Raw genomic sequence first — 70579 nt, forward strand, 5'->3', positions numbered from 1 at the left:
TGGAATATTAGTATTTGTGAATTATGTTTGTAAATTTGATATTTAATCAGCAGAATTTACTAGCAAAGGAAAGATGAGCTTCTAGCTGTTATAGAGTACATAAAATGCATATGAGGCAGACTATCATACATGTTATTATTAGCTAATTTAACCAAAACTCCATAGTATACCCCTTTGTTTCTCACTTAAGAATAGCAATATTTCTTTTTATCAAGTAAACTCAGGCTCAATTCCAATCTTATTGGGATCAGCTATATGGATCTCTATCCTACATTTTGCTTGTTTTAGGGTTAGATTTCCACAAAGTTTTAGCTAGACTGTTTACAGGGTTCTGAAATCTTTCCAAATTCCTGTAGCTGAGATTTTCTTGGAAGTTTAAAGTAAAATATAAAAAATGACAACTCTGATGTTTTTGTTCATCCAAAAAGTAATGTTATGATATTGCAAACCAGGATGGACTTCATTTACAGTTTGTGGAAAGCTGCGTCGCCTGGTGAAAGTGAAAAAGGTCCCCTCCCCCTTCTGCACTACAGGTGCAATTGCTTCTGCACTACAGGTGTAGCTTTGTCTAACTCTTTTATTTTGGTTAAAGGTGGGGCATGCTGGAACACTTGATCCTATGGCAACTGGATTATTGATTGTATGTGTTGGTAAAGCCACTAAGTTGGTAGAAAGGTAATATTGAATTTAAACCAATTTTTTAGACTAGCTATTAATCTCAGTTTAGAGGCAGTGCGCCCCCCGATGGCCCCCTCCCCTTTTCTTTTTTTTTTTTTTTCATCCCTTTTGTTGTCTAAAGACTATAACTTTTTCTCTATTACATCTCTGAAGACCTTTTATATTATATGCAGATATCAAGGAATGATTAAGGGTTATAGTGGAGTTCTCCGTTTAGGGGAGGCAACTTCAACTTGGGATGCTGATTCACCGGTGTGTCTATATATATTTTGAATAAAAGCTGATGATTGTTATTTTCTGGTCAAATGCTGTATGATAATTCAATGTACTTGTTCTTACTTTGAAGCATTAGTAACCAAGACATTTGTGTATTATGCTGTCTTGTCCTGTATTAGGAAAAAGGCACATCCTTCATATTGAAACACCTAGTATAAATTCTAGGAGGGAGGGTCTAGTGTTTTGCTCATTGAGATTGAGTATAAGCTGACCAATAGCTACCAGCTTGAATGGAAGAGCATTGGAGAATTTAGTTCAGTGCGCCCCAAAAATCTAATTTGCGCTCTACTACTTTTTGTTTTTTGCATTGCCAATATTGCCCTTTTGTCAGTGAAATCAAGATTGTATAGTTTGCATTATTATCACTCAGGTCAGTTGGCTTTCCAGATTTAGATACCTCTTATCACAATGATTTGGGGAGTGGGGACCGTTCTTCACTCTTTTCTCTATGGCCGATATTTTATTAGAACTATGCTTTGCAATTCCTTCTAGTGATTCTCAGTGTTGACATGAAAATTTTCCCTATTCACAAAAAATTGGCTTCTCCTTCTAGTGATTCTCAGGCCTTGTGTTTTTTTTCCCTTGTGACCCAGAGTCCTGATCACCTGATCCTAGAGATAGCTAATATCAGAAAACACTGCCCCCAGTATCATAAGATATCATCATTTTCTTTAGAAAGCTAAATGTAATCAGTGATGGCAACAGGCTTCAAATTCCTTCCAAATCTGGAGTCCACATTTTCAATCTACATCCATACCCTCCACAATATGGCCAAAGTCATGCTTGGTTTTGGGGTTGCAATCGGAGAAATAGAATCCATTGCTTATTAGTCATGCATTAGTCTTGGATAGTGTGCAATTAAAACGGAAATTGAAGTAAAAATTTGGAGTATATTTAGAATAAATAGATAATTGCTATTTCACTAGAGTCTCTGCTGTTTTAAAATCTTTGATCCATTAATACAACGGCGATATAGTCACTGCATAAAATTGAAAGGTTTGTGGAATGTGAATAGCACTACATGTTAGTTCAAACTTTTTGCACTAGATCTTCATTAACATCATCTTGTTGCTTGTTGGACACCATAGAAATTTGAATTTGATGTTGTATCTTGAATCTACTTCTATGCATCATCCAAATCTTTATTTGTAAACTGCCCTTTTTAGGTTATCCAGCGTGAGCCTTGGGAGCACATCAAAGATGTGGACATAAGGAAAGCTGCTGCTTCTTTTTGTGGTGAAATATGGCAAGTTCCTCCAATGTTCTCTGCCATCAAAGTAAGAAATTTTGCTACATTAGCTGATGACCATGCTGGATAGGTAGCCAATGATGTATAGCTGTGTTCACAGATGCTTGCATGTGGTCCTCAAAATAAATAAGAATTCTACTAGGCATAGTGACTCACTACAGTTACAGTGTTGTAGTGAGTCACTTTTTCATTTTAGAATTTACATATCTTTTATTCACTTTCTGTGATTATGTTCTGTTTATTCACATTCTTAACAACTCATAATCACATATTCACCATAAAGCATGGCTAGCTTTCCTAGACAAATGGAATAAGTTGATGATATAGTCCACCTTTCTTCTATTCATCCACAACTATAAGTAGAAGAAAGAAGCACCCTGAAGTTTACATTCTAATTCTGCCAGGACTCGGTATCATGATGCTGTGGCTTTCTTCTATGTAGAATGCTCTATTGGAGTGCATCTCTAGCTAGACTAATGGAGATAAAAAGGTGGAGACCACAGCTTGATACGAGTACTAACTGAAATATACCACAAGCCTCAGAGCTCAGGTCAAGGATCTCTCTCAAATGGAGAAAGGGAATTCCACTACTATAAGACTGTCAACCTAATTCCTAATTCTTGTAGCAGAACCGACTACTTGAACGAGTACCAGCATGGGGAGAACCTGTACCTCAAATTAGTTCGTATTATCTGTGTCTACCCTAGTATCCCTGTTACTGTAAGGGAACAGAAGCAAGAAAAGCAGATTTTAGATACTAAGACGTCCGAGACTTGAAACTAGAACTCACTAACCAAATGATTTTCAAATACATAAATGCATACAATAACCATTCAACTCAACAATTATACATACAAGAGAAAGGAATCTTCTGAAATATTTTGCATGTAAATAGGGGAATAAATGGTGACGTTAAGCATTAAGATTATCTGTTACAGTTATACACACTATTATGGGTATGAACGTAATAGGCATATTATCTGTTCTTATTTAATAGTTACAAACTCGGGTGAAACTTTGGTGATCCACTTCTTTAATTATGCTTCTAGATTTTGTTGTTCACACCTAATATATCCCATATCAGTCAGTATTCACAGTAACTTACACCTAAGAGTAATGATAAATTGCCAATTAGGTTCTAAATTTTCAGTTTTATCTAATGTGGGCACCTGAGACTGGTATTCTTTGCAAATGTGACTATTTTCACCCTAAAGTTATGTTTAGGTACATTGTGGCTTGTCGGTCTAGTCTCTTAAACTTGGCTTTGGCTTCTGAATTCTGGGTTGACACATTGTTGTTAGAATTATAGTTGACATGTTCCTTTCAGAAACTCGGGAGTCTGGAGTAATGGGGAATTTTTTTTCAATGTATCAAAAAATTAAAAAAAAAATCTTTGTAAAGACAAATAATTTCTGCTTGGCATTGCTGATTTATTGAAACTGCATTTTGATTTTGTAATTTTTTTTTTGGATGGAGATAGCTGCTTTTCACCCATTTCTGGAAAATCAACGAGTTGATGCTTTTCTCTAAAGCAGTTCAACCTGTGTTTTAAGATCCAGATGTGGATCAATAAAGGAGGTTGTACTTTAAAATGCATGCATATTTGAATTCAAAAACACTGTTATGTGTTATTAGTTTGCTTGCTCAAACTTTCTCCACTTTGTGATAGATTGGAGGTGAAAAGATGTATGAGAAAGCTAGACGAGGAGAAAATATTGAGCTTTCACCCAGAAGAATTTCAATTTTTCAGTTCGAAATACAGCGAAGTTTAGAGGACAGGTTCTTTTGCTTTCTGTTCTATATATATCAGCACAAGTACACTCCTACGCACAAGCCACTAGCTACATCTTCAATTTTTTCCTCTTGTTAATTAAATGTGAAAACATGTTATATACACATATAATATGTAAATATATGGTATACTTAATGTGCACCTTTTTGTTCATCTGTGTGTGCCAATTGTTGGATGCAACTTTGATACTAGCTGGAAGCGTATTGGATTGATGCTACTTTGTACTACTTTGTTCGGAGAGGATTAACACATAAACAAGATAAACAGGATAAACAAAGGAATTACAGGGAGAGAGAATACTTGATATGTCTATTACTTTCTCTACACGTCTCTTTCTTATTCTTTTCTTCTCTCTACATGAACACATATACCATAGGGGTTTATATAGTAGACACTTCATACTAGATACATAGAACTTAATCTTCTAGTTATTAGCATCTATATTAATGTAACACAATTTACTAAACACTTCATACTTTCCTAAGCACACCACACACTTATCAACACATGCTTATTATTATTAATATTAAATTTATACTTCCAACATCCCCCCATAAATTTAAATCTCTCTTCATATTACTAAATGATGATTGCTCGAACTACAATGTAGGGGAAATTCACGAGCTACAGCAACTAATCTTTGAACCACACGATAGCTCGATTTTTCAGCTTCTCGATCCTCCAATCTTCTCTTTAGCTCATCACGCATTATTCTCAGTTTTTTTATGGCGTCATTCAAGTCATCAATAAAATTGTTTAATTCGTGCAACTCTCACTCATTCACGTCTTTGATAATGACATTATGAAACCATTTGAAATGCCTTATCATGCGTAGAGCAGCATCATTCTCAGCATCCTTCTTTGTATAGGCCTTATACCCATATTCCGTATGCCTTTCAAATTTGTCTTCAAAATCTATTCTCACTAGGAAACTAGTTTGATGATCTGTACAACCTTTTTCATACGAATAAATTGCTGGTGGCAATCTAAACTTTTCAAGTAATTCCTTAAGTATCATTTTGAATGGGATGGTCACAACAATTGGTACTTCAATCTCCATTATTCACTTGGTTGTTCCTTGACACTTTGGTGTTTTTCGGGGATTTCTTTACACCCTTACTAATTCTCGGAAGACCTTTTCGGCTTCCCTTCTCTCTTGGAAGACTCTTCTTGTCTTCTTCGCTTTCTCAATGGGTTATCTTCTTGATTTGAACTTGGAGATTCTAAATGCAAATGACCCTCTCAACAGATCTCTTTTCCCAACCTGGAGAAACACTTTCAATGGATATTCTCTTCAACAGACCAATCTCTTTAACAAGCTATCTTATACCACCCTTTTCACCTTGCTCTGATGCCACTTTGTTGGACGCATCTTTGATACAAGCTGGAAGCATATTAGATTGATACTATCTTTGATAAGTGTCATGAATTTCCCCCAAGCACTCTAACAAGCTTTCTTATACCACCTTTTCACCTTTTCAAAGCTGGTGTGCCAATGCCTGGTGGTTGATTTTCAACTTCCAGGATGTGGCTTTGCTTGGATATACTGTTCCACATGTATGCTGTTGATCATGTATGCTCTGTTGCTCATGTAATATGTATATTATGTTGAAGTTAAATATTCCTTTTATCAGAAAGGATAGGTTACTGTCAATATGACATCATTGATTATGCTCTTTCTCTTTGTGATTAACTTATAGCCATTCCTCTGTTCAAAATAGAAACCTTTGCTTGGTACTCTGACAATATACAAAATATAGCTCTTTCTAAGATTTCGACATTTTTGGTTGGTTACCGGTTTATCTGATAAAAACTAGAAGCCATGAAATGGCAATGCAAAATCTGATGTTACATGATAGTCACAAGACGCAATACATATCACCTGATCAATGATCAGTGGCATAACAATACCTGGGCTTAAAGGTGACGTGAGCTGGAGGTTAGAGTTCAAGCCACTGAGACTAAATGTGGTTGTACATACGATTGAACCAAATGATTGTCATGCTAACTTATTGTCCATTATGTCACCACTTTGGGAATTATTACATAATTAACTAAAATTTATTTCTTTGATCCTCTTAAACTCTTCTGCACTTTTATTCCATGTGCTTTGGGTGATGGAAATTGGAAAACTTATGCTTTCATAGACTCTGTTTTAGATATTAAAAATTCATGTTAGGAAGAGCTTTCTGGAAATTATAGGTTCACTGTTTAGGCAGCCATAATTGGACTTGAATTGAGTTTATGTGGTGGTTGCAGACAAAATTTGATTTTCCGAGTTGTCTGCTCTAAAGGAACATATATCCGATCACTATGTGCAGATTTTGGGAAGGCTCTTGGCAGGTATACATTTTTTCACCTTGATTCAGTGATAGCTTTTTATTAATTTATCCTGTGGCCAGTAAACATGACTTAGAAGCATTACACATTTCTGAGGATTTAACTCAAAATCGTTCAGAATGGAAAAAGCGAATCCATATAGCCGACCCCAAATTTTTGGGATAAAGGCTTAGTTGAGTTGAGTTGAGTTGTATCCTGTGGCCAGTAGTTTTGGGTTTCTGGAATTACTGACAATCTTTGGCTTCCCGCCTAATATTAATAGATTTATAACCAGATGGTTTCAAGTGCATGTTGTGAGTGAAATTGGATCATAGTGAGACCAGAAGTAAGAAGTGAATTTAGCTTGCCTTGTATTAAATGTTCAAAGATGTTAAACTATGACATCAAAATAAGAATTTGCAACCGTTTGAGAATTTTAAATGTTTGCCTATCCAAGATGCAACATAACTTCAAATTTTGTGCATAGTTGTCAAAATTTCTGATTCAGCAACACTTAGGAATAAGGAGACTGGACTTTACTCCTTAATTCTAAAATTTTGCTCACCATTGAAGAATGCAATTGAAGGCTGTGACAGTGTAGCATTAAAATATTCTGCTATTAAGTTGGTTTTCTCATTCTCTATTTGAGTTGATATTGTTTCTAATTTGACTTTTCAATTGCAGTTGTGCTCATTTAACTTCTCTTCGAAGAGATTCAATTGGTAAGGCCTTTTCCTCATTCTTGAAATTCTTAGTGAGGACTGAGAGGATCAAGTTTTTAGGCTCCGTAATATTTTTTGCATTTTATAGCGTTTGGGACGCTCAAAGGAAAATGGATATTTCTTAGTCAAAAGAAAAACTAATGATTCCTCTTTTTTAAAAGAGGAAGTCATTTTTCGTTTTCTAAATTTTGATAATATTATTAAAATGTGAAAACATTCGTACATACATGAAATAACACAAACCAACCATTAGTTTAACATTACAATCAAATAACATAAAATATTTTTATGGACAATATTTTTTATAAAACATTTTGCATGGAAATCATTTTCCATATATAAGATATATTATGCAAAACAAAAGGAGCCTTAATCTGAGTTATTTCATCATCATTTTGCAAGGAATCCCGGAGAGAGAGAGACCATGAGTAATTAAATAATTTATTGATACTTGTGCTGCATTCACAATTGGATAAAAATCAGTGGAAGTGTCTCTATTTTGCGCACTTAAATGACAAATTTTTGGGGAGCCACTTAAAATCTCAATTAGGTGTGTCATTCAGCAAGGAAATTGGGAAAAGATTACAATATTTGACAAAAATAATAATACACTGATGACATTTCTATTTGTTTACAGGAGAATACTTGGCAGATGACGCTTGGGACTTCAAAGATCTGGAAGAGGCAGTAACAAAAAATTATTTCTAACTGGTTGTGGCAATAAGTTGGCCCGAAAAATTTTGGGGCTCAGTACATTTTTGTTGGTGGTTACATCATTCCCTCATTTCATTCATTACAAACTATAAAAATTTGATACAGTGATAGGTAGCTAAAGGCTTTTGGTAAGCTAAAGGCTTTTGGTACTCTCTCTCTGCAGATTAGTTCTATGCAAATTTTTGATAGCCAATTCCCAGAATTTTCAAGGGCTGTACTTTGCTAAAGTGAAACCGTAGATTCTATTCTAGAAATGAAATGGCGCATAGAAATTCTAATGTGTACGTTCGAGTAGCTGACTTACGAGCCATCATGGGGAAATAACCCTTCTGTTCTTGCATTACCAAGATCATGATTTTAAACTTCTGAACCTTTCTTGCCCGAGTCATCAGAATACATAAATTTGTCTAGTTAATTTGCTCAAGGCTACAGGTCAGCTCTTCCATTACACCTAAATAGTAAATATAACTCCATAAGGTTGTTCACAATTACAGGTGATATGAACTATGGGGATTGATTCCCAGAACAAAGACACTTAGAAGGCCACAAAAAATTACGTTAATGAATACAGAAAATGAATGAAGCATTGCAATTTTCAGTGAAAGAACTGGTAAATATGAAACAGGGATATATGCTTACTAAACCAGCCACGACACATTATCATTGTGGAAACTGCATAAACATGGATGTGAGTTCTGCAAGTAGATTAGATGTGGTTATTTTATAAAATATTCTTGTAGCCATCACTGCCATCCCTCTAACGAGTTGTTGAATTGGCAGGATCAATTCCCATTGCCTGAAAGTAGGCTTTCTCTGCATTAGTCATTCGATTTTGAAACATATCCCATTCTTTTCGACATCTCTCCCTCACCTGAGAAAGAAAATCAGACCTTCAAAGCTCTTCGCATTGACGGTGACTATGCAAATTCATCATCAATGCTAACTAGTCTTACTATGAGAGAGAGAGAGAGAGAGAGAGAGAGAGAGAGAGAGAGAGAGATTTAGCACGCAATGAAAGTAAAGAACTTATTGCATACCCCTTCCCATGGTGCCCTACCACTCTCTGCTTTCCCCTGTCAAAAAAAAAGAAAGGATGACTAAAGTATATTCCACATCAAACAAAACTATTTGTATTAGATAATGACTTGGGTTTACCTGGTTCCCAAGTGAAGGAACACCTTGATGAACAATCCATTGAGCATCTACGACCCCTATTTTCTCATGAGCAGGCTGTTTCCAAGCAACATAACAAAATTAATAAGTGATTGAGGTGGACAGCGAAAGTTGTTAATGTGGAAGAAGAAGGTGGTTACTGACCTCAACACATTTCCTCAGAGCAAAATCTAAACCCCATCCATGAATCAAGTCATTCTGAAATAGGAAAAATTTTAGACTAGCTAGTTAGAGAAGTTGGAGTGGCAATCACAAGAATGCATAATTCCAATACTCCATACCTGAATCATATGCCAAACACAACGCCATGCATCCCGAGAAAACACAGTCGCCATAATCTCAACAAATCTGATCATTAAGTATTTAGATTAAGATGTACTGAAAATCAATCCTAACTACTAAATACATTTACAGAAGTGATAAGGAAAATGAAATTTGAATAATCTTGGTAATCACATAACATTGACTTTATTATTGTTACATACGCTGCACAAGGTGGCAAGTGCGGGTCAGTACACCAACCAGGCTTCTCTTCAGTATCCCTGCAGGATGTGAGGAAAACGAAAGGGAGCAGTCAAGCCACAAGTGACAAGATAATTTAACAAGTGAAGAAGATTAAGGAGTTGAGTTGAGTTGAGTTGAGTTGAGAAGAAGATTAAGGAGTTCATACTTGTGAACTTCAGAGTCATCTCTCTTCTTTGTCATTGCCCATGTTGTCCCTCTATCAGGATCTAAACCAGGCTGTGAAATCTCCAGACCATGTTTCCTTACCAGTTTAATGTATCTGAAACAGTGAAGAAATGAACCTCAACATATATTTTTTTTTATTTAAACAATATTTTTCAATTAAGCATGAAGGTGAATTGCACTTACTCCTCTGCATCAAAATGCTCTACCCCAAGATCCTCATCCCACATAAAAATATAGTCATAGGGTGCAACAATGTCAGGATGTAGAAAACGTTTGGCATACCACCTTGAGCAAATTTCAGAGAGCATATGAGAAAATATAAGTTGCAATACATTCAGGTTTCTGAAATTTATAATAGGCTAGGCTAGAGTCTAACCACTTTGTTTGCTTCGAAGCACTCACGTGGATGGCTCGCTTTGACCACTCAAACTCATCCCATTCTGTTGTCCGACCATCATAATGAAATAACAGAATGGTGAAGTTATCTGAGAACTGTGAAAATATATTTTAATTGAGAAAATGAGAAAGCAAGAATAGAGAGAGAGAGAGAGGAGAGGAAGGGAGGGGAAAGAAACCTTTCTAATTGCTGCATCAATATTATTTTTCTGATCATAACCAACCGTAAAAGTAACCAGATACTTTGGTTTGGTGGCCAAGTCCTGCAAACACCACCTCCATTAACCAAATATCCAGATTAGGCAAGAACATACCACCATGATGTCAAATTGGAAAAATTTTTAATATTTTGAAGGTTAACTAAAAGCATGTGGAAATCCTATAAATGAATAGCAGCTGAAAGGAAGAGATGTGATGCTTCAAATAAGATAGCTTGATGCACATATTTTTGCTTATAAAAAATTAAAAGAAGAAAAAGAAAGGATAGCTTGATGCAACAGTGATTAATTTGCTGCAAACTTCTTTAAAATGCCTTTTGTATACAATACATTTTTGGTATCCATTTCTGGTACTTTACAGAATATTTCAAACTTTCTTCTCTTTCTTCATTTCAAGTCCATAACCCGTTCTCCCTCCTACCCCCAATCCCCACTTTACTCCCAACCCAACCAAAAAGGAAAATTATGATGCCATAAGAATTGGGTGATGGCGTCCCAAACTATCAACAGTGCCTGAAATGACAACCAAATGGTTAAAATCTGGATCCCAACTTAAGAGGACTTAAGTTTGAACCGCTAAGCTGGTGGTGGGAATTTATGGGGCAGGAAAGGTGGTTGAGGTCTTCATTAGGGGTCTAAAAGAACCAAGTTGTTCGCGAGCTACTCGAGGCTCGACTCTATAAAAGGTCAGCTTGGTTTGGTTCGTTTTTTAAACGAGCCGAGCTCGAGCTCGAATTTTAGGCTCGTTTAATAAACGAGCCGAGTTCAAGCTTAGCAGTATTTGGTTCGAGCTCGGCTCGTTTAAAAAATCACAAGTCAGCTCATTGAATAGGCTCATGAACAGGCTCGTTGAATAGGCTTGTAGATAAGCTCATGAGCTAGCTCGTTTACAAAAATATTTATATTAATAATTATATTTCATAATGTTATAAATATATTTATTTTATTTATAATTATTCTAAAAATAATATATTATTTAAAATTATAATATAATCAACATATAAAATTTAGTTATTTGTATTTTTTTTTTGTATTTTTTTTTTAATAAAGATTAAGTTAATTTATATATAAAAATAGAATTAAAATGTTAAATATGTGCTCTCAATATAAAAAAATATATTATTAAATATTATATTATTAAATAAAATTATAATATAATCAAAATAAAAAGTGTATTTATAAAATAATTTTTTAATATAAATTTAATTTTTTATAAAAAATAAAGTTAATTTTTATATGATAAATAAATTTAGAAAATCAGGCTATATAGCTTGGTGGTAGTTATATGATTTAAAAATATGAACCCATTTATCTCTCACTCTTTTCTTTTTTCTCTCTAAATTTTAAAATTTTAAAAGATTAAACTTCAAGTTTGACACTAATTATCTAACTATTATTATTACTCGCTCTCTCTTTCTCTACAATCTCCCCTTAATTCTTTCTATTAATACTAACTAATCTATTCATCTATTATAATTATTTATACTGTCCCTCACCTAGTCTCTGTCTTTATACGTACTTTCTCTCAGTTTCATCTAACCAATTTAGTGCGGAAACATTAACCAATACTCTCTCTTTATATATATATATATATATATATATATATATATATATATCTATTATAATTATTTTATATTATCCCTCACCTAGTCTCTGTCTTTATACATACTTTCTCTCAGTTTCATCCAACCAATTTAGCGCGAAAACATTAATCAATACTCTCTCTTTATATATATATAGGATGAAACTGAGAGAAAGTATGTATAAAGACAGAGACTAGGTGAGGGATAGTATAAAATAATTATAATAGATGAATAGATTATACATATATATATATATATATATATATATATATATATATTTAAGTGTATTAGCGTATTATATAATATACATTCTAATTTTCAATTATATAGTCCTTAAAAACTAATTAAACTATACTGGAATAAATTATAAAAGGTGTTAAGTGTGTATTAACCATAAATACTACAAGTGATATTTAAAAATTAAATATGTAGCATGTACACACATGCACATACATACACACATATGCTTCTTTTATATTATTGTAATATAATAATAAAGTTTAAATCAAATAAAAGGATTTAATCATAGAGTAATATATTATTAGTATTTGGCGTGTTATACATATAATTAAAGGTTTTAATTAGCATTTGAGTCAATAAGAGTTAATATTTAAAGTTATAATAATAATAATAATAATAATAATAATAATAATAATAATAATAATAATGAAACCTTAAAAGTGTTTTAAATAATTTACATATTTATATTATATAGTAAATTTTTAAATTAAATTTTATTAAAAAAGAATAAGAATAGAACTCAGGAATTTGTTGACATGTACTTCAACAAATAAACTAAAAGAATATAAAAAGGAAAGAAACTAAGAAAATATAAAAGAGATAAAGAACAATAAATAAAAATGATGGAAATGAAAAAAAAATGCAAAATAAAAAAAAGCGAAAAAAACAAATCAACAAAGATGGGATTCGATCCCTAGGAAGTAAACAGGTTACTTCATCTTCTGTTACTGGACAACAGCTAATTTTCAATAGAAACTAATTATGCTTAAATGATATATAATCATTTCAAATGCTGAAGTGCACATCTCTTATCCCACATCAGAAGTTTTGGTGAAGCAGAAGGGATTTGCTTCATTATAAAAGGAGAACCCCTCTTTGAGTCTTAATGTGATTTAAAACTTGAAATTAGTCTTAATGAGACTTTAATTAAATTAAAATTTTATTGAAGTCCTTATAATGACTTTTTTAATATTTACGATTTTTTATTTAAAATTGGGTTTGTTTATAATTATAAACGAGCTGAACTCGAGCTCGACCTCGAGCTCGAACTTAGCTTGTTTATTATTTAAACGAGTCGAGCTCGAGCTTAGCTTGTTTATTATTTAAACAAGCCGAGCTCGAGCTAGAGTGAGCTGAGATTGAATCGACCTTGATTTTAATAAAATTTAAACGAGCTGAGCTCGAACCTTAATATTAAAGCTCGAATCGAGCTCGAGCTCGAGCCTGAACAAGCCAAAGCTCAGTTCGGCTCGGTTCGATTACACCCCTAGTCTTCATTCTTATGCAAATATTGCTCATGTTTCAACAAATAATCTAATCTGAATTCAAAATCAAGCATTATTTCTTTATATTTGTGCTCCCTATAAAAACCTTAGCAACTTTTTCACCGACTCTAGAACAAGCAGTCATGTATCACTTACTCAAATGTGTCTATTACGATCCCACATTGCTAAGGGACAACCTTGGTGAGAGGTTAATACGTCCCTAGGCACTCTCCCCTTGCAAGTCGGTTTCAAGGGTGAGTTCTATCTAGGCGACCTATTCCTCACGTCGTTCAACCTTAGCTACTCATGGTGCTTAACAGTTCATATCAATTGATATCAGAACCAACCTCATCTTGTGAGACTTGACACTCAGAGTGGAGGCTCACAGAGTAGTGGCCTGGGCCCATTGTATAAGGATAGTTAATCCGACATGTAAAGTGTCAGCTATGACCAACGTGACCATGACTAACATGGCTGTGACCAATAAGGACACTAATTCTCCAAGCGTGGCGTATCTCACATTGCTAAGAAACAACCTTGGTAGAAGGTTAATAAGTTCCTAGGTACCCTCCCCTTGCAAGTCAATTTTCAATGGTAAGTTCTACCTAGGTGACTTATTCCTCACGTGGTCAAACTTTAGTGACTCATGACACTCAAAAGTTCATATTTGTGTCTTTCCTTGCAGTTTTAAATCAAGCCACTAGAAGATTTAAATGAATCAAAAAAACTGATTGTCAAATATTTAATATGATGTTACAACTAAAATATGCCTTCCGTATCAAGTCAAGTTGTGAGTTGCACCTCTTCAGGCAGACCCCACAATCGACGGAGGTAGAAATCTGATTCAGACTCTATTATACCAGGAGGTAATCTCTCAGCTCCTCGAGGATTTGTTGGAACCCATATCTGAATCAGAATCAGAGGAATAATAATTAGTACTAACAGATAAAATCTGTGGATAAAGCTGCCAATGTATTTGGTAATCAGATAAGATGACAATGACACTAGCATAACATCAAAGTTTGGTACGGATAAAGGCAACTGCAACAGGTATTGGGACTGGAAACTCATTCTCAATTTGATGCCACTAAAGGTTCAAAAAAGCATGAGTTCCATATTTCTAGAGGATGATCAAATTTTTATTTTATTTTATTCTTTTTACTTTGACAATATCTGCTTGCTTGATAACCCATTTTAACAATAAAAAAATGAGGGCAATCTTAGATGCAATTGAATTTAGAAGAGGACTAGCAAGATCATCAAATTCTAAAAATGTTTAGTGAATGAAAGTAATTAAACAAAGGTATCTCAGGTGAAAACAACAGACTCAAAGATGACTTAATTTGCAGTTGTTCAGCTACTCGACTACTCGTACCAAACTCTGGGTCTGTTAACAAATAGAGTCATGGTTTAGGTTTTTTCTTGCATAAAACTAGTTAAGATTGATAATTAAGAAAAGAATAGCTGCAATTGGTATGCAATACTATAATGGATTTTAAGATAAGGATGCAACTGAGGCAAACTGAATGAGTATAATTAAATAAAGATTACATACCTTTGTATCATTATATATGTGAAGTGGAGAGTTGGCTTTGTTGCCCTTTAGAGACGACCAAGCATTGAACAGTGCTTGGGTTGAAAGACCAGAGTACTTGTCCTCAATATACGTGAGATCAATGGAAGGAAATAGGCTGGATGGAAGATTGATCTACCAAATTTTTAAACATCATAAAATAACATTACTGTGTTAGGTGACATTGAAAGCAAATTGAGAGAAACAAACTCATATAGATTTTCAAAGGATTAAAATATATCTACCTTAGATAGTGAGAGTGTTGGAAATGATATTCCTAAAAAGAAGCCAAAAATAATTCCAACAAAAGTTGTCATGAAAAGCCTCATCATCTCGTTAGGTTTTCTTGTATATCCACTGCTGCTCAAAAAAGATCAAATTCACTCATATTGATAACACTTCATTGTTATCAAAATTCTAAACTTCTAACTTGATCTTAATTTGAAGAAGGGAAATAGACTCAACCATTTCTCCTAAACCTTTTGAGGAATGAACCATACCTACGGATGGGAAGACGCATTATAGTCCAAATCTTCTGAGTCTACAACCAAAAATATACAAGATGAAACCCAGCAAGAAATAGCTGTTCCACTCACTCATCAAGTCTGCATTTTTCAGTAGCCTCCATATGAAATGAACTCCTTCATGGGAATATGACCAACTCTGAAATGCTTTTAGATAACAGTCCAGAGAACTGAGGCAATCTCCTGCATTAATTGAAATTAGTGCTCCCTTGGTTCTACTACAACGATTAAAACATTATATGCTAAAACTTCACTGATGTATTGTCACAAAGGCAGTTCTATTCTCTACTAAATGCAAGATAACAGAGTATATCAACTTCATTTCTCCTGATTATTCCTAGCATGAACTTGACTTCCTTTTCTTTTCTCAATTATAAGGTATAGACAAATGAATTGATGGGCTTTGCATTTCTACACACAAAAGTCGTTTACACGGAAATGGATATAACTTGCCCAGGGCTTATCATTCATGGTACAAATCAGCCTAAAACAAAACATTGCATCTAGCACATATGCAAGCCTTGCAAACTGCTAAATGAGTATGAATATGCTTTTTAGGCTATTAAACATACATAAACAAGTTCAAATGCTTCATCTTTCCAACCAAAGATCAGCACTCACATACATTCTTGAGGTTACAGATTTTTTTTTTTTTAAATGCCACGAACTAATATAGAAAAAGAATTTCTAAAACTCAAAAATATACAAAAGAATCAAATTACCAAAAATAAAAGATTTGAACGAATCCCATTAACCGATAATCCGCGTGCACCACATACAACCAACAAACACAATATGTGCACTTAAATACCAAAAAATTTCAACCGTTTCCAAACATGAAACCGAATTCAAATTTACCCAGTTGATAGAAACAACTATTCTTCCATGTATAACGAACAAAATGTTCTTATCTAAATATCAGGTACAAACATACGAAACCATAAGTATCAAATTACAAGCAATCATCTTGGCTTCAACTCAGAGCATATTATAAAAACCATGCAAGAAAAAAAAGCACTAAATTTTGAGGGGAAAAAAAAAAAGCGTAACTATCAGCTTATAACAATAATACCATAAAGAGATATTCCTGAAAACAAAAGAAACCACAAATGACCTAATTTCAGATTAGATATTCAAATTCTACATGGGAAAACAGAAAGAAAGGCGAACCCAAGAAAATGAAAGAAATTTCCAAGATGGGAAAATCAACATACGTGAAATCTAAATGAGAATTCTGTATCTGGGAATTCCTCTGCTTGAAGAGAAAGAAAATGAGAGATCAGAGGCGAGGATTTTGAATCTGGGAAATGCTTAAAATAATAACAGAAACAGGGAGAACGTAGCTGGGGACCAAAGATTGTGTTTGCCAAATGGCAGCTTCGTTTTTGACAAAAAAAAAATTGGCAGCTTCTTTGTAACTGAAACGAGAGAATTGGAAGGAAGAAAACAGAAACACAGGCAGAAGCAGAGGGAAAATTAATGTTGGATTTTCGAAGAAAACTCCATTATTGCCTTTCTTTTTTTTTTATGTCCTTGAAATTCTCTCTGAGTCTCAGGTGGGTTTTTTTTTTTTTATTGAGATTGAAATCTTGAATGCAATAATTTCTAGTTCCCATTTTTGTTACTATTATTTTTCATTTTGGATTTGTTTCCCTATAACGCTAACACGTTAATGTCTGAAACTGAGTTTTGACATTTTTCATCTGCTTTGTGGGACCTCTGGAGAAGGACACGTGTGAAATGTGGAGGAGAGATTCATATGTAAGTTAGTGGACTGGAATATGGTTTCTCTTGGTTTTGGTTTAGATTTTGAACTTTTGAAAATGATGATAAGGATGGCTTTGTGATTGAGATTTGGAAGATAGTGTTTGGAATCCGTCTCTTTTTAGGTTTTCTCTTCTTTTTATCTTTTATTTTTAATAATTTGAATTGTGACTTTTGGTCGGTCAATCTTGCCCACTTGCTTGCTTGATTGATTCAAAATGATAATTATCATTAGAATTTCTCTACAAAGCATAGATTATTATAATAATATTTAAAGAATAATTTATAAAATATTATCTTTCTTAAAAATTGAGTGAACGTTTTAATATTAATATTTTTATATTTAATAATTATTTTTATTACTTTAAATTATTATATAAATTAATAGCTGAAAGTTATAGCTAACATATAATATTGCTAAATAAAGTTTTAATATTTAAGTCATATTTTATTTTATAAAAAATAATTTATAAAAAAATAATTTTTATATTTTCATTATTTAATTATAATATTAAATTAATTATATATATTTATATTATAAACATATAAATATTCTCATTTTATTAAAATTATCAAAATTCAAAAAAAAAACTTCTTAAAGTGACTTTCTCTTCAATAAAAAAATATTTTTTATTAATTTATTTTCCTTGAATGCTTTAAATACTACAAAATATAAAAAAAAAATTACTAAAAAAAAATTTCACAAAATAAATAGAGCTTTAAAAAATATATATTTTTAATAATAATTTCATTCATATTAAAAGATATTTTATGATTATGAAATGACTCTAATATAATTAGATTAAAGATCATTAATAAATATTTAAAAAATGTATTGATGATAACTATAATTTCCACAAACTTAAAAAATTAACCACAAACTTAAAAAATTAAATATAAATGCACTTACTTTCCAAAGCTAAAACTTAGTTAAGGGACCAAAGTAATTAGGAATAATGGGATTAAAGGCTATGACATAATAACAAAATAGGGAGTTAGACTTTTTTTTTTTCCTACCATGAATTTTGCATTTCATTAGTGATAGTGGTGTGCAAACGGTCGGTTCGGTTTTCGAACCGAACTGAACCGATAAAACTGAAAATTAAAAATAAAAAATTTTAAAAATCGAACCAAACCGATTAATAAGAGAAAATCAAATCGAATCGAATCGACAAATATCAATTTAGTTCAGTTTTAAACCGATCAAATCGAAATTTATAAAATTTCATATTTTTAACATTAAATCTAAATAATAAAACATAAAAACAAAAAAAAAAAGAAATCAAAACTCAAAAATCTTAAGTTTCAGTTCGGTTTTCTTTGATTTTGGTTCGGTTCGATTCAATTTAGTTCGATTTTCTTTGATTTTCTATATATATTAATAATTTCGATTCGGTTTGATTTTTTTTATTTTTTATAAAAACAATCGAATCGAACCAATTAATCAAAATTATCAAAATTATAAACCAAATCGAACCGATTAAATTTTAAAATCGAATCGATTGAACTGAATTGAATAGATTCAATTCGATTTTTCAGTTTAAACTGAAAACTGCTCTCCCCTAATTAATGATGACATTTGATACAAATATAAATGCACTTACTTTCCAAAGCTAAAACTTAGTTAAGGGACCAAAGTAATTAGGAATAATGGGATTAAAGGCTATGACATAATAACAAAATAGGGAGTTAGACTTTTTTTTTTTCCTACCATGAATTTTGCATTTCATTAGTGATAGTGGTGTGCAAATGGTCGGTTCGGTTTTCGAACCGAACTGAACCGATAAAACTGAAAATTAAAAATAAAAAATTTTAAAAATCGAACCAAACCGATTAATAAGAGAAAATCAAATCGAATCGAATCGATAAATATCAATTTAGTTTAGTTTTAAACCGATCAAATCGAAATTTATAAAATTTCATATTTTTAACATTAAATCTAAATAATAAAACATAAAAATAAAAAAAAAAAGAAATCAAAACTCAAAAATCTTAAGTTTCAGTTCGGTTTTCTTTGATTTTGGTTCGGTTCGATTCAATTTAGTTCGATTTTCTTTGATTTTCTATATATATTAATAATTTCGATTCGGTTTGATTTTTTTTATTTTTTATAAAAACAATCGAATCGAACCAATTAATCAAAATTATCAAAATTATAAACCAAATCGAACCGATTAAATTTTAAAATCGAATCGATTGAACTGAATTGAATAGATTCAATTCGATTTTTCAGTTTAAACTGAAAACTGCTCTCCCCTAATTAATGATGACATTTGATACAAATATAAATGCACTTACTTTCCAAAGCTAAAACTTAGTTAAGGGACCAAAGTAATTAGGAATAATGGGATTAAAGGCTATGACATAATAACAAAATAGGGAGTTAGACCTTTTTTTTTCCTACCATGAATTTTGCATTTCATTAATGATGACATTTGATACAAATATATTGCTGAGAGCAACTCCATGACCATAATATAAAATAACTCTCATAATAATTTTACAATAAAAATAAGTGAAATACTACTATTTTGAAAAAAAAAATCACTGGAATTCATTTCTTTTAATTCAATATATATTCTCTATTTTATTATTGTGTAGAATTTACAAAATTTAAAATATTTAAAATTTTATTTGCGATAGAATTTACAAAATTTCATTTCGCCGTGGCAGGATGGTTCAGGTTTTGAAGCCGACATGATGTCTAACCAGGTTCTCGGCTGTTTCTTTTATTCCTGCTGGCAATAATGGGTTCTTGTGTCATGGGGGGACTTACCGGAGGTGGGGGAACAATTTGGTGATTTACTGGGGCCGTGGACAGAGATAGGAGAGGGGAAAGCGAGGAAAGCCGAATGGAGAGAGAGCTTGAGGGAGAATAGGGCCTACGTGAGGGGAAAAGAAAAGGAAGGAGATGTTTTATAATTTCGCCTTTATTAAATATAAAATTATCATTCAATCCATTTGTCCAAAAGTTTTAATCAAGGAGATCTAAAATTCAATTTCATTGAAGTCCCTCAATTTATTTTCTCTCATTTCTTTTTTATTTTCTTCCTTAAATACTCGTAAATCTCTTATAATTATTCGCATAAATTTTCTAAAATACAAAAATAATAAATATGGTACCGATTGGATTTAAATAATTTTTTTAAGGAAATAGAAGATTTAAAATTAAAATTAAACTTTATATGCTCTGCTTGACTGTGGCTTTGGTAAGGTTGAGCATACATCAATTTTAATTGAAAAATTAAATTAAATTAAATTAATTTAATTTAAAATTTTTAATTTACCAGTTTCATTTCAGTTATATTTAAAATATATATATATAATTTTACGATTCAATTCAATTAGTTTAACAAAAAAAATAACTAATTAAACTGATTTGCAACCATTTTGGGCTTCCTTATATAAAACCCCAATCCCAACTGCAGACCCATCTCATTCTTTCAACATCTCTAGCCCTAAATCCCTCACGATGATCAAAATACTCATCTCCCTTCCAACGATGCTAGTTTTCATCAACTCCATAGCTGTGTCTCGCGTGCTCAGCGTTACCCTCATTCATCTCACCTTGTCCATTATAGTGCCTAAACCAGAGTCTTTCTCCCGCTACACCAGAGCCTTTCTCGACCATAACAGAATATCACCTGAGATACCCTTCTCCTTCTCATGCCATGCCTTCAGACTTCAACCTCTACTTCTTCGTTTCATGCCTTTTGATAAAATCTGTTCTTCTTTTTCGCTTGCCTCTCTTTGATATTTAGCTCATTCTTCTAGCCATTCATCATGTCGCCAGTTGTCTCTCGCCTTTAGTTCTCATACCCTCACCCCTTGCAGTCGCAACCTTCATCCCATAGAACCGATGAACCGAAATAGGGTTGTTGATGTTACTAAATGAATCTGGTTGCTTTTTTATTGATGCTTCATCTCGCCTTACACTGCGATCTGAGGCGACCTCCCACACTACATGCTCATAGCATTCATCTCACATCCTCTGTGACGTGGGTATACAGTTTGGGTTTGAATGTGAGTTTGTTGGGTTTGCGATATGGGTCTACTCGTTTCTCCCAGTAGATGTAGCCAAATGGATCACATGTAGAGATATGTAAAACTCAACAACAAGAAAAGGCCAAAGTAGCTGTGGATCAACATTAGGAGAAGAAAATTCGCGACAACTAATGCAATGCAGAGTGTTAGAATTATACTTCTGTAGCTGCAACACCTGCTAATGTGGATGATAATGGCTGTTAAGATTTTAAATTGTTAACATTCTGATTTATTTACATTCAATTTTAATGTTCTTTATTACAAATTTTACTTATAAGCAAGCTTTGGAAATAGAAGACTATTTAATCTCAATAAAACTTGTTTTACACCGCAAATCCTTTGCCTCTATATCTTTTCTTTTAAAATCCATATTTACATTTGGATTAATTCAGTTTAAAATTATACTTACCGATTGTAGACCTATTTTTTGGCTGCTATTGTTTGAAGTAACCGGCTTAAGGCTTGGACTGCAAAAGAATAATTATGTTAGCTCGTTAATTATTTTTTAGGCTTATGATTAATTAAGTTAATTTTTTATAGAATTAATTTAATTTATTTTATTTTATTAATTTAATTATGAGATTTAAATAAATATTTATTTTTTTGTGATTAATATATAATTAGTACTAGAAGTTAGTAATTATGAAGTTACAAAGAGTTATATGCTAAAGTGGCAGACTGAGAAGCAAATGTAGGCAATGGCAGTAACTTCCGAGTAGCGTGAAAAGCGTAGGTTTCAAAGTCTTTCGAGGTCCATCATGTGAAGCTATATAAGGATAGTGATGCGCTACGAGAAAGGCCCGACCAACCAACCATCCAACAATTCAATCAATCATCTCAACCAAATTACAGTAATCTTTTATCATTTATTTTACTGTGAATTACAATTTTCAAGTCTTATTATTTAATTTCCTTCAATTTTGTAATAACTTTCCAGCAATCAATACAAGTCTTCATTCGAGAGTGTTAATAAATTATATTTTATAAGCCTTTGAGAGAAACTCTCTCTCTCGGGCGTGCTTTTCTTCTGAGACTCAAAGGTCTCATTTCTACTAAATTCTTGTCGGCTGTCCCCTACCCTTACGGGAAGGGGACGGCTTTGCTTCTCCCTGCCCGAACGTGGATCTCCCTCCCCTCCTTTGGGTGGGGTTGTTTATATTTCTTTTGGTCTTGCTTTTGTTGTGTGTAGGTGTGGTTTGATTTGGAGAGGGTCTTGGAGAAACCTGCGATGGCAATGGACCTTATATGCAGCGATGGTGATGGATCTTATGTGCAGTGGTGTCGATGCTGTCCTCCTTGCTGGTTATAGGTTCTATTTTAGAGGCCTGTTTTAGTGGGTATGGCATCTTTGGGGACTCTCTTCTGCTACTTATTAGCCTCCTGTCCCTTGATGATTGGTGCTGAAGAGCTCTACCATACCGCCCCTAATTTGGTTGAGTTAGGTCCCTCCTGGAGCAAAGGAGGAACTCTAGGACGTCGTCTTTGTTTTGGGGATTAGCTTTTGTGTCCACACTTGAATGTCGGTTGGTACATTATCTGTTGGTGTGAGGTATCCTTAGCGTGGTTGTGATGGACCTCAACATTGGGTTGTTTGTTACATTAGTGTGGCTAGGCTCCAAGCTCGTGTAAGGAAGATGAGATTTGGATATAGATCATCTAGGTTAGGTTATTGGATGTGAGTCTTTTATAAGTTGTAACAGGTTATGGGTCAAGTTAGTAGAGTTAGGGTTCTTCTGCTTGTAAGGACTTACTCTGGGATGGGCTTAAACTTGGACTTTTAGTTTGGTGCTATTTTTAGGCCAATTATGTAACATGATGCTTTAATGAAATATATACTATTTTTTTTATTAAAAAAAAATCAATACAAGCCTTAATTTAATTTTTTGTCCAATTTTATTGTGAGATGTGAGAAGTTGTGCTGAGTATAATAAATTGTCACAATTATCTATTCTAAAAATGATCGCGCACACAGATAGCAATTTTAAACTGTTAGCCCACTAAGATTATATAGACATAGAAGATTATAGAAATACCCAAGTTCTAGCACAAGTGAAAGCTCCTCACTTAGGAATGAGCATGATTTAGATCAAGGATCAATTACTGGTTATCTCATGATTTAGCTTGGTTTAGTTTTTGTTTGACCTGTTAATCACCCTTTCTACCAAAAAGAAGAGCAGAACGTGGCATTTCAGATAAACCTGGTCGACTGCAATAATAATAATAATAATAATAATTAGAAAATAAAATTAAAAAGAAGAAATTTATAATCATTGACCAAACCTTATTTATCCACTAATTTCCTTTTCAATCCTAAATTAACAATAAATAAATCTTAGATGTTTACGCACTGCTCCAATCTGAAAAAAAAAAAAAAAAACCCCTTCCTTTTCGATTTTACTCTGAGAAAACTTTCCAGCAACGTAAGATATGATTGAAATGGAACTGTAGCTACCAAGAGTCGATCTTTCTGTTAGAAGAAGCACAAACATTGCTTATTCTGATTCTGATTCTCCGACAAGGAGAAAAATTAAACCAAAAAAAAAAAAGGAAGATGTCGTCGTCGGAAATTCCTGGGATTTTGGAGAGCTCGAGGGAGCTTGATCGGTTGAGGAAAGAGCAAGAGGAAGTGCTTTTAGAGATCAACAAGATGCACAAGAAGCTTCAAGCTAGTAAGCCTTTGATTTCAACTGTATTTTACCAATGTTTATGATCTAATGTGCTGTGTATTTTGATGTTTGGCTAGTCTGATGTTAATGGGTTTCTGTTAGATTAATGACTATTGGTGTTTTTTTTTGTTTTGTGGTATATTGATGGGATTTTTGTTTTGGATTGGCTTAAATTTCAGGTTATGCTTGTTGTGTTCTTTTTTTCAGGCTTGCTGGTGTTCATATTTTAGCAGTGATCCATTTATGATTTTTCTAGTTGGTCAAATTCATGAAAGTTTAGAGTAATTTGTCAAGAACAAAAAAGGTTGTGAATTGTGGGCCCAAAATGTCAACGATACCTGATCACCCGACTCTACAAATTTTAGCTACATTTATGATTAGGAAGAAGAATCATGGTATCTTTCCCCTAGAAGTTTAATACAGCTAAAATGAGTTAATAAATGTTTTTAATTGGGTGACTCTGAAGAGTTGGTTCTTTAAGCTGCAATTTTCTTTGCCCAGTGGATGCTTGTATTTAATATGAATTTGGTTTATTATTCAACAAGGGAGAGATGAACGGGGTTTATATGATACGAGGATTCTCTCATGTTGCAATTTGGGGCTATTTTCGTTTGATTGGGAAACTAACCGTGATGAATAAGGTCAAAGATTGTGTGGTAGGAAACTACTTCAAATGAAATTCGTATGTTACACTTCTGTGTATGAAGAGGATGACATCTTTCCCAATTAAGTTCTTTAATGACCATATTTGCATATATGCTTGTAATTACATATCTATGCTGATTAATATAGCTTTGGCTGGTGTATCTCATGTTATCAGGCAAGATCAAGCATTTCTCATGTTAGTTTACTGTTCTTTCCATATCCTGTATCATGAAGATCAAGCGTTTCTCATGTTAGTTCACTGTTCTTTCCATATCCTGTATCATGAATTTAAAATTAATATACTTATAAAAAGATTCTAGGCATAATTGTGTATATCATATTCCAGTTTAATCTCTCCGCCCATCCCACTGCTGTTGCTAACAGATTTGAGGCTGACAGAAAATTGTGCATAGCAAAAAGGAAGCCTTTTGGGTTTAAAGCGTCCTTTATGTGAAGCAAAAGCTGCAACTTTTTGTTGATTAAAATAATTGGAAACTAATATTTTAACCATTCAGTGCAACAACAAATATTATTCTCTTATTCTGAGTTGTCATATAATCTGTGACTTGATGAAACGATCATTTGCCTCCAGGTGTATAGGCTTATCTAAGTCATCACCTTCATGATCTTCAATGAGTGTGGCGCATTAAACAGTCTAAGAATCCTCTTTTTTGGGTTTTTTATGCTGAAGCTAATATTTAATCGTTCATTAAGATAACGGGAATGTGTTTTTACTCTATTTCATTCTACTTATAGTCAGTCTTAAAGCACTGCAGTGCCAATTATGAAATTTTCTTTTGCTTTCTCATCCATTTGTCTCCAATATATTACTGTTTATTTATATTGAATCCTGACTTTTCTCATGTAAATGCAGCTCCGGAAGTAGTTGAGAAGCCTGGTGATAGTTCTTTGTCAAGGCTTAAAAGTTTATATACTCAGGCCAAGGATCTTTCAGAGCATGAAGTAAAGTATGCCTATTAAAATCTGTAGCAAAGTTGATAGCTTATATATATATATATATAGGCCTATTTCGTAAATTTCTGTCAATATATGTGTAGTATTTGAATGATATGCTGTTCTGGTTGAATTCTAAGGACCTTTTGTAGTTCTAAATGTGATTTAATAGTTTTCATCAGTCCACTGCTTTTATGGGAATGCAGTATTTCCAGTACCCTGTTGAGTCAACTGAATGCTCTGCTTCCATCTGGGACTCCAGGGCAACAACGAAGGAGGATAGGTGTGGGCTACAAACTCTGACCTTCACATTCATATGTACATGTGAATATATTACATTAATGTTTGCTTTTTGTCATCTGTTATTTTTGTATGATGCGGTCCATCTTTTCTTTTCAACCCGTCTTTTTTATGTTGAAGTAAAAATAATCTTTCTGATGATACATGTGTAAATAATTAACAAAAACACATGTATACATTCACAAATACATAGATGCTACCATCGTTAATTATGAATCTCTGGACTTATTATTGATGGGATGATGTTAAATAAATTGCAGAAGGTAGTGATCAGAAAAGGAAAAAAATGAAGAATGAGTCAGATATCTCAAGGCTGTCTCCTTCAATGAGAAATCAACTTGAAATTTATGCTAATCTAAAGGGTGAACAGGTTAGCATGTAGCTCTTTGGTAACTTGTCTTTGATGTTTTTCCTTCCATGAAAATTTCAAGTACTGTTCCATTCCATTCTTTTCCACTGAAAGGATTGACTTGTTCTTCAGGTAGCAGCTAGGGTCACAGGTAATAATGCTGAAAAGGATGAGTGGTTCATTGTAAAAGTGATGCATTTTGATAGGGAAACAAAAGAGTAAGTTTAATTCCTGTACATTAGATGCTTCAGTTCTATAGCTGGTGCAGTGGTTATATGGGAGATGTGTTTGTTGACAGTAATGTGATTTCTATTTATTGTTACATACTCTTAGAGTGTAAGTTTAATTCCTGTACGTTAGATGCTTCAGTACTATAGCTGGTGCAGTGGTTATGGGAGATGTGTTTGTTGACTGTAATGTGATTTCTATTTATTGTTATATACTATCAGAGTGTAAGTGCCTCAATGGGTGAGCTGACATGGCATTGTCATCTGTGCATCAGCAAAGCAGATGATAATGTATTGCATAATGAAATCACTCCACCTATCCTAATACATCCCATGATGTGATAGTTTCTCTGGCTGTAATTGTTAATCATGCATTGTTGATGCTAGGCTACCAATGATCTTGTTCAGCTTTAGTTTTCAAGTACTAATATATATATAATGTATTGCATAATGAAATCACTCCACCTATCCTAATACATCCCATGATGTGATAGTTTCTCTGGCTGTAATTGTTAATCATGCATTGTTGATGCTAGGCTACCAATGATCTTGTTCAGCTTTAGTTTTCAAGTATTACTTATATATATATAATGTATTGCATAATGAAATCACTCCACCTATCCTAATACATCCCATGATGTGATAGTTTCTCTGGCTGTAATTGTTAATCATGCATTGTTGATGCTAGGCTACCAATGATCTTGTTCAGCTTTAGTTTTCAAGTATTACTTATATATATATATATATATATATATATATTGTCAACAATTTTGCATCATAATATGCCATTATGCCTAAGCAATCACTGTATAGAGGACTAGACACTTACCCACGTTGCGCGGTTATATTTTACTTTTTAAAATTATTAATAGAATAAATAATAAAAATATAGTATTTAAATTAGAAAAAATGTAGAAATATAAAAAAAAAACTTAAATTTTAAGAACATATCTTGTAAATATTTGTAGGAACTTTGTTTATCATCTCCACATACTTTTTTTATTATAACTTTCAAAATGATGATGGAGATTTATAATTATTTTAAATTTATATTGCCTTTTACTATTAAAATTTAGTAGAATTATTTTTAAATAGTAATTTTACATGTGGTATTCATTTATGAATATATACTTGTGACTGTAGCTTTTTATATCCCATTATGCTCTCTAATTATTTTTCATTTTACTTGCTATTAGCCTTTTTATCTTCATATTATAAGTCATTTTTATATTGTAGCCTTATTTTATAACTTAGTTGTATAATATTTATATATGTTGTATTAAAAATTAGAAAATCGGAAAGTCACATTAATAAATGATTAGTTATAATAATAATACGACCATAAATTTAGTAAGACCAATAAATTTTATTTAATATATATAGATTACTAATTAACAATTAACAAAAAATATAGCTAAAACAGATAGAAATAAGATATACTAAAATTATATATATATATATATATATATATATATATATATATATTAATTTTATTTAAATTTTATACTAAGTATTAAGAAACTAAAAAATACATATTAATTAGTGATATTGATAAGATTAATGAATATTATTTAATATACATATATTAATTATTATTAATGATAAAAATTTATGTTTTTTAATTTAGAATAAGACTACTAAATTTTATTTAAAAAATTTATTCTCCTAAAAGTCGCATATTAATTAATAGTAATAATAAGACTAATAAATTTTATTTAATATATACATATTAATGTTAATAATAATAAAAATGTTATTATATTAATTATTATTAATGATAAAAATGTACTTTTTTCCAATTATAATTTATAAATATAAATATATATTAATTCCATTTAAATTTTTATGTTAAGCATTAAGAAATAAAAAGTTGCATATTAATTAGTAGCAATAAATACAACAAATAAATTTTATTTAATATGTACATATTAATTATAATTAATATAAAAATATGCATATTTATTATTATTATGAATTTTATTTATTTTAATATGTACATATTGGAAATGATAAAAACATATTTTTTCCCAATTATAATTCATAAATATAGATATATTAATTTATTTAAATTTTTTTTGGTTAAGTATTAAGAAACTAAAAAGTCACATATTAATTAGTAATACTAAGACTAATAAATTTCATTTAATATATAAATATTAATTCTTATTAATAATAACAATGAACAAAAATATTAAGCATTAAGAAATTAAAAAGTCATATTAAATAGTTGTAATAATAAAATAGGGGTAAATTTGGCAAATGAAAAAATGTTAATAAAGTGCCACTTGTCATCTTTTGATTAACTTATTTTGGAGACCAGTTTTACTATATGTGTATATATATATAAGCTAAAGAATGTAGCAAGTGTTAGCATTCTTGTAATGTTTGTCCATGGAAGGCTTTGTTAGGCTACCTTTCACCAAACATGGACTAGCTTCATTACAATGAAAGAAATAATAATGTACGAGTTCCGAAAATTCTCAAGTGGAAATAAATTATAGATGCCAAAAACAAAAATATTTTGTATTAGCTTGTCATTAAAGAAACCTAACCTTTTGAAGAGGGAAAATTTTGAGAAAAATGAAAAACACTACTCAACTCAAATCAACTCAACTAAGCCTTTATCCTAAAGATTTGGGGTCGGCTATATGAATTCGCTTTCTCCACTCTAAACGATTTTGGGTTAAATCCTCAGAAATGTGTAATGCTTCTAGGTCATGTTGTACTGCTCTCCTCCAAGTCAATTTAGGTCTATCCCTTTTTTTCTTTCTATCCTCTAACCTAATGTGCTCTACTTGTCTAACTGGAACCTCTGTATGTCTACGCTTCACATGACAAACCATCTCAATTTCCCTTCTCTCAACTTATCTTCAATTGACATCACTCCTACCTTTTCTCTAATACTCTCATTACGGACTTTATCTAGTCTAGTATGACCACTCATCCACCTTAACATTCTCATCTCTGCAACTCTTATCTTAGACGCATACGACTCTTTCAATGCCCAACACTCACTACCATATAGCATAGCCGGTCGTATGACTGTACGGTAAAATTTTCCTTTCAACTTATTGGGAATTTTACGATTACATAAAACTCCCGTGGCACGTCTCCATTTTAACCATCTGGCTTTAATCCTATGACTAATATCCTCCTCACATCCTCCATCTACTTGAAGGACTGAGCCTAGATATTTAAAGTGATTACTTTGGGACAATACCACTCCATTCAAACTAACTCATTCCCTATCACCAGTTTGGCCTTCACTGAACTTGCAATGCATGTATTCTGTCTTCGTTCTACTTAACTTAAAACCCTTTGACTCTAGAGTACTTCTCCAAAGCTCTAGCTTTCTATTGACTCCTTCTCGTGTCTCATCTATCAGAACAATATCATCCGCAAACAACATGTACCAAGGAATACTCTCTTGTATATGTTTCGTCAATTCATCTAAAACTAATGTAAAAAGGTAAGGGCTCATGGCTGATCCTTGGTGTAATCCAATTGAGATTGGAAAATCTCTTGTGTCCCCTCCCACTGTGTGCACAATAGTAGTTACTCCTTCATACATATCTTTCAATACTTATATGTACCTAATAGATATCCTCTTTTGTTCTAACACATTCCATAAGACATCTCTTGGAATACTATCTTAAGCCTTCTCCAAATTAATAAAAACCATGTGTAGATCTTTCTTCACATCTCTATATTTCTCCATCAAGCTTCTAATAAGAAAGATCGCTTCCACAGTTGAACGACCGGGCATGAAACCAAATTGATTGAGAGAGATAGAAGTATCATGATGTAGTCGATGCTCCACAACTCTCTCCCACAACATCATAGTATGGCTCATGAGTTTAATTCCCCTATAGTTTGAGTAACTCTGTATGTATTCCTTATTTTTAAAAATAGGTACTAAAATACTCCTCCTCCATTCATCAGGCATTTTCTTTGAGTTTAGAATCTTATTAAATAATTTAATTAACCATGCCACTCTTATATCTTCCAAACACTTCCACACTTCAATTGGTATTTCATCAGGTCCACAGGTTTTACCCACTTTCATTCTCTTAAGTGCTTCCTTTACTTCTAAAGATCTAATCCTTCTAGTATAATTCACATTCTTTTCTATTGTTCTATAATCTATATTCACGCTATTACCATTTTAACTATTATTAAAGAGATCATTAAAATAATCTTTCTTTAATGTCCTCATCTTTCACCAACATTTTTCCTTCTTTATCCTTAATGCACCTAACTTGATTCAGATCTTGATATTTTCTTTCTCTCCTCCTTGCTAATCTATAAATATCTTTCTCCCCTTTTTTAGTTTCAAGTTTCTCATATAACTTTTCAAAGGCCTGTGCTCTTGCTTGACTAATTGCCTTTTTTGCCTCTTTCTTTGCTATCTTGTACTGTTCATATGCCTCATTATTATCACATTTAGGTAATTTCTTATACCATTCTCTTTTTCTCTTCACTGCCTTTTATACTTCCTCATTCCACCACCATCTCTCTTTTGAGGGTGGTCTATGTCCTTTAGACTCTCCAAATACTTTTCTAGTTATTTCTCTAATCTTTGATGCTACTTGTATCCACATATCATTGGCCTCCATATCCAGCTTCCATACTTCGGGCTCGAGAAGCTCATTTTTGAACTTCACTTGCTTTACTCCTTTGAACTCCCACCACTTTGTTCGAGCTACACTATTTCTTTTGACCTTACTTGAATTGTTCCTAAACTTAATATCCAAGACCACCAACCGATGTTGACTTGTTAAAGCCTCTCCTGGAATGACCTTGCAATCCTTGTATAGAGCTCTATTTGCCTTCCTGGTTAAGAGGAAGTCGATTTGGCTTCTATGTTGCCCACTTTTGAAAATCACTAAATGTGACTCTCTTTTTATAAAGTAGGTATTTGCTAGTATTAGGTCGTATGCCATAGCAAAATCCAGGATGCTTTTTCCCTCCTCATTTCGATTGCCAAAACCAAAACCTCCATGAACATTCTCATAACCTTGTCTATCACTTCCTACATGTCCATTCAAATCTCCGCTAATGAAAACATTCTCTTCATTTGGTATGCTTTGCATTAAATCATCCATATCTTCCCAAAACCTTTGTTTACTCTCACTGTCTAGTCCTATTTGGGAGGCATAAGCACTAACTATATTTATTGTTTCTCCTTCTAGTACTAGCTTTACCAATATAATTCTATTTCCTACTCTTTTCACAGTTATTACTGTGTCTTTCAATGTCCTGTCTATTATTATACCCACTCCGTTCTTGTTTCTCTCATTTCCGGTAAACCACAGTTTGTACCCTGAATTATCCACTTCCTTACTTTTCTCTCCTACCCATTTAGTCTCCTGAATGCAAGCAATAATCACCCTTCTCCTTTCCAAGGTATCCACAAGCTCCATTAATTTTCCTGTAAGTGATCCAACATTCCAAGTACCAATCCTGATCCTCCTCCTATCCTATTCCTTCCTAATTGGTCTCCTTTTATGATATCTTCTATTGTTTTCTATGTCTATCTTGTGTTCTGTTCCACTATCTGTTCTACTATTTGTCCTATGGACTAACTTCTTTACCCACACCCGTCCATAATGTGGGAACCCTTGCTCACTTAACACCACACTCGGGCGCCGGCATGGCACGTCGCTTTCGGTGAACGCCCTACACTCTTGCATATTTCTCACTACACCTTGGCTCTGATGTAGCGCGTCGTGAGTAAAAGACGCCCCAACGTTTATATCATTTGAATCCATATCATAAGGTGTGATAAAATTTTTACGCGGGTTGTCACCTACCGCAATCCTCTTCCTTTATCAGGGCTTGGGATCGGCTAAGCGCAAACTACTTAGGCGGAGTTAAAAATGAAAAACATTACAACTCAACTTAACTCAACTAAGCCTTTATCCCAAAGATTTGGTGTCAGCTATATGGATTCGCTTTCTCCACTCTAAACGATTTTGGGTTAAATCTTCAGAAATGTGTAATGCTTTTAGGCATGTTGTACTACTCTCCTCGAAGTCAATTTAGATCTACCCCTTTTTTTCTTTCTATCCTCTAACCTAATGTGCTCTACTTGTCTAACTGGAGCCTCCGTATGTCTACGCTTCACATGACCAAACCATCTCAATCTCCTTTCTCTCAACTTATCTTCAATTGACACCACTCCTACCTTTTCTCTAATACTCTTATTACGGATTTTATCTAGTCTAGTATGGTCACTCATCCACCTTAACATTCTCATCTCTGCAACTCTTATCTTAGACGCATACGACTTTTTCAATGCCCAACACTCACTACCATATAACATAGTCGGTCGTATGGCTGTACAATAAAATTTTCCTTTCAACTTATTGGAAATTTTACGATCACATAAAACTTCCGTGGCACGTCTCCACTTCAACCATCCGGCTTTAATCTTATGACTAATATACTTCTCACATATCCCATCTACTTGAAGGACTGAGCCTAGATATTTAAAGTGATTACTTTGGGACAGTACCACTCCATTCAAACTAACTCCTTCCCTATCACCAGTTTGGCCTTCACTGAACTTGCAATGCATGTATTCTGTCTTTGTTCTACTTAACTTAAAACCCTTTGACTCTAGAGTACTTCTCCAAAGCTCTAGTTTTCTATTGACTTCTTCTCGTGTCTCATCTATCAGAACAATGTCATCCGCAAACAATATGCACCAAGGAATACTCTCTTGTATATGTTTCGTCAATTTATCTAAAACTAATGTAAAAAAGGTAAGGAAAAACACTAAGAAATGAAAAATCTTGAGTCAGAGCAAATACAAACATTGAAGATGTGACAAATATATTTTAAACCTTGTTTCTCTGAGATATTTTGGTTACTGGTTCTCAGGGCTTCTTATATCTCTTTTTTTTGCAAACTTAAGTCAAGGTTGAGTTTTTCCTAGGCAGTTCACTAGCCACAGCTCAAAGCTTTGGCTCATCAAATGAAGGAATAGTGTTGGTGAATGCATGATGGATTTTACCCTGAGTTGCTTGTAGGCAGTTTTTCCCCTCTATCTGTGGATTAAATTACCCATTCTTCACTTTAACAGGTCCTTTAAAACCTTCTGTTTCTCTGTCTTTAAGTTTTCTAACTGGATATGCAGATTTGAAGTGCTTGATGAGGAGCCAGGCGACGATGAAGAGGGTGGTGGCCAAAGGTATGTTTGTGCAAGGATGCCCACTAAACTGCATTCATTTCTTGATTATTCTTTTGTCTTCTTTTTTTTGGTATTGAATATTAGCAGTGTACTTGTTTCAAAACTTACCTTAAGCATGCTGGTACCTAGCTGACAGGAATTTATTTTTGTCATTATTACTATCAGAAAGTACAAGCTGCCCATGTCATGTATTATACCTTTCCCCAAGAAAAATGATCCATCTTGTGCACATGATTTTCCTCCTGGAAGACATGTTTTGGCTGTTTATCCAGGAACGACAGCACTCTATAAGGCAACTGTTGTCAGTCCGCCACGGAAGGTGACTGCTCTATCCTCCTGTTTTGATAGATTATAGCAAAATATAATGCTTGTGCTTTGCTAATTGATTTTTTTTCTGCAGTGTTTTGTTATCCAATTTTGAACATGTTTGGTTTTGGTGACTCTGACTTGGTACTGACTATGAGTTTTTTTATGCATATTATGGGATGCGCTCAATCGACCAATTCTATATATTTCCAGAGAAAGACAGAAGAGTAAGTAACATGCTCTTTAAGTTTCATCCTTGGTTGGCTGTTTGTGGAAATGATTGCAGTACCGGCGTTATTTATTCTCCCTCTCCCTCTTTCATTCTGTGTGTTGGTGGTACTCAATAAAGAGGTTCTCTTGCTAATCAGTCTATCCTTAATAAAAAAGGTTCTCTTGCTAATCAGTCTATCCTATGTTCTCCAAAATGGGAAGTGAATGATAAATTTGGCTGGGAGCATACTCTATATTGAATCTGCAAGCAAGGGAAATAAACATTGAAATTGATTTATGCTTTTGGTGTAGTCCAAAACAAAATTATGTAATGCTATGTGATATCCAAATGCTACACCTTCAGCAGAATAAATTTGGGGGACTGACCCCCAGTTCTTGTTGCTGTTATATTTATCACCAGTGTTATATCATGTTCTTGTTTCTGTTGGACAGGTATTTACTAGAATTTGATGATGACGAGGAAGATGGAGCCTTGCCACAGAGGGCAGTACCCTTTCACAATGTGGTTCCCTTGCCAGAGGGACACCGTCAGTGAATCCTTGTTTATAGCTGTGGATAATTAAAGTTGTTGTGTAGTGTTATACCCTACCCCAGACAATATTGTTTCCCCCTTTCTCCCCTTCCTTTCAACTAAAAGGGACACAGTGATGTACCAAACTCCTTCCTTATTTGAGCCATAAAAGTAGTGTAGTTGAACTTTTGCTTGAAAATTAGGGAGTCGGGCTAGATTTTCTTTTTCTCAAGTGCAAATGCAGGATTGCCACAGAAAATGGATGGTAGCATCAAGGCTGCCAGGGTGAAAAATATTGCATATTTACTCTGTAAATAATTGGCATGGTCAGTATATCTTTGGCAATCTAAGTATGATGAACCAGCAAAAAATCTCTGAAGTTAAATTGTTACACACTGATGACCTGTTGGTATGGTAGAGCTTGAACATGGCGCCATTAAACATGGGGAAAAACCTTTTGTTTCTGTAGCCGAGGTGGCTGAGGAGATCGGTACGATCAATTCCTATTTCCTATTTTATCTTCAGCAGGTGTAGAATTTACTATTTATGTGCTATGCTATTGCATCTCAAATGTCAATAGTATATAAAAAAAAAAGGTGAAAAAAGGATGATCTGATGATCAACATGCCTTGTGAAGTCCTTTTCCAATGTTTTACTTCTCATTTTGGCCTCTGGGGAGCTTTTGTGCCTCGGTGGTGCTCTTCACTGAACATCAAGAAAAAAAGAATAAATGCAACAACTTACTACATATATATAAAAAAAAATTTGCAGTTCTGGTTAATAGCCAGTAAAGATTAGAACCTTCATAGTGGAGATTTCCAGTCCTTGACTTAAATTGGTTAAATTGGACAATCTGCGTATCAAGAGAAAAAAAAAAACACTAATCCCAAACTCAAATATATTATAGTTCTATCTCCTAATGGTTGATCCGCCTGTAGCAAAATTGGCTCCATGCCTATAATTTGTCCCAATCGAGTTCATGTAGGCACTCAAGTATAGCAATTTCAACCTCTCAGCTACAAACCATGCCAACCCAATTAGAATTCACACAGAAACAAAGAAAGAAAGAGAAGAAATTTTTGTGTTGCTTATGAAGTCTACAATGAGGCAGCCATCAGAATCTCTACCAGCTGGTTTGTGAAAGAAAGCCTCACCATATGGTCCTCGAATTGATTCAAATGCAGCAGATATGACATCAGTGTCCGAATTTGAGTCCCCAAAGTTATAAATTGCTGGGAACTCACATGGAGGCAAAGTATCACCCTCTACACTCAAAACCCATGAAGCAATCAAGCCAGTGACCAGCATCCATTGTCACTTTTGCAGAAATGTAGCTCATTCTGGCAAGGCTATGAAATACCCAGAAAGGAAAAGGCTTGGTTAAGGACAAACGGTGTCTATCTCCCCTAATGATGTTGATGATAAGTCGTCTGCAAGCAACCTTAAACCTACTGCTAGCAAGCAAGAAAAATCCACCTGTTCTTGTTTTGTTTGATTTGATTTGGCTTTCTTTCCTGTTTGCCGGTACTCAAGATTGTTGCATCATATTTTTGTTTGTCTTAATCATGGTTTCGCACTTTTTTTTTTTGGCTGTAATCCATCACCACTGCCTGCGAATGGCAGAATCAACAGTGATACTGTACTAAATAAATTTATATATCTATATCTATATAAATGTGTTTCTAGCTTGCCCCCGTGTAGCTGAAATCTGGATCAATTCCACCCTACGTTTGCAATCGACTATGATCCATAGTACAACCATGCAAGATTGTTGGACGGAAATTACTAATCGTTTGAAAACACAAAGGGAGTACTTTGTGGTGCAATTTGTATTTCTTCTTTGGCAGGTGTGGAAAAGCAGAAATGCTTTGATTTTCCAAAAACAGAGTATCGCCTGCAGTCAAGGTTATTACAGTGGCTCTCACTCATTACTAGGATTTTCAGCTGGCGCAGGATTACGATTCCACCACTCATCATACAGCTAATCAGCCTCTGCAAACATGGTCTCCATCTCCCCCGCAAGCCGTAAACAGAAAAACATGGGCACAATCGCAACTTTGGCTAGAGATCATGAAGGGAAACATTTGGGTTGGTCTTGTACTAGGATTAAACCACATACTTAATTCTTTATAATTTTTTATAATAAAAAAATTATGATAATAATTACAATTTAATTAATATTAAGAAAATTAAAAATCATAATTATAAACTAAATAAATCAATATCACATGTCAAAATTATGCTAGCCACTTTCAATGTCTAATCAAAATTTTCTTTCAAATCTAGTAAATAATATTTTATTAATTACAAAATTAAAATAAGATGAACAACAATTTACACAAATATCACTAAAGTAACCTTCTTTTTATAAAAATTTATTTATATATTTTATTAACATCTTATTCTTTATTTTTTATATTTATTTTCTTTATATTTTTATAATTTTTTATAAATATTTTTTAAAATATTTTAAATAAATTAAATACAACTCAACTCAACTAAGCCTTTATTCCAAAAATTTAGGGTCGACTCCCAAAAATTTGGGATGAGCATTTTAAATAAATTAAATATATAAGAAAAATACAATATAACTATATTTTTATTTAATTAAATAATATATTGATAATAATTATATTCGTGTAACGTTCAAGCAAAAGTATAGTTATTATATATTTGTTGTAAATCAGAAGAACGAGATGCTATATGCTTTCCTAGCCTTCCATGATAATGAGAGAACCTCCATAGTACAATAACCAGTAATAGAAAGCCTGGTGGCTGGACGCCTCGTCCAATCAGAATGACAATAGCCCTTCAAACCAAAGGTAATTGATGAAGAAAACATAATTCCCTGGCCAGGAGAATTCTTTAGATAGCAGCTTTCATATAAAAATTAGTTGGAGAATGCGTGAATTGGCTTGGATTTTGAGCTGCAAAACTAATGTTTGGATGAGTTGTTGAAAGATAAACAACACTCTGCAGTTTATCATTCAGCTCAATTGGCGTTTGAATAAGTTTTCCAGCAATGACACATGTATCTGATAAAAATTTCAACGCATATTTTCTTTGAGAAATGTAAATCCCTTCTTGTGATCTTGCAACTTCCAGCCTCAAGAAATATTTCAGTATTCCTAAGTCTTTGATCAAGAAGTGTAAATTTTAATACATATTACATGGATCTCATTTTGAAAAATCTCTGAATCAGCCAGTGCGGATAACAAGCATGAGTAATTGGAAGTGGAGGGTCGGCCAACGAACCATTCTGTGTATGATCAGCAACCCATTGATTTGCAAACTGGGTGTAGTGCACACTATCCCAGCTGATAAAGATTGAAGGGTCTTCGCAGGAGACACCATAGACTTCAGTATTGTTAACGATTCCCTTAAACCCACACCAAATATGGTCAAATTTCACATGATAACCACAGCAGGTCTTCAGTGGATCAGCCAATCCTGCAAATTGTGACATATGCAAGATCATTAGAAATAAAAGGGTAGTTTTTGAAAACAGGTTTCAATCTCAATTCAAAAAGGGGTGTTTTAATTGATTTACCAAGATTCTTTGCATTGCTGATAAGTCCATACTTCGCAGAATACACATCCACATATGTAATTGAAGATTCAGGAAGCTCTGCCCTTAGCTTAAGAATTCTATCCTTAAGCTTGCTGTTAAACTCTCCAGCCATGTCATTTTGTGCCTTGACACACCCATTTTCATCAAGATAACCAGGAGGTGGATTCGAGACATAGAAAAAATTCATTGGCAAGCAACCAATGGGGCCTGTGTTGTGTATCCAAAAGACCCTCCCTCCTTGTTGATATATATTCTGAAACAAATACATTCATAAATATTGCTTTATGTGTAAGAACTAAAAAAACATGTTAAGCAAAACTAATAAGCTTCAGCATAGTACTTGGACTGCTGAAGCCAACTGGTTAATGATGTCTGGCAACGATGCTCCAAGCTGATCAAAGCTCATCTTTCTAAACCCAACGGAAAGATCATTTTGGCCAATATCAAAAGTGTAAATAGCCTTAGTAAATTCCTCAGGTTTGGGAAGTTTATCAGCCTCTGGGGTATTCTTCACTGAACATCAAAGAAAAATCAAGGAAAAAAAGTAGACAAGTTACTGTATATATCAAAATTTAGATTTATGGTTAATAGCTCGTAAAGGTTCAAACCCTCATTGTAGAGATTTTCAGTCTTTGACTTGAATTGGATAAATTGTGCAATCTGCATATCAAGAGAGAAAGGACTAATCCCATAATCAAATATAGTCTCATTCTGCCTCCTAATGGTTGATCCTCCTACAGCAAAATTGGCTCCATGCCTATAATTTGCCCCAATCGAGTTCAAGTAGGCACTCAAATATGGCAATTTCAACCTCTCAGCTGAAAAACACATCAACCCAATTAGGACTCACACAGAAAGAAAGAAGGAAACAGAAGGAATTTTTACGTTACCTATGAAGTCTATGATGAGGCGGCCATCAGACTGTCTACCAGAACCGGATGTTTTGTGAAAGAAGGCTTCACCATACGGTGGCGGAAGAGGCTCAAATGCAGCAGATAAGCCACCAGTGTCCGAATTTGAGTCCCCAAAATTATAAATTGCTGGGAACTCACATGGTGGTAAAGTGTTACCTACAATTTTTCTATCAAAAAAAAAGTTTTCATTGAGAACCCTTGAAGCCATCATCAAGCCAGTCATGACCCTTAGTTCAAAAAGGAAATAGACAAAACCAGTGACCAACAATGTCCAATACCCTATTCTCAGTGTTCCAGATATGTAGCTCATTCTGGTAAGTCTACAAAATACCCAGAAAGGAAAAGAGCTTGGTTGAGGACAAAGCTTGCATCACTTTATATGTGTATATATGCACTGAAAATAACACAAAATAATTTTCAAAAGAAATAATTCTGAGAATGAGTTTAACGACTATTAAATTAAATATATGATCTAAATTTATGTATTTATTATATACACTCAATGCATAAACCTTAATATAAATATTTAATATAAAAATTTTCAATCACATTGCCATATAAGATGTTTCATCCCATAATCTAAAACCTATAAATGCCTTGAAAATTAGATAATAAATGCCAGATTCTTTTGAAGAAAATAATAAATATTAGATTTTGAATGGACTAATAATAACATTGTTAAGGCTACTATTCTAAATAGCTTCATTATGCTCTATAGGTTGTGTTTATCTCTATTTTTAACTTATTTTGCTGTGTTAATATCCTATAAATTGTGTTTATCTCTTCACATATCAACTCTATATATACAAGCTATTGAATTTTATATTCAATCAATCAATATATAAAATATATTTTTTATTTATCAAAAATTATTATAAAAGTAAATAATATTAAAATAATTAAATGGAAAATTTTAAATTTAAAATATTTTATTTTTTATTTAAAAAAAAATTAATCAGATTACTCCTAATTTGCAATATATAGAAAATATTTCAATTTATAATCCTAACAAGCATGGCATAATAAAGTTCTATAGAGCTATTAACTACGGTAAGGAAATTATGATATTGGGTGCCAGCTTACACCTTCTGAAATAGAACCATTTATGGTAGGATATGAAAATAAGATATTAATTGCCTTATTTAATACTAGGTAAATTTGTAATCATCTGAATTAAATCCTTTCATATCTCCCTTCTCTAAAAAGGGGAAAAAAATTATTTATTTAATTTATTATTTTATTTAATATGCTTCTAATTATTGTTTTGAAAATTGGATTGGCGGAAACTGAAGTTTGATTCAATCTGATTTAATTACTAAATCTTGATTTCTGAGAACCGAAGAAAATTGGTTTGAATCTACTGGGTAATCAGTGAACCGAAAATCCAATTGGATTTAAACTGATTTTTCATTCAATCTACTCACCAGATCCTCAATTAAAAAAAAAAAAAATTTACAATAAGGCAGCAGGTGGTGAGCACAGGACCAGGACCACCATAAATTAAATTGTAGTTTATCCATTAAATTATGTTATTATTATTATATAATAAAAATATATAATGTCTGAATAATATATTAACGTTTATATTTCATTAGTGTGAATAAATTTATTATAAAAATTTTCAATTTTAAATAATTTATCGTTATTATTTAAAATTTTAACTAAATATCAAAATTTTTTAAAAAAAATTTAATATTAAAATTAACTAAATTTATTTTAATAATTATTTATAAAATATTTAAAATATTAATTATAATAAATTATAATTAAAATAATTTTATTGTATTTAAAATTCCGTAACCTTTTGCTTTCACCAATTGAATGGGCAGTCATCGGTCTGAGGACGTTGCTTCTAATATTGAAACTTTTTGAGCATAGAAAATTAATTTTACCGAACACAAAGCTGGGGCATGAAACAACGTCGTTTCATTGTCTGGTAGAACAAACGTACAAATGCAAAACCTATGCTTCTCTTCTCCCAGCTGTAACAATGGCGATGATGGGTGAAGAAGGGAAGAAGGGAGGAAAGGAAGGGAATAATTTGCTGGGCTCACCAACCTTCATGGAGCTTGAAAATGGAAGGTTCAAGTGCGTAGAGACGGGCCACGAGATGCTAGCCAAAGACAAAGAATCGTATTCTCAGAGCAAACGGTGTCGTTTGGGTCTCATCGACTTTGCTTTGGCTCACAATAAGCCCCCTCTCAATATGTTCAAGCAAGATCCTCTGTCCCGGTAATTCTGCACCAACCCATCATTCCTTTTATTTCCCTTCCATACAGTTCTTGTTTTCTAGTGTTTTTCCCCTTTTTCCATGTAAGTTAATAACACTTGTTCTTGATGAATACACTTTCTTTTAGATGTTTCCGTTTCATACCTGATAATTTTGTAATAGATTGCATTAGTTTTGAAGTTTTTGAGACCCCAGAAAGTGGGAAAAAAAATCTTTCTTTTTGCCATGTTATATTGTCTCAGTTATCAATTTGGTCTCAGTGAATGATCAATGGTGATTGGGTTCCAATTTTGTGTTGTTTCCAGTTCAAAATTGATATGTAAGCTCACAGGGGATAATGTGAATAAGTCTGAGGAACATATCTGGAAGCACATCAATGGCAAACAGTTCCTTAATAAATTAGGTTCGTGTCCGTCTTATCAATCATGTATGGTTGGTATTTATGAATATGTTTGTCTTGGGGAAGTGACTGAAATGTTTATAATCAATGATCTTGATATTAAAACGTTAATTACTGTGAATAGAGCAAAAGGAAATGGGGAAAGTTGAGGAAAAGCAACAGGAAGAATCAAAGTCTAGCATGGATGGTCAGAAGAAAAAGAAGAAGAAAAAGAAGGAAAACGAGAGAAAGCAGGTTGAGGAAATCATTTCTGAAGTAAGGAATTCTTCTGATAAGGACAGTGATTCTGAAGAAGACGACTTCTGGATGCCACCTGTGGGAGATCGTTGGGACTTTGATAATGGAGGAGATCGATGGGGTTCTGGTGGGGAGTCAGGGCAGGAAAGTGAGGAAGAAAATCAAGCAGGTGTGCTTACTTTCTATGTTTATCTGCACTATGAACTAGGCATCAATGTCTTATGTTGCATATTCTAATTCTTATGTAACTAATTAGCAGGATTATGGACAGTGGCAGATCTAGAAATTTTTTTTTCCTGGGGTCAATATATAGAATCTAAATAATAAAATATTATTGAAAAATTCAATTAAAAGTCATTCATCAACTAATCACACACATAATCATATTATTTTGTCTTGATAAAATTCATCATTGAAAATGTTACAATAGAATTTTAAAAGAAAATATATTTTTGAATGCATATCATGCTTATTTGTCTCAAGTAATTTTAAATTTCATCAAAATGAGGGTACAATTATTAAATTTATGAGGGATCAAAGTATACATATATATATAAATACAAAGAGCATTAAACAAAAAAGAGGGGTCAATTGACCCATCTTTTTATGTATTATATCCGGCACTGATTATGGAGAAAATATAATATCCAAATGATGGTGAAAATATCTCCTTTTGGTAATAAATATGACCTGGAAATTATAAGTGATTCTATGTTCTAATAATATGCAAGCAAATTCCAAATATGAACTCTGATTTGTCTTCATTGATATTTGGACCTATCTTTGAATATTTTGACGCAAGGTTGTGAATGATAAAATCTGTTAAGTGTATGCCATCCAACAAATTTTGTGAGCAGGATTTTTATGGGATAAAAATCACTTTTACCAACTTGTTGGTCACTAGACCGGCTCATCCTAGTTTACCTGTTGAAATCTTGCATATAATGTTGTTCATTTGACCTTCTTTTCCTTCAAGCATGCTCTTTTTTTATAAAGGTTATATTTTTTGTGAATTTTAAATGAACACAGAACAAATAGAGATTATATTTGTTGATCAAGCTCTTTATCATAGAGCACATATATCTAGATTAAGTAAACTCTTAAAGAGAGAGGGCCTACCTTAAGGTTGTTGCATTTTTATCAACTCTTCTCCTTCTTTTTTAAGTGTCCTACTCCCTATTAATTGTGAAGCTTGGTCTACTTTAAAATATTAGTTTTTCTATGCCTGTGTTAGAAATTAGAATTAACAAATGTAACAGATATACTTCGCACCTGATCTTTGTAATTGACAATATTTTTCTCATCAGATGGTAAAGTTGAAGAAAATGGCAGGGAGTCAGAAGAGCTTTCTAGGCGGTATGTTGCTATATTATTTGATTCTCTGTTTTCGTTGGGACTCAATCTTCCTCTTGATCTCTCCTCGAGTTACAAGCAACTTTTTACTTTTCTACTTTACAGGACAAAAAGAATGTCAATTGAAATTGGACCTGGCTGCTTTGCCTCTACGAAGAAGAAGAGTAAGAAGTGAAGAACATCAAAACCTCCTTAAAAATTCATTTCATTTTTGTTTTATTTTTTTTTCCCATGGACTTTTGCAACAATGAGCATTTGTAGTATCTTTTTTGTGTTCTTAAAAGTATATTTCATCTCCTTCATCAAGAGAGATGGTTTTGTTTTTACGATTTCAAATTGTGATAACATTGTTTTATCAATAACTTAATTTCTCTTTATCTTGACCTGCTCGAGTGCTTCATTTGATCTTTACCTGGTACACAACCTATGTTGCATCTCCATACCAATATTGTTTTGTAGGGCAACATATTGAAACCCATTTTGTCAAAAAAAAAAAAAAAAAAAAAGAGTTAAAACTTCTATTCAATTCCAATGATTTTATATTGGAATTTGTCAAAAAAAAAAAGAGTTAAAAAATGACTCCCAGTGCTATGAGGTTAAGGAAGATGATGCTAGATTATGTAACACCCTTGCTAAGAAGTAAGTGATATTGCTTTTACTGCACAGTTTCCTATTCGAGCATAGATGTGAGCTGTGATTATATACTAAGGAGAAATGCAGGTTTGTGCTTCGAACCTGAAGCCAGAACTGGATCAAGCAATAAAACATGGCGGCTTGGGATAGACAAATGAACTGCAGCAACATTACAGGTATGTATAAAGATTGTGTTTGAGAGTGCAAAAGGTTGAGGCATGGGATAGACAAATGCTCCCCACGAACCTGTCATCTGTTTTTGCCCTGTGTGGAAGAGGATTTTACAGATTTTGATTCCTTGCTACATGCTCTGAATGCAGTCTCCATGCTCTCCCCGCTTGTATTAGGAATTGTGTAATTATTAAGGATTCTCATAAATTTTATGTACTATTTGTCATATCGTTGAATTTGTTCTGATGACTTTGGATGACTGGAAACATTATATACATATATCGGCTACTGACAGACGCCTCATATGATCTTTTACAAAAAACAACTCCAGGATATGGATCCTGCAAACCATTAATGAGACACCAATTTTTAGAGATACAAGTTTATTGTACCATGCAGATAAGAAGCATTCTTCTGAGGAAAAAGAAAGGAGGATAAGAATTGTAACAAGAAGCCACGAGACTCTGAGGATAGAAACAGATAAAGTGCGACTGTAAATAGACAGAGAGGCAGGCAAACAACAGCTAATCCTGAATTAGATTTGATTATTTTGAACTTTTGTTCATTGAAAGTCAAACCAAACTTAAATAATCAATTTTTCAAATATTCACTAAACGAGATCGAATCAATTCAGTTTTATTTTTTTTTTGGTTATAACAGATTATTACCCAGGCCTAAATACAAGAGCTCAATAAACGAAAGGAATATATATATATATATATATATATATATATATATATAAAGAGGGTTTAAGAGCAAAGCATGCATGAAAAATGCCCAACCAGGCATCCTTAATTGAACAAATCAAGGCAATGACCATTTTACTTTGATTCTCTTTTCCACCCGGCATAAAGAATCCAATGAGTAATTTTGTGAAAAAGAAGCAAGCAAGTTCCAAGATTTGTTGTGAGGTAACATTAGTGTAAACAATTACATCCGAAAAAATAGAAAATCATCTTCTAGTAATACTTGAAAAGGAAGCTCCTGTTTTCTTCTTTTCCCGAGGACAGGTAGGCTTCAAAGCTGTACATCGTGTGTGTGCGCTTTGCATATTCCATCAAACAATCGTATATATCTCACTTCACTTCCATCTTTGCATAAAGAATCTGCTCTCAATGTGGCAATGGAGCACAAGTCCTGCCTTTTGCTATCACCGTGCGTTGTAAAGCCTGCTCCTTCAAAGCAACAAAAATATATCACATTTGCTTGTCTTTCAGAGAAATAAACCTCAAGAATATAGGTTTCTTCATTTACTAAGAAAAAGATTTTCAATATCTTTATTATATTACACATTATAATGAAGCAATTTGGTCTGGATAAAGCCAAAACTTTTCATTATTAATCAGATTATTAATGAAATATAAAGGCTCAAAGAATGAAAAATTATTAATGGGATTATGCTATTGTATTCAATTTTTTTAGGCTTATTCAGCCAATATAATAATTTTTTTTTTTTTTGAAATAACCAATATAATAAGTTTAAATGAAATAGAATAAAGTCAATAAACCATATTATTGTTAAAAGAAGTAATAGACAGGAGTATATACCTTGTAGCCATATTCACATTGTTGAAACTATTCCACTCCATAACTTTTTTCTCACAATCAGAACTTGTTCTTCACCCGAAGAGAGAGCATCACTCTTTGGTTCAACTTCTGATATCCAGCGATCCCACCTTAAGGCAGTGACAAATTTGCGAATATAGTTTACAATTGAGGGTTTGTCCCTTATGATGACAAACCCTTCAGGCCTTAGTATCCGGTCCATTTCAATTAGTAGATCCTCTAAACCACACCCATGCTCCTGAATCTTGGTAAATATTTGCCAGGCATGAAGAAGATCATAAGTGCGTGGATATGTAGAAAATGCTTCACACCTATGAAATATATCAGGTGAAACTCACGTGAGAAATATCAAAACAAAACAGGAAAAATATAATGCAGAACTGTGAACACCAAGAAGACTACACTAAGAAATGAATGATAACATGCACTCTATAACATAAAGCAGCAATTATGTAGCCTATCATGTAGCCGCCAACAGTGGCAGATCCAGAAAATTTGGTCAATGGCAATATGCACAGCACATATACATATACACACGTATAAATAAAAGGATAAATCACAAAAAATTATTATAAAAATTCAATTATTCACAATTTGTTTTCATGTGTTGAAATTGCTATATAATTTTCCCATTATCTATACTATCAAACACTTTTTTTTCTATACAAGTAACCATACAATCATTCAACCATTCATCTCTCATACAATTGCCTAGTCAATTCTTTATGATGTTCGTGACAGAGGAACTTAGAAGTTTATATAAGATTACAATTGTGACCTTTAACATTTAGTTAAGTGGTAGCTAAAAAGAAGCAATTGAGTGAGGATAAATTTCTAAATACAAAAACTCTCAAAGGATTTTCAAACATCAATGGGTGCACTTGGCCCCACTGCTCCCATGCGACATCTGCAGATGGTTGCTAAGAGAAAAATATAATATCACAACAGCAATAATGAGAGGAGGAAAAAAAAAACATAAGCACCATTCAGGCACAGAAGTCATTCCATAAGTCAGAATATTCAGGTTCCACAAGCCATACTTCAATTTCAAATTCCTCATTTTTACAGTTTGTGCTGGATCAGGAATAATTTACTCTTCCCTCATCATAGCAGGTGCAATAAATGATAAATTGGCATCCCCCACACCCCAAAATAAACACAAAAACATTAAAAAAAAAAAAAAGCCTCCAATCTCTGCAATACACTTATTTCGTTATTATTCCCAGATCACAATTTGTGAATTATGAATCAACTTTATTGCTATAGATCAATGTTATGAATCATCTTGATTCCAACAAAATCTAAATTATGACTTGTAATTATAAACTTGAGATAACCATGATAATAGAATCCAGAAATCATCAGAAAACTGTCTAAATGTCAAATAGGGAAGTTCACCATGATGTATCAGTAAATTACATGCATACCAGTCATGAACTGTTCCAATTAAGCCACGGTCATAAATAATCTTTAATCTAGCAGACTGGTTGACTGGAGAAACATTCATCACCCATACGTCTGTATCCTTGAGAGAAGCACCAAAACCTCCCAAGTTCGAATTCATATCCATGACATTTCTGAAGTAACTCTTCCGTACAACAGATTTCATCTGCTTCCAGTACTCACTGACTCTAAATTGCCATATCCTCTGCACCACATGACTCTTTTAGTAGCTGAAAGCTATCAGATGACATAAGAAAGTACAAAAAAGAATATGGGGAGAGGAATAGAACTGAATATACATAATTATTTTCTGCAGTGCTATAAATATAGAAACGTACAGTATCTTCATGGAATTCTTCAGCACTGACACCAATTTCTTCCAGACGTGGAGGTGCCTCAGTAAGCCTCTGAGGCCAGGGAACTAGTCCACTTCCTCTTACCTTGTGCATCTCTGTATCAAGCAGTAAGTTTAAGAAAATGACAAGGGGAAAAAATCCAACATCAATTAAATTTACAGGATAAAAAAACATCAACTTTTCACTCTGCATGAAAAGCATATATCGGTGCTGCTTACTTGATGAGTATGGAGAGATGCAAGCCTTCATGTGTATGTTCCAAGTTGCATCTTGGTCATCATCAGTACTGCACAAAAGGGGTAAAGTTCCAGGTTCTCTTTTCAAGAAACAGCTATTACTTGTGGGCTTTGCCCAGATAACAGTCTGGTCTTTCCTCACAACAACTCTCCAACACATTCTTCTCAAAAGATCATGCATAGCATTCCAGATCCTTCGATTTTCTGGATCATGCGCATAGGCTTCAGGAGAAGAGTATGCAAAATATCCTCCTGGTCTCAGTAATCTGTCAAGTTCTAATAAAAGAATTCCGTCTCTTTGGAGCCAGTCAATCCGACATCTTGAACAATGAGCCAGTTCAAATGATCTGCTTGGAAAAGGAAGTCTTTTCGTTCCCAAGACACCAAGAGTTGATGGAATCCCTCTTTCTAGAGCAAATTGTATTTGATTTTCATGCACATCATTAGGCGCAATGGACATAGCTATAATGTCATGGGCAAGAAGGTAGGCTCCAAAGCTTGCAACACCACAACCAACATCAAGAACATTCCGGACATTCCCACCATTGTGAAGTTTATCATTTGGGAATTTAAGCATCTATGCAAAATAATTTGAAGAAGAACCTTGGTAAGAGTGAAAAAATAAACAATGCAGATTGAAATACAATATTTAATTCACATATGAGCGTAAAAAATAATAAGAAAAAAAGTAAGACATAAACCACTTTGAACTGGAAAATAAAACATAAATCCTATTGCAACCTTTTAGCTTGTCAATTGTCAAGGGGCATTTTTAATTTCAATTTCCCATGTTCAAATCAATTCCATTTCTCTCTTTCAATCAGCAAATAAAAAGTAATATCAATAAATTAACATCGGTTTACCCGGGCAAGAGCAACAATGTATTTATCAGCCCCATAGTGGAAATGGGTTCCTCCACCAGGAAAATTTATCTTCTCCCCATTGACCACCATCCAGTTCTGATCAGACTTCTCTTGCGCAAGGTGCGTGTGGGGTATATTAACCTTCCACACTTCATCTCTACTCTCGGGCCATCTTATAGGAATCTGGAATTCTAAAAATGAATTTGTCGGAATAAAACTAACTGAAACCAAACTAAAAAAACTATTGCATTCACAAGAACACTCACTAACCTTGTAGCCAATAGGGGGAGGAATAAGACAATTATAACGGCGGTCAGGAGGAGGACAATGCCGTTCATAGTGCTCCATCAATGTCAAATTAGGCTTCAATTTCAATTGGTAGATAAGGCTTCTATCTAAACAAGGTATCAACTCCGAGTAATTTAAGTCACATATCTGAAATACCCATCATCAAAAACAAATAAAAAAAAATTCTTATCAACAAAAAAAAAAAGAGGAGGAAAATTCATATGACATAATTCAAGTAAAATGATTACTTAAGCTTAGATTATAGTAATCAACCAACTACCAAGTAAAGGACATGCTTAAAAGCTTATTAAATATTTCGGATCAACACAGATATGCAACGTACAGGAATGCTTTGAGGGACTTGCTCCTGAAACAAGTCATCAATATCACGGGTTCCGGAAAACCCGCCGAGAACCGGGTCGGTGCCGTCATGGCTAAAAGAGTAGCGATTGGATCTGGAGAGTCCGGGAGCGACGGAGGATGCATTATAGAAACAAATCAGCCCGAGAAGGGCAATGAGTGCTATCAGAACGTAGGTAATTAGCCTGGAAGTGCGAAGTTGCTCGCTCTTCTGCTTCATTTCTCGATTATGCTCTGTATAATAAACCAGACCAAACAAAATTGGACAATAGGAACAAAGATAGTGACTGCTAAACCCTAGAAGCAGATTTGAGAGAGGGAAAGAGAGAGAAAGAGATGGATAGAATGAGAAGATTTTCGCGGGACTGCTAAGAAGAGAGACTGAGAGATTCCATGTTGCGCAGGCGCTTTCCTTGTAAGAACTAGCAAGAAAGGACAGTGTCGTAGGATTTATTTGTTTTTTTTTTTTCAAAAAAATGAGCGAATTGTGAATTGACGAGTGTCCTTTGGGTGCCGTTATCCGCAAACCTGCTTCTTTTGACTTTTTAGGGTTGCATGGACTCTCTCTCCGTTCGTGGGTGTTGGAAGTAAAGTTGTTGCTTGTTCCCGTTATAAAGGAAGTGTGTAAGATGAGGCCCATGATATGGCCCAACCTTCTAATCTAATCCAGATCCAGCCATCCAGGGGAAGAAAAAAATATAATTAATTTCGTGACTTAAATTTATAATTATTTTAATTTAGAATAATTTATATACAGAAATAAATGAGTTCTTATTAACATTTTTTTCTAATAAAAAAATTAACATGTCTTGTTTTTATCTTGTTTAAGATTATGAGGCTTGAGACCAATATTTAAAAGAAAAAAAAAAATCTTCCATCTCCCTTTTCTCTTAAGATGTGTTTGGATGAGGATAAAAGAATGATAAATGAAGTTAAGGAAAAGCAGTGAATTATGTAACCTATTTAGAAATGGTGAATTACTTATGGTAAAGGTAAGCGAAGATGAGTCTTATTTTCTCTTATCTTTCAAATTTTAATTTTTTTTATACTTCAAATTAAGGTATGAAGAGGGATAAGAAAGGGAGATGAAAGCTATTATTATTTTTATGGAATATGTCACGACCCAACCTATGGGCCGGACCGGCACTAGGATCTGGGCCAGCCTAAAGCCCCCGAGGCCCGTAGTAAGCCTAACTGTTCATTAACCCAACTCTAAGGCCCATTTGGGCCCAATTTCAAGAAACCAACCGGACAGAATCCGGCCATAAAGTGGACCTTTCAACGGGGAGTTTTTGACTCACCCGACCTGTAAACAAAATATATCATCAATTGGGGAGCTCAGCTCACCCTCCACATACTCATATCGGCATAAAATAAATGGGAGCTCAGCTCCCTCATCCAATCCATCAAACATGCATATAATTTTACAGGTCCACATGACAATTTATATTACAGACCCGAATCATTTAAATATTTCTAACACATGCGGAAATTCTAGGAGTAAATAAAATTATAAAACTATTGATAAACAACCTGCGAAGGAGAAAAGCAGGTTAACCACAATAAAATCCTCCTGTAGCCTGAGAAAAAATATTGAACAGAAGTGAGCGTTCGACTCAGAGAGTAAAATATCAATTTTAACCATAATCTCTATAACTATCTAAAACTAATGCACCCTGTAGAGTGAAATGCAACATCAACAACATTTTCACATCATAACATCAAAAAGGTAATTTGGAGCACTCACGCACCCTGTAGCATCAATCATAACATATGGGAGCTGATCCCCTATACAGCTCTCTTAAATCCAACCTGGTGCCAGCGAAGAACTCAAGCCGGACTTTCGCTTAATAAACCAAATCGAGGGTCCCAGCAAAGAACTCAAGCCGTGACTACCCCTCGAAGGATCGGGTCCCAGCGAAGAACTCAAGCCGTGACTACCCGTCCTATCCATAGTCCACACCACATCACACGCACGCCAACGCACGCACACTGCTCCAAATTACCACAACAACATCATGGCACTTTAACATTTATCAATGCATCATAAATCGTGCCTAGAGTTTAACTACATAAATATATGCATATAAGTGATGCATGGGCATGTTGAACATATAATAATATCGAAATTACAATTAAAAATAATATTTTACTCACAGACTTGACGACAATCACTTTGTGGCCGGGCGGAGGAAGAAGGTCATCGGCTCACCTGACAATTTTATTACAATCATTTAATAAATCTGACTCAATACAAACAAAGAAAAAGACCAATACGTCCTAAGTCGTGCCGAAAATCCGGCAGAGTCTCCCCTATACCTAGGACCTACCCAACCTGCAAAATGGCTCAAAACACACTTCTATATTTACAATCCATATGTCCACAACTCAATCACATCACACAGCCCCTCCTGGGCCCACCAAATCAATCATCCATCACAATATATAAAATTTCAATTTAGTCCTTATAATTGATCATTTTTGCAAAAACTGCTCAAATAAGCTCTAAAAATTATAAAACTCTGCCGCGCGGTGCTTTGAAATATTTCTATGCTATTGCAAATAGAATAGTTATTTTCTAAGCTTCCTCGAATATTTTATGGATTTAAGCACTAGAAAATTACGAAAAAGCAAGGTTCGGGTTTACCTTTGCTGATTCCGACTTCGGGAACGCTCTCGGGATGCATGACAATGGTGGGGTAGCCAAAATCTCGATCCAATTCGGAGACTTTTTCAGTGGTAGTGCATGCGGCGGAAATTCACGAATCCAGGACAAGCGAATTTCCGCGAATTGAGGATACCTACACGAAGCCCAATAATAATATATAAAAAAATCAGGGGTGTTACATTCTTCCCCCCTTACAGAAAATTCGTCCTCGAATTTTACACAAAGCAGAATAAAGTACATGATTACACATTGAACAGATAAGGGTACTTGCTACGCATGTCCCGTTCTGACTCCCAGGTGCACTCTTCCACTGACTGGCTCCTCCACAAAACCTTAACTACAGAGATCTGTTTTGATCTTAGCTGTCTCACTTGGTAGTCCACTATGGCTACAGGTTGCTCCTCAAATGTCAAGTTCTCCTTTAGTTCTATTATATCCGACTGTAATACATGAGAAGGATCGAGAATGTATTTCCTGAGCATGGAGATGTGAAACACGGGATGAACGTGAGAAAGATTAGGTGGTAGCTCCAACCGGTAGGCAACTGCTCCAACTCTATCAGTAACCTCAAAAGGTCCAATATACCGATGTGCCAACTTGCCCTTCTTTCCAAATCTCATGACTCCCTTCATTGGAGAAACCTTCAGGAATACATAGTCGCCCACTGCAAACTCCACATCCCTCGTGCAGGGTGCATAACTCTTACGCCTCGAAAAGCTGTTTTGATCGTTCACGATTAAAGGAACTATCTCTGAAGTGTACTGCACTAGGTCTACATCATGCACCTTCGCTTCCCCCATTTTCATCCAACACAGAGGAGACCTACACTTTCTTCCATATAGTGCCTCATAGGGTGGCATCCCTATGCTGGAGTGATAACTGTTATTGTAGGCAAACTCCACCAAAGCTAGCTGCTCATCCCATTGACCTCCAAAATCCAAAACACTCATGCGAAGCATGTCTTCCAGTGTTTGGATTGTCCTTTCGGACTGTCCGTCTGTCTGAGGGTGGAAAGCCGTACTGAAGTTCAACTGTGTGCCAAGTGCCTCCTGCAACTTTCTCCAAAACCGAGAAGTGAACTGGGACCCTCTGTCAGATATTATGAAAGCCGGAACTCCATGCAATCTGACTATTTCTCGAATGTAGAGCCGGGCGTACTGTGCCACAGAATATGTAGTCTTCACAGGCAAGAAGTGAGCTGATTTGGATAGGCGGTCTACAATTACCCATATCGAATCATATCCTCGCGTGGTACGAGACAACCCAGTCACAAAATCCATAGAAATCATTTCCCACTTTCATTCTGGGATAGGGAGCTCTTGCAACTTCCCTGACGGTCTCTAGTATTCAAACTTCACCTTCTGACAAGTCAAGCACTTGGACACAAAGTCTGCTATGTCTCTCTTCATGCCATTCCACCAATAGCTATCTTTCACATCATGGTACATCTTGGTGGAACCTGGGTGGACATTGTACAGTGTATAGTGTGCCTCTCGCATGATTTCATCTCTGAGATTGTCCACATCGGGCACATACATCCTAGAACCTTGCACTAGGGCACCATCATTGGCAAATCCAAACTCACCACCTTCACCTTGCTGTACTCTTTCTATTATCTCCATTAATTGTTGGTCTCTGTATTGGGAAACTCTAACTCTATCTCGCAAGTCTGGCCTCACTGAAAAATGAGCCAACAAGACCCCCTCATCTGAAAGATCTAGGATTAAACCTTGATCCATTAACTCATGTACTTCCTGAATCAACGGTCTCTTCTCTGTTGAAATGTGCCAAACCGCGTAAGATTTTTACGCTTAAAGCATCTCTGCTACTACATTGGCCTTCCTGTGGTGGTACTGGATGGTGCAATCATAGTTTTCCAGAAGCTCCATCCATCTCCTCTGTCTCAAGTTTAAATCCCTCTGTTGGAAGATGTACTTCAAACTCTTATGGTCGGTGTATATCTCGCACACTTCACCATACAAGTAGTGTCTCCAGATTTTTAGTGCAAAGACTACAGTCGCCATTTCCAAATCATGGGTGGGATAGTTCTGCTCATGCCTCTTCAGCTGCCTTGAAGCATAAGCCACTACTTTTCCATTCCGCATCAAAACACACCCTAGGCCAACTCTGAAGGCGTCACAGTACACGGTGTATCCTTCACCGCTCATAGGTAGTGTTAACACAGGGGCAGTGGTTAGACACTCCTTATCCTCATCATTATAACTGACTCTATCGAGCTCTCTTCCTGTCCTTTGGATCTTATCCACTTCCCTTTTCCTATTTTTGGTATTGTTGGTATCTTTTCAACCTGCTGTACTTATTCCTTAATTTTAGTCCTATCTCATCCTTACACCTTTTCCTTCAAAGATGTCTATCCCATCATCAACTTTAACTTTCTTTTTATTTCTTAGTCTTATCTTGATTACTAGTTTCATTACTTCGAGAATTCTAACCCTATGATTTACTCCTACCAGCACATTCTTCACCTTATGTAACACTTATAATTACCCATAGAGAATTTTTTTTTTGTACCCCCTTTTTTCCAACTTAACTATCAGAACATTATCATTCCCTACCAGCCTTAGTAGGAAATTGCTTATCCTGGATGAATATGAGCCCCATAAACTATAAGTTCCATCTGAACTAACACGGCTGTAGGAAATATGTGTCATGCCTTAATTCCAAACAAGATACTTCACGTGTTCATTCTCCTTAATATAATCATATATACTGCCCATAGCTTTCTAAACTTCAACCTCAAATTACCCATCAGCAACAATTTCATCTATTGAAACTCATCCATAAATAGTACTTCATCTAGCTCATAGTTTAAAACAGTCGCAAGCCTTAGTAGCTAACTCAATTTAACTCCTGTCATTACTCTGATCGTCCTTTCATACTTAACACTAGGTATGCACTTACTGTCATTCTCATATCAGGAAATTGTATATGAATTGGTGCCTATCAAAATCTCAAATAACTAGGTCTCCTTGCCTCAGTCTCTGCTCCTTATATAACGCTCTGGAATCAAAAACACGAGCTAAACTTGAAAAGAAAGAAAAATATCCTCTATATTCAACTACGCCCGATTGTCCATATAATAACGTTTAACCTATGTTTCTTAGTCTTTCTCTTCAAATTTCATCATCTCCTAGCACAATTGTGCTCTACCTATAAGGTATCATCTGCATGAACCCTTTACTATACCATCGTCCTTCCTGACATAATATTTTATAATTTATTAACTTTACTTATACTCGACCTATGATTCATATCTATCATCGTTTATATTGTGCCCTTAACCCTTATTGAATCCTGAAAGATTTCTCTCGCTAATAGATTCTTCAAACACTAATTCCACCCTTATCTATGGTCATTAATTTGATCCTTAAACTTTCTAGTGATTTATTACCATCCATACTTGTCACTTTTTATTCTACCCCTACTGTTGCTCTATCGTTATTGCGTCACTGCAAAGTGATTCTGTTGATCACACTAAAAATATTTGCCTGACATTCATAACGAACCTCTAACTACCTTCTCACTATCTCAAAAGTCTAACCTAAAACCTATGTGTCATTATCTATCATTCTTTTCCTCTCATCATACCTATTTGATCCCTTAGACTGACTTTTATTCAACTTACTGCTTACTAACTTCTCTTTCTCTACCTATTTAGGTAGTCCGCAATACCATCGCACACCTTCTAACATTTACTCATTATTATTGTATTTCACACCTCCATCACTTTTCTCACTAATGTGGTCCCATTTTGGGTTTTCCATCCTTGTCATTCTCCTTGCCAAGAATAACACTTAGCCTATCCTATATCTTAACTTTGTTCCTTTTATTATGCGCTCTTTAGGTTGTCCTTTCATTTATTTCCTTTGTCTTACCCAAAATAGAACTTGACTATTCTATCCCTGGTTCCATTCTTCTTCCTAACATAATAGCTGTACTTGCTAACTATATCTTTCAGAGTCTCTATCGCGTTATCATATGTCTGTGCTACTCAGATTTGGTCCTTTGACCACTCTAGCTAGTACTTCCACTAGCATTTAGATTATATTGCATCTGCAATCAATTGTCCAAACTTTCATTCTGCACTTTTTTTATCCATCGGCCTTCTGTGATTTATCTTCGCTAATTTATTACTCTTAACACTATTATAATTAGATTATACTATTGTTTTGAATAATTTGAAATTAGAAAGGAACTCGAGAAATTACTGATCATACTTTTATTGTATGATCTCTATTCTTATCCTTTAGCTTACATAATACCCTTACCACCTCGAGAACTGATTCTGTAGTAATTTTATTTATTTGTTATTATTATTATTATCCATGTTTACTCAATTAGCCAAAACTTAAGGTTCCGGGCACTCAAACCCGTCATCCAATTCAAAGGATTTACATCAATCGTGATCTGATTATATATGATTCTTATAATAGAACTTGCATCCTCCGCAGGATACCTGAGCCAACTTCTCTCTACCACACTCTACAGTCCCATCTGGGGCACTATTTTGTTGGTCACCATTATTAGTAATAACTTTCGATCCCTTCTGAAAAGATAGGACTATACCCTAACTTGCTGCAACAAAGATACTACATTTACCACCTTGCCCAAAACCATGTCAAATTAATGACTCTCCTATCATATTATAGCTCTGTGAATTATCAATTCATAGTTTCGACTTTCCCTAGGTAGTAGGGTTGTACTTTATTTCATACTGATACACACAAGGTATACTATTCTCACTAAGTTCTAACCAAATGTTTGTCATACTGCAAAAAACCATCCAAAATTCCATACCGAAGACTAGATGGTCTCACTCTATAGGTGTCACCTTTACTTTGCAACTCTTACTGTAACTCTAGCTCATGCTAGGGTAACTGGGTCACTGACTCTAGTTACCACCCAACTGTGACCTTCGATATTCTAGCTCTAGATCCCTAACCAGGAGTTCCCAACTCCTTTGCAGATATAGAACTCTGTTCTGACATTACTGTACCAAAACAGAGACTGCCTGCAACATCCTCATCATAAGCACTACAGGGAAGTACGCAGCTCTACACAATAATCTCATGTCGGTGCATGTCTGCGAACTGCAGCAGACATCGAGAATATTGTATAGTTACTACGATACGTCCTGGCAGACTAGGTCTCTTAATCTCTTATCTCTCTTGAATCTTCTATTATCATAAACTTATTCTGTCTGGGTCATCCACTGATGACTGCCAGCAATGGTATCCTCATCCTTATCTAGGGCAACTGTACTTTTAAGACTCACTTTTATGTACTCGTGCCTTGCACGAAATGGGCACACCATTTAAACCCATACTGACGAAAATATAGTATTTATTGGAGTACGTGTTTCCAACGTAGACCTCAATAAGTTTGCTAAATCTATTTCATGTTTCTATGTACTCCACGAAAATCAAGACACTAACTGAGGTAATCTTATATTTCCCGAGGTATAACGTAGAATCTAGAAACAAAGAATTACAGGAAAAGACGAAACAGAATCCTATACTTCGCATGTGACTCATAGTAGACTCTTCCCAACACTTAGATAATTTTTCCCTATGAATCTGGAGCCTAAGCTCTGATACCACATTTGTCACGACCCAACCTATGGGCCGGACCGGCACTAGGACACAGGCCACCTAAAGCCCCGAGGCCCGTAGTAAGCCTAACTGTTCATTAACCCAACTCTAAGGCCCATTTGGGCCCAATTTCAGAAACCAACCGGACAGAATCCGCCATAAAGTGGACCTTTCAACAGGAGTTTTGACTCACCCGACTGTAAACAAAATATATCATCAATTGGGATCTCAGCTCACCCTCCACATACTCATATCGGCATAAAATAAATGGGAGCTCAGCTCCCTCATCCAATCCATCAAACATGCATATAATTTTACAGGTCCACATGACAATTTATATTACAGACCCGAATCATTTAAATATTTCTAACACATGCGGAAATTCTAGGAGTAAATAAAATTACAAAACTATTGATAAACAACTGCGAAGGAGAAAAGCGAGTTAACCACAATAAAATCCTCCTGTAGCTTTGAGAAAAATATTGAATGTAGTGAGCGTTCGACTCAGAGAGTAAAATATCAATTTTTACCAAAATCTCTATAACTATCTAAAACTAATGCACCCTGTAGAGTGAAATGCAACATCAACAACATTTTCACATCATAACATCAAAAAGGTAATTTGGAGCACTCACGCACCCTGTAGCATCAATCATAACATATGGGAGCTGATCCCCTATACAGCTCTCTTAAATCCAACCTGGTGCCAGCGAAGAACTCAAGCCGGACTTTCGCTTAATAAACCAAATCGAGGGTCCCAGCGAAGAACTCAAGCCGTGACTACCCCTCGAAGGATCGGGTCCCAGCGAAGAACTCAAGCCGTGACTACCCGTCCTATCCATAGTCCACACCACATCACACGCACGCCAACGCACGCACACTGCTCTAAATTACCACAACAACATCATGGCACTTTAACATTTATCAATGCATCATAAATCGTGCCTAGAGTTTAACTACATAAATATATGCATATAAGTGATGCATGGGCATGTTGAACATATAATAATATCGAAATTACAATTAAAAATAATATTTTACTCACAGACTTGACGACAATCACTGTGGCGGCTGGGCGGAGGAAGAAGGCTGTCCCGGCTCACCTGACAATTTTATTACAATCATTTAATAAATCTGACTCAATACAAACAAAGAAAAAGACCAATACGTCATAAGTCGTGCTGAAAATCCGGCAGAGTCTCCCCTATACCTAGGACCTACCCAACCTGCAAAATGGCTCAAAACACACTTCTATATTTACAATCCATATGTCCACAACTCAATCACATCACACAGCCCCTCCTGGGCCCACCAAATCAATCATCCATCACAATATGTAAAATTTCAATTTAGTCCTTATAATTGATCATTTTTGCAAAAACTGCTCAAATAAGCTCTAAAAATTATAAAACTCTGCCCCGCGGTCCTTAGAAATATTACTAAGCTATTGCAAAAAGAATCATAATTTTCTAAGCTACCACGAATATTTTATGGATTTAAGCACTAGAAAATTACGAAAAAGCAAGGTTCGGGTTTACCTTTGCTGATTCCGACTTCGGGAACGCGCTCGGGATGCATGACAATGGTGGGGTAGCCAAAACCTCGATCCAATTCGGAGACTTTTTCGGTAGCTGGTCTGTCTGGCCGGAAATTCACAAATCCGGACAACTGTCGAATTTCTGCGAATTGAGGATACCTACACGAATCCCAATAATAATATATAAAAAAATCAGGGGTGTTACAGAATAAAAAAGGAAGTAAAAGCTATGATTATTTTTATTTCTACACCCTCTTAACTTTACTTTTTCTTCACCTATTCCTAAATATAATATATATATATATATATATGTGTGTGTGTGTGTGTGTGTGTGTGTATCTCCTTGCTTTTTCATTAATTTACCCCTTCTCAAAAGCGATGACCCTATTTGAGAAGAAGAATCAGCACTTAATGGCTAATTGATACGCGCAATATATATATAACCTTTTGTGTAATTTTTAAAACATCTACACATATTTCTTATACTTATTAAATTCGGATCGAATTAGTTGATTAAATTAGTGATCGATGTATCGATTTACAAAGTGATTCGGTATGACTTATTCGATCTAGTAAATCGATGTGTCCTAATTAACTCAATTGATTCAATTATTTAATGGAATCATTTTTTTTATATGGAGAATTAAACTTAAAATCTCATAAAAAATATTTTAAATTAAAATCAATTGAGTTAGTTTGGTAATTATATTTTTTTATTTTAATATATTTATTTTTTAACACATACATAATATTTCATAAATATTAAAAAAAAATTATATTTACAAAAAATTTATACATTATATTACCTAATACTTTTATATAAAATTTAAAAATATTATTAATATTTATTAAATATAATTTAATAAATGTTAAAAAGTTTTATTTTAAATAATAAAATTTAATTAATTATATATTTATATTCATTTATTTATTTAAATTGATAGGTGTTATTTTTAATTAATTTTTAATGACTCACATGTTGAATCACTGATCTATTTACTTAGTCATGCAGCCGAGTCAATTTCCTGATCGAGCTTAATAATACTGGCTTTTCTAACAATGCATAATAATCAATTAAGTATCTATTTAATACTGAGGTTAAGGATCAAAACTTTTTTTTTTAAATACTATTTTAAATGTGGTTGAAAAAATAATTTAAAAGAATTATTTTATTATTTTAATTAAATTTTTTTAATATTTTCTAATTAATATTTAAAAAATACTATTCTCAACGGCAGTCATAATAGTAATACCACACAGTCCTAAATAATCACATAAATCACCACATTAAAAACATAACAAGAAAATTTGAAGGAATTTATTTAAAATAATTGAGTCTTTTTCCTTTACGACACCAATTAATTCCTTCAATTACTGACTATTTTTCACGCTATTTTAAGTAAGTATCTTAAAAAGTATATATTAAAAATATAATTATATACTTTAAAAAAATACAATTTTATTTTTATTTTAAATTCATTTTAAAAATATGAAAATATATATTTTTTAAGTAATTTCATTCCACATTCATCGGAATCCCTTTCAATAAGTTACTTCATTGATATAATAGATTTTCCTTTAATTTATTTTATTTTTTTAAATTTTTCATCCATTTTTTAGAAAAGTTGAATTTTAAAGGCTTTTTGTTTAAAAAATAATTTTTTAAACTAGATTAATTACATATCATTAAATTTATTTTTAAATAAAATTTAACAAAATTTAATTATAAAAAATTTATTTTAAATTATTTTTTTCAAAATATAAAGAACGCTTTCACAGATAAAATTTATCGTTGTGGCAAATAGATCCTTAATTTTTAATGAAATCCATTATCTATAATCCAATTAAATAATTTATAAAGAGTAAATTACACTTTATTTTTAATTATATTTTTATTTTTTTTATATAATTTTACAAAATTGGGGAGTATAATATTTAGAATCTTATAAGTTTAAAAATTTAATAATTATATATTTATAATATTTAAATATTAAATAGGATGTGACTAAATGCAAAGATATAAAATGATTATTTTTGAAAGAAAGTTAAGATCAAAATATGCTTTTAAAAGAAAAAAACATCATGCACGCAAGAAGGTGAAGAAGCTAGGAAGAAGGCAATTATTATGAAATTCCTTTTTAATCCCATGCATGCACTGTATATTCTGTTGCTTTAAAAAATAATTAAGGGGTAAATTACGTAAATAGTACCTCAACTTAGGGGTACATAGTAATAAGATATTTAAACTTTTAATTTGTAATATAAAATCTGTGATCTTTAATTTAACTAACGTAAAATTTTCTATGATCTTTATTACCCAGTTTCTAAATTATTTTTATTGACGCAACACTTGTTAAATTAAAAAAGTTATATTTTATTTCTATTAATTTGACACTTAATTATTAGGAAAAAAATTAGTTAGTTTCTTTCCACTCATGATTTCAATGATCTAATTTGCACATATCGACCATTTAGCAATCTAAATCTTGTTTAAGTGAAGTTGAAGTTACCAATCTATGAAAATGTTGTTTTTTTAATATTATAAATGACTCGTCAGCATAAATAACCTAGAAATCAGGTATTGAAAATAATAAGGAGTCTTATATTATTTAAATTAAAAATATGAATTTTATGCTATTTAAATTAAAAATAAAGAGTTTTATATTATAAATTAAAATTTAAATATTTTATTATTACATATCTCCTATCATCTATATAATTTACTCAATAATTAAGCATCATTTAATAGTGAAAAAAAAAAGTAAAGTGGAGGAACTCAATCATATTCATAGAATATAATGGAAGCCACCCACTAACTTCCTCACTATAGCCAATGCTGGACCCAATAATATTCTTCCACACACTTTTGGACTACAACACCCCAACTCCATAATTTCAATGAAGTTATTCTTCTCTCTACTTTTGGAATGCATCACCACATTTCCATGATTTCAATGAAGTTATCAAACTTCAATTGTATAAATATACACAAGTAATGAGAATATTATATGTACAACTTTATTCACTTTGTTTTCCCAACAATATCATGCTTCAATAATAAGTGTATTTATGAGTTAAGCCAGTAACTTGATTTGTCTTTCTATGCTTTTAAGATGTAAGAAGTAAGAAGATTTCGAGTTGAAATCTTTTTAGCTGGTTATTGTAAAATTATTCATACGTATCGTAAAAAAGGGATATAACTACCTCATATTTTATAACTTATCAAATTATTATTTATTATATTGAGTCTTCACTATATAAAAAAATAATAAGTGCCTTTAGAGTATTCTCAAAAATAAAATTTAAATTTTATTTATCACAAATGAGATATCTATAAAATATGGCATTATTTATAAAGATATTATAAAATTTTAAATATAATATTTAATTAACATATTTTTAAAATATTTTTCTCCACAATTTCAACAGCATTATAAAGAAATCCTTAGATGAGATCATGCAATCAACCACATTGAATTTTAATATAAGTAACCGCGCATTTAATATAAGGTTGATTAGGGGCGAAACTAAAAAAATTGTTGTTGGATATATATATAAATACATGAAATAAAGTGTATAAAATAATATTAAATTATAATAATTTTCTGCTGATTAAATAAATTATGATAAATTTTTTATAATAAATATTACATAATTATAATTTTGATTATTATATAATTTTATAATATAAATTCTATTATTTAAAGAAATAAAAATCAGTCCTTATCATATAAAATTTATAAATTCAAAAGCTAAAAAAATAAATATAAACCCTTAATAGCTAGATTATATAATAATACAAAATTAAAAAAATAATCATTAAAATAAAAAAAGAAAAGAAAAGAGTGATTAGTTGTAACACCCCTGATTTTTTATATATTATTATTGGGCTTCGTGTAGGTATCCTCAATTCGCGGAAATTCGACAGTTGTCCGGATCTGTGAATTTCCGGCAAGACAGACCAGCTACCGGAAAAGTCTCCGAATTGGATCGAGGTTTTGGCTACCCCACCATTGTCAGGCATCCCGAGCGCGTCCCCGAAGTCGGAATCGGCAAAGGTAAACCCGAACCTAGTTTTTACGTAATTTTCTAGTGCTTAAATAGGATTAAAAATCCATAAAATATTCGTGGTAGCTTAGAAAATTACGATTCTTTTTGCAATAGCTTAGTAATATTGCTAAGGACCGCGGGGCAAAGTTTTATAATTTTTAGAGCTTGTTTGGGCAGTTTTTGCAAAAATGATCAATAATAAGGACTAAATTGAAATTTTGCGTATTGTGATGGATGATTGATTTGATGGGCCCAGGAGGGGCTGTGTGATATGATTGAACTGTTGATGTATGGATTGTGAGTATAGAAGTGCGTTCTTAGCCCTTTTGCAGGTTGGGTAGGTCCTAGGTATAGGGGAGACTCTGCCGGATTTTACACGACTTAGGGCGTAATTGGTCTTTTTCTTTGTTTGTATTGAGTCGATTGTATTAAATAAATGTAATATGATTGTCGTGAGCTGACAGCCTTCTTCCTCCGCCGCCACGAGAATTTGTCGTCAAGTTTGTGAGTAAAATATTAATTTTAATTATAATTTCGATATTATAATATGTTCACCATGCCCATGCAACACTTATATGCATATATTTATGTAGTTAAACTCTAGGCACGATTTATGTTGCATTCATAACTTTTGATGTACCATGGATGTTGTTGTGGTAATTTGGAGCAGTGTGCGTGCGTTGGCGTGCGTGTGATGTGGTGTGGACTATGGATAGGACGGGGTAGTCACGGCTTGAGTAATTCGCTGGGACCCGTTCCTTCGAGGGGTAGTCACGGCTTGAGTAATTCGTTGGGACCCTCGATTTGGTTATTAAGTGGAATTCCGAGCTTGAGTAATTCTCTGGCACAAGGTTTGATTTAAGAGAGCTGTATAGGGGATCAGCTCCCATATGTTATGATTGATACTACAGGGTGTGTGAGTGCTCCAAATTACCTTTTTGATGTTATGATGTGAAAATGTTGTGTATGTTGCATTTCACTCTACAGGTTGCATTAGTTTCAGATAGTTATAGAGATTATAGTTAAGATTGATATTTTACTCTCTGAGTCGAACGCTCACTCCTGTTCAAAAATTTTTACAGGCCACAGGAGGATATTTTGTTCTGGGTTAACCTGCCTTTTTACCTCGCAGGTTGTTTATCAATATTTGTGTAATTTTATTTACTCTTAGAATTTCCGCATGTGTTAGCAGTAATTATTTGAATTTGGTCTGTAATATTATTATCATGTTGGACCTGTAAACTTAATATTTTAAGTCTGTTTTGATGGATTGGATGAGGGAGCTGAGCTCCCATTTATTATTATGTTGATGAGTATGTGGAGGGTGAGCTGAGCTCCCCAATGGATTGTTTATTGTGTTTACAGGTCGGGTGAGTCAAAAACTCCCCGTTGGTAAGTCCATTTTATGGCCGGACTCTGTCCGTTTGTTTTCTTGAAATTGGGCCCAAATGGGCCTCAGCATTGGGTAAATGAACAGTTAGGCTTACTACGGGCCTCGGGGGCTTTAGGCTGGCCCAGGTCCTAGTGCCGGTCCGGCCCATAGGTTGGGTCGTGACAAATGTGGTATCAGAGCTTAGGCTCCAGATTCTTAGGGAATGTTGTCTAAAGTGTTGGGAAAAGTCTAATAGGAGTCACATGCGGAAAAATAGGGTCCATATTCGTCTTGCATTGTCGTCTTTGCTTCTAGTTTCTGCTTCATATATTGTGTGTAAATATGAGTCTATAGAGCTGTGCAATGTGCAGTTTTGAATTTTGTGGGCTAATGCTGCTGAATTTCAGGAAAATGCGTAGAAGCAGGAGAGCTGCCACTGCACCAGAACCAGATGTGCCTGACGAGGTGTCAGCACAGGATGAGGCGCCTGCCCCGAGGAGGCGGGGTAGGAGGCCTAGAGCTGCTCAAGTAGAAGAGCAGCTACCCACAGTTCAAGAACAGTCTTTCATGGCACAGGGTCCCATGGACCCCATGGCAGCTACTCTAGCTGGTCTGCAGAGAACCATCGACATGATGGCGCAGTATATGGTCCACCCTCCACAGCAGCAGCAGTCCACCGCACCAAGAGAGGAATCTTACAAACAGATCATAAATTTCAAGAAGTTGGTGCCTGGTACCTATGATGTGTCAGACGATGCATATCGGTTTTTGGATTCTATGAGCAGGCGAGAAATTCTGATTGGTGATAGAAGATTGATAGAATGTATGCAGCACGTCATGGGGCCCATGCCTAGGCAATGGATGAATGACTACGTGTTACCCCGGATGGAGGGTTTGACATGGGCTCAGTTTGTGGAACTTTTTATCAATCGGTTTGTGCCAGAAAGCTTCAGAGATCAGAAGCAGTGGGCCTTTGAGGCCTTAAGACAGAATGGCAGGTCTGTAGATGAATATGCTACAGAATTTCTGGAATTGAGCAGATATGCCCCTACAGCAGTATCTACAGAGACTATGAAGGTGAAAAGATTCCTAAAGGGGCTTGACAGGAGGTATGCGAACCTGGCCATGATGTCGGATCAGTCTTTTGATGTGGTGGTTGATCGAGCCAGACAGATTGAGATTAGCTATCTTTGTGGATGACAAATGGAAGAGCAAAGAAAAGCAGAGCGAGGGTTCCTCGGTGTCCCTTCCATGGGTACTCGGACGGTGGTGGCGTGGTAATTACAGAGGAAAGGGTAGGAGCAAGAGAAGTGGTTTCATACACCGACCACGAGGATTCGCACTGCGGATCCAAAGCAGTGGTAGCCGAGTAATCTGAGTTACGGGTGCAGTTCAGATCCTCCTTGGCACCTTGTGCACAAGTGTGGAAGAGGACATTCAGGACCTTGTTTGATGGGATCAGAGTATGCTTGTGTGTGGCCAACCGGGTCACTTTGCTAGAGAATGCCCCATGTTCAGCGGGCAACAGATGGGGTCACAGGGTTCTGTTGCGAATGTTCCTCGACAGTTGTATCCGGGTGCTTCCAACATGGCGATCGATTCGATGGCCAGGCCGAGGACAAGGGGGACGTGGATTTGGAGGCGGTCAGAGGTAGAAGTCGATGTCGAGTTACGCCACTCAGGGTAGGGGTAAAGCTCGGGTTTTCACACTGACCCACCAGGATGCTCAATCTTCAAATGCAGTTGTGGCAAGTATTCTTCTGGTCTGTTCTAATGATGCTCGTGTTTTGATAGATCAGGGTGCTACGCACTCATTTGTCTCCCCTGTGTTTGCCATGAGGTTGGGTAGAAACCCTACAACCTTAGAATGCCCTTTGTCGGTAGCTACCCCACTTAGTGACAACATAGATGTAGATATGGTTTTTCCGGGTAGCCCAGTAGTAGTGGATGGAAAGATCCTCCCAGCAGACTTGGTTCCTCTACCAGTAATGGATTTCGATGTAATCCTGGGGATGGACTGGTTGGCAACTCATTATGCCACCTTAGACTGCAGGAACAAAAAGGTATACTTCCACATACCTGGTGTGGAAGAGTTTAGCTTTGATGGTGACAGGAGCGTGGCTCCATATAATTTGGTGTCAGCAATTAGTGCCAGAAAAATGTTGAGGCGTGGATGCCAAGGGTATTTGGCATTGGTGAGAGATACATCTGTAGAAGGTGTCAGCATGGAAAATGTTCCTGTTGTCAGAGAATTCATGGATGTCTTCCCTGAAGAGCTTCCAGGGTTGCCACCAGAAAGGGGAATAGAGTTCTGCATTGATGTTATTCCGGGTACAAACCCCATATCGATGCCACCTTACAGGATGGCACCAGCAGAATTGAAAGAGCTGAAGGAGCAACTACAGGAGCTCTTGGACAAGGGTTTCATACGTCCGAGCACTTCACCCTGGGGTGCTCCTGTTCTATTTGTGAGAAAGAAGGATGGGTCATTGAGGTTGTGTATCGACTACAGACAGCTGAACAAGGTGACTGTGAAGAACAAGTATCCACTTCCTCGGATCGATGATTTGTTTGATCAGCTCCAAGGAGCTAGATTCTTTTCCAAGATAGACCTGCGGTCAGGCTACCATCAATTGAGAATCAGGAATGAGGACGTGTCCAAAACGGCTTTCAGGACAAGATATGGTCATTATGAGTTCTTGGTGATGTCTTTTGGACTCACTAATGCACCAGCAGCCTTCATGGACTTGATGAACAGGGTGTTCAAGCCATTTTTGGACCGTTTTGTCATCGTATTCATAGATGACATTCTGGTATACTCTCGGACCGAGGAAGAACACGTGTGGCACTTGAGGATGGTGTTGCAGACTTTGAGGGAGCACCAGCTATACGCCAAATTTTCGAAATGTGAATTTTGGCTAGAAAGCATCTCATTCTTGGGACACGTGGTTTCAAGTGACGGTATTCAAGTGGATCCCAAGAAAATTGAAGTCAGAATCGATTGGCTTAGGCCTACAACCATCCGAGGTGCGAAGTTTTCTGAGTTTAGCTGGCTACTACAGGCGTTTTGTGCAAGATTTCTCCAGGATAGCGGCTCCCCTAACTAAGTTGACCAGGAAGAATGTTCCATTCATTTGGACAGATGACTGTGAGGTGAGTTTCTAGAAGCTCAAGGAGTGTCTAACCACTGCCCCTGTGTTAACACTACCTATGAGCGGTGAAGGATACACCGTGTAATGTGACGCTTCCAGAGTTGGCCTAGGGTGTGTTTTGATGCGGAATGGAAAAATAGTGGCTTATGCTTCAAGACAGCTGAAGAGGCATGAGCAGAACTACCCACCCATGATTTGGAAATGGCGGCTGTAGTCTTTGCACTAAAAATCTGGAGACACTACCTGTATGGTGAAGTGTGCGAGATATACACCGACCATAAGAGTTTGAAGTACATCTTCCAACAGAGGGATTTAAACTTGAGACAGAGGAGATGGATGGAGCTTCTGAAAGACTATGATTGCACCATCCAGTACCACCCTGGGAAGGCCAATATAGTAGCAGATGCTTTAAGCAAAAAATCTTATGGCAGTTTGGCGCACATTTCAGCAGAGAAGAGACTGTTGATTCAGGAAGTGCATGAGTTGATGGATCAAGGTTTAATCTTAGATCTTTCAGATGAGGGGGTATTGTTGGCTCACTTTTCAGTGAGGCCAAACTTGAGGGACAGAGTTAGAGTTTCCCAGCACAGAGACCAACAATTGATGAAGATCATAGAAAGAGTACAGCAAGGTGAAGGTGGTGAGTTTGGATTTGCCAATGATGGCGCCCTAGTGCAAGGTTCTAGGATATGTGTGCCCGATGTGGACAACCTCAGGAATGAAATCATGCAAGAGGCACACTATACACTGTACAGTATCCACCCAGGTTCCACCAAGATGTACCATGATGTGAAAGATAGCTACTGGTGGAATGGCATGAAGAGAGACATAGTAGACTTTGTGTCCAAGTGCTTGACTTGTCAGAAGGTGAAGTTTGAACACCAGAGACCGTCAGGGAAGCTGCAAGAGCTCCCTATCCCAGAATGGAAGTGGGAAATGATCACTATGGATTTTGTGACTGGGTTGCCTCGTACCACGCGAGGATATGATTCGATATGGGTAATTGTAGACCGCTTGACCAAATCAGCTCACTTCTTACTCAGAAGACTACATACTCTGTGGCACAGTATGCCCGGCTCTACATTCGAGAAATAGTCAGATTGCATGGAGTTCCGGCTTCCATAATATCTGACAGAGGGCCCCAGTTCACTTCTCGGTTTTGGAGAAAGTTGCAGGAGGCACTTGGCACACAGTTGAACTTCAGTACGGCTTTCCACCCTCAGACAGACGGACAGTCCGAAAGGACAATCCAAACACTGAAAGACATGCTTCGCATGAGTGTTTTGGATTTTGGAGGTCAATGGGATGATCAGCTAGCTTTGGTGGAGTTTGCCTACAACAACAGTTATCACTCCACCATAGGAATGGCGCCCTATGAGGCACTATATGGAAGAAAGTGTAGGTCTCCTCTGTGTTGGACAGAAATGGGGGAAGCGAAGGTGCATGATGTAAACCTAGTGCAGTACACTTTAGAGATAGTTCCTTTAATCAGGGAACGACTGAAAACAGCTTTCAGTAGGCAGAAAAGTTATGCAGACCCCAGACGGAGGGATGTGGAGTTTGCAGTGGACGACTATGTATTCCTGAAGGTTTCTCCAATGAAGGGAGTCATGAGATTTGGAAAGAAGGGCAAGTTGGCACCTCGGTATATCGGACCTTTTGAGGTTACTGATAGAGCTGGAGCAGTTGCCTACCGGTTGGAGCTACCACCCAACCTTTCTCACGTTCATCCCGTGTTTCACATCTCCATGCTCAGGAAATACATTCCTGATCCTTCTCATGTACTGCAGCCGGATGTGATAGAGCTAAAGGAGAATTTGACATTTGAGGAGCAACCTGTAGCCATAGTGGACTACCAAATATATAATTAAGTTAATCAATTCACAATTTGCATAAGAGTTTAGACTATTAATTAATTAGTTATATATATATATATATATATATATATATATATATATATTTGAATGACATAAAAGAGAGAAAGCATTTAAGATGAAAGACAAAGGAAAAATTTATATTGTACATATAGAAAAAAAAAACAAAAAATACAAATTAAAAAAATCCCATCTAATTTAAAACAATATGATAGAAAATTGTTAAATTAAATTATATTTAATTTTGAAATAACAAGTACTGATAAAATTTTAATTTGTAAATATAAAAGTTTAAATAATTAATTTTTTATTTATCTTTTGTACTTATTTAGTAATAATCAGTGTAATTTTAATACTTCAATTTAAATCAAATAAATTATAAATTATAAATAAAGCATCAATGGAAAAATTGAGGGGCTAATTAATAAAAAAATTTAAAATTTACTACAAATTTTTATATAAATTTTTGGAGTTGCCAATAAAAATTTTGAGAAACCAATTAATAAAAAATAAAAATTTAATATACCTAAAAAAAACATTTACTAATGCTTGGAGGGTCAAGGCTCTCATTGTCACATCTAATTTTATCCCTTAAATTCATCTATATAAAAATGAGTTTAATAATTTTTAAATTAAATATTTATATTAAAATTTTTATAAAATTAATTTAAATATATATATATATTATAAAATAATAAATATGTAAATATCAATGTAAATATTTAATTTAAAAGCCATTGAACTATTTTTACATAAAATCACACCATATGTAGACAATTCAACAAATAATTTATAAACGAATAATAGCAACATAATAAATGAAAATTAATTCAAAACTTCTATCTAAAACCTATTGAGTTTCAAGGACTTGACTTTGACTAATTCACAACTAAGGCTTCCTTGACATTTTTTGTAACACCCCAAAATTTTAAATTTTACTATTTTATGAGCATTTTTGGTATTTTAATTTTATTTTAATTTTAGGAATTTTTTTGAGATTTTTCGGATTTTAAAAATCGGGTTCAATTTTCCGAAAATATAAACTTTGATGATTTTTAAAAATTAATTTAAAGACCACGTGGCAAAACT

At 34.4% G+C, this 70579-nt stretch overlaps 7 protein-coding genes and 1 long non-coding RNA gene across 19 annotated transcripts in view; 4 read left to right on the top strand and 4 right to left on the bottom strand.

Moving 5' to 3' along the window:
- LOC110649594 (uncharacterized) overlaps positions 1 to 8034 on the top strand; it is a 9588-nt gene extending 1554 nt beyond the window's left edge. The window contains exons 2-9 of one of the 6 annotated variants that reach the window (XM_021804224.2): positions 453 to 508; positions 593 to 675; positions 852 to 930; positions 2121 to 2231; positions 3873 to 3982; positions 6255 to 6338; positions 6999 to 7036; positions 7674 to 8034. In XM_021804224.2, the coding sequence (XP_021659916.1) occupies positions 453 to 508; positions 593 to 675; positions 852 to 930; positions 2121 to 2231; positions 3873 to 3982; positions 6255 to 6338; positions 6999 to 7036; positions 7674 to 7744 (632 nt within the window). In that variant the 3' untranslated portion in view covers positions 7745 to 8034. Of the gene's footprint in view, positions 1 to 452; positions 509 to 592; positions 676 to 851; positions 931 to 2120; positions 2232 to 2607; positions 2754 to 3679; positions 3782 to 3872; positions 3983 to 6254; positions 6339 to 6998; positions 7037 to 7673 lie in introns of those variants that run through there. The other 5 variants (XR_009146020.1, XR_002493785.2, XR_009146019.1 and 2 more) reach the window with 5 other exon arrangements.
- Positions 1890 to 4486, bottom strand: LOC131175937 (uncharacterized). Its single transcript, XR_009146021.1, has 2 exons — positions 4138 to 4486; positions 1890 to 2220 (listed from the first exon to the last, which is right to left on the bottom strand). It is a non-coding gene; the product is annotated as an uncharacterized LOC131175937 (long non-coding RNA).
- A 68-nt stretch (positions 8035 to 8102) lies between the features above and the next one.
- LOC110649595 (uncharacterized) lies at positions 8103 to 17019 on the bottom strand. 3 transcript variants are annotated; one of them, XM_021804226.2, is made up of 15 exons: positions 16627 to 17019; positions 15389 to 15582; positions 15134 to 15248; positions 14871 to 15023; positions 14117 to 14221; positions 10189 to 10272; positions 9990 to 10105; positions 9797 to 9898; positions 9594 to 9707; positions 9409 to 9465; positions 9205 to 9271; positions 9068 to 9121; positions 8906 to 8980; positions 8788 to 8823; positions 8103 to 8621 (listed from the first exon to the last, which is right to left on the bottom strand). In XM_021804226.2, exons 2-15 carry the CDS (start codon positions 15406 to 15408, stop codon positions 8508 to 8510), a joined length of 1212 nt encoding a protein of 403 aa, XP_021659918.1. In that variant the 5' UTR covers positions 15409 to 15582; positions 16627 to 17019; the 3' UTR covers positions 8103 to 8507. The 3 variants fall into 3 exon arrangements, with proteins under 3 accessions (XP_021659918.1, XP_021659919.1, XP_021659917.1); XM_021804227.2 differs by having other exon boundaries at positions 15134 to 15245; positions 15389 to 15595; XM_021804225.2 differs by having other exon boundaries at positions 15389 to 15595.
- A 6532-nt stretch (positions 17020 to 23551) lies between these two features.
- On the top strand, positions 23552 to 34997 carry LOC110649600 (SAGA-associated factor 29 homolog A). 2 transcript variants are annotated; one of them, XM_021804234.2, is made up of 9 exons: positions 23554 to 23889; positions 25406 to 25499; positions 25692 to 25768; positions 26046 to 26155; positions 26267 to 26352; positions 33503 to 33556; positions 33722 to 33875; positions 34076 to 34089; positions 34526 to 34997. In XM_021804234.2, exons 1-9 carry the CDS (start codon positions 23772 to 23774, stop codon positions 34626 to 34628), a joined length of 810 nt encoding a protein of 269 aa, XP_021659926.2. In that variant the 5' UTR covers positions 23554 to 23771; the 3' UTR covers positions 34629 to 34997. The 2 variants fall into 2 exon arrangements, with proteins under 2 accessions (XP_021659927.1, XP_021659926.2); XM_021804235.2 differs by lacking the exons at positions 34076 to 34089; positions 34526 to 34997 and adding an exon at positions 33957 to 34074 and having other exon boundaries at positions 23552 to 23889.
- A 2639-nt stretch (positions 34998 to 37636) lies between these two features.
- Positions 37637 to 39447, bottom strand: LOC110649599 (GDSL esterase/lipase At5g14450). Its single transcript, XM_021804233.2, has 5 exons — positions 39066 to 39447; positions 38784 to 38993; positions 38516 to 38688; positions 38155 to 38428; positions 37637 to 38054 (listed from the first exon to the last, which is right to left on the bottom strand). Exons 1-5 carry the CDS (start codon positions 39397 to 39399, stop codon positions 37771 to 37773), a joined length of 1275 nt encoding a protein of 424 aa, XP_021659925.2. The 5' UTR covers positions 39400 to 39447; the 3' UTR covers positions 37637 to 37770.
- A 1498-nt stretch (positions 39448 to 40945) lies between these two features.
- LOC110649597 (uncharacterized) lies at positions 40946 to 44359 on the top strand. Of its 3 annotated transcripts, none has more exons than XM_058141036.1 (6): positions 40946 to 41321; positions 41625 to 41722; positions 41844 to 42125; positions 43264 to 43312; positions 43415 to 43473; positions 43976 to 44359. In XM_058141036.1, the coding sequence occupies exons 1-6, from the start codon at positions 41080 to 41082 to the stop codon at positions 44098 to 44100; spliced, it is 855 nt and encodes a 284-aa protein (XP_057997019.1). In that variant the 5' UTR covers positions 40946 to 41079; the 3' UTR covers positions 44101 to 44359. The 3 variants fall into 3 exon arrangements, with proteins under 3 accessions (XP_057997019.1, XP_057997020.1, XP_021659923.2); XM_058141037.1 differs by having other exon boundaries at positions 40947 to 41321; positions 44030 to 44359; XM_021804231.2 differs by lacking the exon at positions 43976 to 44359 and having other exon boundaries at positions 40951 to 41321; positions 43415 to 43692.
- A 560-nt stretch (positions 44360 to 44919) lies between these two features.
- LOC110649596 (probable methyltransferase PMT9) lies at positions 44920 to 49665 on the bottom strand. Of its 2 annotated transcripts, none has more exons than XM_058140814.1 (8): positions 49209 to 49665; positions 48848 to 49012; positions 48578 to 48760; positions 47697 to 48291; positions 47461 to 47573; positions 47107 to 47327; positions 45662 to 45990; positions 44920 to 45282 (listed from the first exon to the last, which is right to left on the bottom strand). In XM_058140814.1, exons 1-7 carry the CDS (start codon positions 49443 to 49445, stop codon positions 45675 to 45677), a joined length of 1830 nt encoding a protein of 609 aa, XP_057996797.1. In that variant the 5' UTR covers positions 49446 to 49665; the 3' UTR covers positions 44920 to 45282; positions 45662 to 45674. The 2 variants fall into 2 exon arrangements, with proteins under 2 accessions (XP_057996797.1, XP_057996796.1); XM_058140813.1 differs by having other exon boundaries at positions 44920 to 45288.
- Positions 49666 to 63721: 14056 nt separating this feature from the next.
- On the top strand, positions 63722 to 65837 carry LOC131175865 (uncharacterized). The gene is made up of 3 exons (XM_058140543.1): positions 63722 to 64224; positions 64872 to 65249; positions 65675 to 65837. Exons 2-3 carry the CDS (start codon positions 64876 to 64878, stop codon positions 65835 to 65837), a joined length of 537 nt encoding a protein of 178 aa, XP_057996526.1. The 5' UTR covers positions 63722 to 64224; positions 64872 to 64875.
- Positions 65838 to 70579: the final 4742 nt, after the last annotated feature.

The sequence above is a fragment of the Hevea brasiliensis genome, chromosome 18 (genome assembly GCF_030052815.1).
Source record: "Hevea brasiliensis isolate MT/VB/25A 57/8 chromosome 18, ASM3005281v1, whole genome shotgun sequence".
NCBI classification, from domain to species: Eukaryota; Viridiplantae; Streptophyta; class Magnoliopsida; order Malpighiales; family Euphorbiaceae; genus Hevea; species Hevea brasiliensis.

Bases quoted from the DNA above. Each gene is read 5' to 3' on its own strand.
- LOC131175865 (XM_058140543.1), top strand. From the start codon at position 64,876: ATGCGTAGAAGCAGGAGAGCTGCCACTGCACCAGAACCAGATGTGCCT. The intron at 65,250-65,674 runs GCGAGAAATTCT...GACAAATGGAAG, and splicing joins TTTTTGGATTCTATGAGCAG to AGCAAAGAAAAGCAGAGCGA.
- LOC110649600 (XM_021804234.2), top strand. From the start codon at position 23,772: ATGTCGTCGTCGGAAATTCCTGGGATTTTGGAGAGCTCGAGGGAGCTT. The intron at 26,156-26,266 runs GTTAGCATGTAG...CTTGTTCTTCAG, and splicing joins CTAATCTAAAGGGTGAACAG to GTAGCAGCTAGGGTCACAGG. The intron at 26,353-33,502 runs GTAAGTTTAATT...CTGGATATGCAG, and splicing joins TTTGATAGGGAAACAAAAGA to ATTTGAAGTGCTTGATGAGG.
- LOC110649597 (XM_058141036.1), top strand. From the start codon at position 41,080: ATGGCGATGATGGGTGAAGAAGGGAAGAAGGGAGGAAAGGAAGGGAAT. The intron at 41,322-41,624 runs GTAATTCTGCAC...TGTTGTTTCCAG, and splicing joins AAGCAAGATCCTCTGTCCCG to TTCAAAATTGATATGTAAGC. The intron at 43,474-43,975 runs GTAAGAAGTGAA...TTTACTGCACAG, and splicing joins TGCCTCTACGAAGAAGAAGA to TTTCCTATTCGAGCATAGAT.
- LOC110649595 (XM_021804226.2), bottom strand. From the start codon at position 15,408: ATGCGTCTTCCCATCCGTAG. The intron at 9,708-9,796 runs GTAAGTGCAATT...TCACTGTTTCAG, and splicing joins GAGCATTTTGATGCAGAGGA to ATACATTAAACTGGTAAGGA. The intron at 9,466-9,593 runs GTATGAACTCCT...CACATCCTGCAG, and splicing joins GATGACTCTGAAGTTCACAA to GGATACTGAAGAGAAGCCTG.
- LOC110649599 (XM_021804233.2), bottom strand. From the start codon at position 39,399: ATGAGCTACATATCTGGAACACTGAGAATAGGGTATTGGACATTGTTG. The intron at 38,994-39,065 runs GTAACGTAAAAA...TGTGTTTTTCAG, and splicing joins CCTCATCATAGACTTCATAG to CTGAGAGGTTGAAATTGCCA. The intron at 38,689-38,783 runs GTTTGAACCTTT...TTTGATGTTCAG, and splicing joins TGAAAATCTCTACAATGAGG to TGAAGAATACCCCAGAGGCT.
- LOC110649596 (XM_058140814.1), bottom strand. From the start codon at position 49,445: ATGAAGCAGAAGAGCGAGCAACTTCGCACTTCCAGGCTAATTACCTAC. The intron at 48,292-48,577 runs GTAAACCGATGT...TATTTTGCATAG, and splicing joins ACATTGTTGCTCTTGCCCGG to ATGCTTAAATTCCCAAATGA. The intron at 45,991-47,106 runs GTATGCATGTAA...TATATTTCATAG, and splicing joins ATTGGAACAGTTCATGACTG to GTGTGAAGCATTTTCTACAT.